The 72,089-nt window shown below is 42.4% G+C and overlaps 2 protein-coding genes and 1 pseudogene across 2 annotated transcripts; all 3 read right to left on the reverse strand.

Annotated features, from left to right (window-relative positions):
* Positions 1–8,605: 8,605 nt before the first annotated feature.
* LOC147460577 (uncharacterized) lies at positions 8,606–9,583 on the reverse strand. The gene has a single exon (XM_086498956.1). The coding sequence runs from the start codon at positions 9,513–9,515 to the stop codon at positions 9,009–9,011; it is 507 nt and encodes a 168-aa protein (XP_086355082.1). The 5' UTR covers positions 9,516–9,583; the 3' UTR covers positions 8,606–9,008.
* A 29,710-nt stretch (positions 9,584–39,293) lies between these two features.
* Positions 39,294–40,370, reverse strand: LOC147460578 (uncharacterized; annotated as a pseudogene).
* Positions 40,367–41,136, reverse strand: LOC147460579 (uncharacterized). The gene is made up of 2 exons (XM_086503416.1): positions 40,517–41,136; positions 40,367–40,373 (listed from the first exon to the last, which is right to left on the reverse strand). The coding sequence occupies exons 1-2, from the start codon at positions 41,134–41,136 to the stop codon at positions 40,367–40,369; spliced, it is 627 nt and encodes a 208-aa protein (XP_086359542.1).
* Between the last annotated feature and the right edge of the window lie 30,953 nt (positions 41,137–72,089).

Genomic DNA, 72,089 nt, shown 5'->3' on the forward strand with positions numbered 1-72,089 from the left:
TTGAGTTTAGATGTAGCAAAGACCTGCAAAGAAAGCACCATGCATCATGATCAGTAATAAGAAAGTGTAACGCATATATATGATAGAAAAGAAGAAACAAACTTTGAGTTACCTTAAAGATCGTATTCATTTTTTCAGGCTGCTACTACCAATCTTCATATTCTCTATGCTGCTTAAATCTTGTTTTCTTTTTTGACTCCCAAGCACGGTGTCTTTCATACGCAAACTTGTGATCTTCTTCTCAAGGCTTTGGATTATCTCTCTATTTGATGAAATTTTCTGAGCGCATGCTTCATTAATTTTCTTCAGCTGCATGTTCTCAATCTATAGGAGGTCTATTTTCTTTTTCACATTCAATCATTGCATTTCCAAATGTTCACTGTATCCCAATAGCCTATCCTTGCCATCGCCTGTGAAATGTAAAAGGTTAGTGATATTAGCAAAGGGAGGTGGCACATTTTTTGTAGGATGCTTTGGGTAAATATACCCATCGGTCCACAAATCCAAATGATGTTCCTTGTTTGTCTATCTAAGTTCTTTATCTCGTTGGGATAAGAAAAACTCCCTCCTACATCTCTGCAATGGTCCGTACTCTTGCAATACATCAACGTGAAGATAATGTGTGCTCTTTGTTTGGGTACGTGTTGAAGATGAAGGGATTGAGGATTGCAAGTTCAAACTAATGCTTTCATAAAAAAAAGAAGTGTTGTCCATTCCTAGAATTGATAGAGAGACAAAGAGACACTAAGACTAGCAAAATATGTTAAGTTTTGGGAGGGAAGGCTTATAAGCTCGAGTTTGAAACCATTGTAGTCCCATGTTTAAAGTTGATAGAGTTCTTGTAGCTTATGTTTTTGGAGGGAACCTTTGTAAATTGGTGTTTCAAATCATTAGTCATACGGTTATTTAGAATCATGACAAGAGAATGAAGGACAAGAAAAGAAGGTGGTGGATACCTAACAATGAATTCCATTTTGACTGTTTGTTGGTGCAAAAAAGCATCACCTAAAATTTACTATCTAACATTTTTATTTTCTCTCTCTAAGATGACGCGAAACTTCTTACAGGGCCCAAAAGTGAGTTCAAATTTCTCCTAATGATTGGCATGATGGTAAGAGCAAAGGCAGAGAATTCAAGAAGGGGGATCTAGTGTTTCTTTATCAATCCATGTTAGGCCCAAAAAAACAAAATTTAAAATTTTCTTGGGTAGGACCTTATAAAGTGGAGGCACAGTTTGGTTGGAAGACTCATCTGGTTTTCTATTGCCATGGATCTTCATTGGAGCCAACATTAAGTTGTACTATGTTAGATCAGATTGAGCTCTAGCAACACCAATTCAAGAGGCCAATTTAGAGTTGAATAGGGAACCTTTGAATCTGTCTCATTCCAAACAAGATGAGAAAGGGTTGTACAAGATTTTCAAAAACCCTTAGATTGCTTGGATATGGTCCTAATTTAGTATTAGATTCCAAAACCATCAAAAACATTGAAATCAATAATAGTGACTAGCATAACATTAATAATCAAATCATTGGTAGAATCTTGCCAAAATCATTGCAAGGATTGACGAATGCATTCACACCACATCACAAGTGGTAGTCATAAATCCAAGGTAACAAGGGAGTGGAGCATTCATAGGGCATATATGTATAACTATGCAAAGAGTGCGTAAAACATGTGATTGTGCTCTCGATGCAGTTTGCAGTGCTTTGCCATGGATTTTTGTAGTACTTGTATTTGGACTAAGAATATCTACCATTGTTTGGACTACCACTTTTACATCTACCATTTTTTATTCATGCCACACCCACACTGCTGATGAAGTCAGTACAAGTTTGAAAGAAGATGTTCAAGCTAAGAAGAAATGAAAAAACAATGGACAAGAAATCCTAGTGGCAGAACTTGAATGCAGGCCATCATACAAGTATGTTGTTGAGGCCATCAGTTTGAGGAATCACCCTACATATGTGTCTCCGAAGTTGTTTAGCATGCTTTTGGATCGAATCAAGAATCCTGAGGTTGACATTAGTCTGAGAAATTTTCTACACAATAGTATGATATAAGAGACAACCAAGGTAAAGACCCAAAACCTATTCAAAGTGTGGTATGATGGGCAATTCTTGTATTGGGCCACCTATATACCGACGCACATAAATGCTAAGTTTTTCGGAAAAAGATATTGGATGATAGAACCAAGGCTGAAGACACCAATCAAGGAGAGACTTTTTCGCTCTTTTAACCACGTGCTTTGCTTAGTAGCTAATAGTAAGTTGAAGTGTTGTGAGCGCTTCTTGAGTCATAACTTGGTTGTCTCTACTTTGATGTGATAGAAAATGTAGAGTATTGGTTTAAAACTAAATATTCATTATTGCTTCCTCACCGTATGCTAACGCAAAGGGTATGAAGTGAGTAAATACTTTGCATGAAGTGTGGTAGGACCATAGAAAGTTAAATTGCCAAAGTGTGAGACTTTGCATGAAGTGTGAGATAGGCGATATCAAAAATGATGCACGCATTACCATCGCTTGATTTTGGTAACGGAAAAAATGGTGTCAATCCCTCGCTTTTAAAAAGAATCGTAAGAAATGCTAGACTTTTGAGGTCTTCACATAAGAAAACAATCACCTTTCTCTTGACATGTATGCTAGGTTTTGTACCAAAAGTGTGCATCTCTCCTAGTAGATGGCCATATAAAACATTAAGAAATATTTGAACTTTTGAATAGCCCTTTGGTTTAAGGGGAGGTTAGAAACTTGGCAATGACAGGAGGGTGGTGATCTCACCTAGAAGCTAGAAAAATGGTTCCTTCAATATCCCTTCAATATTTCATTGTCCCTATAGAGAGAGAGAGAGAGAGAGAGAGAGAGAGAGAGAGAGGGGGGTTTGTGTATATATGTTTCTGTGTGTGTATGAGGGAGGGAGGGGGGACTACCTCGAGGGGGTCACTATATAATGATTTTACAGTCACCAGAATGCATTAGAAGGGATTATTAAATTTTCATTTTTCCTCATAGTTTCACATACAAAAGGGTACCTTTAAAGGAAAATTCCTCTCTCCTTCACACTAACCACTTAGTCTCTCTCTCTTTCTCTCTCTCTCTCCCTCTCTCTCTCTCTCTCTCTCTCTCCCCCCCCCCCCATACACACACACACACACACACACACACATATATATATATATATATACCATTTTCCCTGCACAAACCCAAGATCTCCATTGCTACTATAGAGCAAAGATGGATAGCTCCAACACTCGACCCAAATAGGAGATATAAGGGCTTCTATTTAGGAAACCAAGGACCCCAAGTGTTGTTGGGTACCAATGGATTTCAAGACGCATACTTGGGTATTTAGGTAGCCCTCTACATTAGAACCAAATCGATCGTGATGTCGAGAGCCCAAGCCTCCACTATTAGAAAACCCTCTATATCGCATGCTTTCAAGACACATTCAAATAGCGCCTCATAATATACATATTTTCATGAACTAAATGACCCCTCTTTATTTCAAACCTATAGATTCTTATTGTTGCATACATTCCTTTTAACCTCACTTGAAGAAAAACCAATTCAATCCCTCTTTGTTTCCTTCATTGCTTTGCATACCCACACTAGTGAGGTGAGTTTTACTAATGTTTTGACAAAACACCTCACTGACCGACGTATATTCTTCTAGTCCCACAACTATGTTATACCCACCAGGGTACGGGGTTGTGCTAAGCTTGAGGCCATTGTTTCTCGTACACCTCAAAGTCTCAAATGGTTGATCCCTTATGCATGATCATTGATAAACTTCAAGCAAAAGGAGGCGAATGACTTCTAGGGTTCTCTGAAGCCTATAAAATCCTTGAGGTTGTTTGGCCTAATTTAGTTCTAACATATTCATGTGTTTTTGCACGTCTTTAGTAACTTACCATTTTCTCAAAAACTTTATATGTTTTGTTGCAAAGATATGTATTACATTTGTGAAGCGCTCTCTTAGGTGACAAATGGGGGTATGTAGAAGGCTTTCATAATGGCAATCATCGCAAGTGCATTGTGTTCAATATCAATTTTACGTGTGATACATAAAAACAAGGTCCACTCTTTATGTGCAGTTTAGTTATGATAGGTGGTTACGCAAGATGGGAAATGGATTCCATTTCATATTATCAAAGTTGAAACATTTAATTTTGATCTATATATTAACTTTCCCAATGGTCAAATTGAAACTGTGCTATTAAGTAAGCATTGGACCCTTGCTAGCTTGTACAATCATTTTTTAATTGTGGGTGTTGAGGATATGCGAGGTGCAAGTTTCATCCTTAATCAACACAAGGTAAATTTGTCCCTTATGGGCGACACAAATGACAATGATCATGTTCAAGTGGTAATAGCATCCACTGATCTTTGGGCCCTCACTCAGTGCTTGAACTCTACATTGGCTCTCTAGTAGTAGGCAATGTATACATGTGAGAAAGGAGTACACAAAAAATGGGTACTTTTATATAATGGCTCACAAAGCCTTTTCAAAGTTTCTACGTTTGCCCTATATCATAAACACTACCAATATGGTTACTTTTGCAAAGAAAACGTTTTGCATATCCACCTTAGCTAGCTATGGGGTTTAGGGATAAGGTACTTGCACACATTGCAATGTACCAAGCCATAGGTAGTGAAAACCATGAGGATATGACACAAAGTGTCTTGATGGGTGAAGTTCCACAATCTTCAAGCAAAAGAAAATCATTGTAAAACGTTTGTGTGAGGGAAAAAGGTGATGTACAATTAGGTTCCTTTAAATGATTATGTGATGATTATTATTTACTCCTATGTGTGCAATTATCTCTTCAATTTCAATTTTCTTGTGAATATTTGAATTCGCCCATGAAATAAATATGCCCTAGTGTATTGATACCTTGTTGAATCAATTAAAATTTTTGCAATATTTTGTTTATCACAAGTCAAATATTTCTCCTTAGTGCAATGCAAATCTACTACTTGCATATCCACTACTAGCATGGCACATTACACCTTTGGTATGTGCAATAGACTCTTGGGTTATGAATACAATTAGGTTATAGATGTACACAACACATGGTAAAATTTCTAACCGTAAAGGTTCATACATGGCATACAATCCCAAAAAAGCTCTCAAATTCTCTCACTTAATTAGTGGATAATCCTCCATTGATTGTGCTACCACAAGCTTCTCTCATAATCTCTCTAAACTATGTATTATGCTAGCAATGGCACAATCTCTCTGTCATTGATTGTGCTAGCCCAAGCTTGTCGCTATGCCCTTGATTGTGCTAGCACAAGGTTCTCTCTATACTATGTATTATACTAGTAATGGCACAACACAATATCAAAGTCAATATTTTGTTGTATTTCTCATTTTTCTCTATCTTTCTTAAACTTTACAATTTTGTTGGCTTGGAATAATGGTCCTTTTAAAGTACACCATGTACAAAGCAAGCTAGTAGCGAATGAAAGTGCAAACAATTTACACACTGAAATTGAATGGGATTGCAACTATGTACACTTCCATTTCGGGCCAATCAAGATGCTCATGCCAAATAGGAGATTGGTGAAGGATTGAGTAGGACTGCTTCATGGCTATTGTATGAGTCTATGAATATACAATACATACATGTACTAATTATTTATTTGTTAAATGAAACTTAGACGAGGGTAGTTGATTATGCATTGTGTGTATGTGTGCATACGCACATGCGTATGTGGTCCTACCAGGTTAACTAGAGATAGGAGTGATTAGGAAAACGTTACTAGGAGCTATTGTGTGATTACGAAGTTCTACTCACACAGAGGCTCTCATACCACTTGTAAGGGTTGAGGTAGATTATTGAGAGTAGCATTCGTGTGTGTGTGTGTGTGTGTGTGTGTGTGTGTGTGTGTGTACTTTCAACTCAAACCATTCACTAGATTATGCATTAAAAAAAGGGATTGCAAAGCCATCTTTTATAGGCATAACTCACATGGTTCTTACTTCACACATGGGACTTGGTTACACACTCTTTTCACTGCCATAATCATGATCTTCAAACTAGAGTCGGCTCTAACAGCAAGGGTCACAGCACGTAGCCCATGCCTAGTAGGCAAGTGAATAGTGAACACTCATTGACAAAGAAATTGCACGAACACCATCTTCAAATTCTCATGGGATCTTAGTTTAAGATTTCCTAGAGATCCAATAACAGATTGACCTAACCAAACAACGAGAACGGATGTAGACAAGCCTCAGGTAAAGATTAAACTACCAATTTGAAGATCTTGAGAAGCAATGCTTAGTTACCCCAAGTATTGGTGTGATTCTAATAAATGGCTAGGATTTTTCATAAGCGAAATTTGCAGTAGATAGTTTAGATGGATCTATATTAACTGATGATCTCAATAAGCAAAAATTTTCATATGCTTGAGGCTTGAGCCCTTGTTCATAGATAGATCCTACTATCCTTTCATGAAAGTACAACTAAAAGTTATAGTCCTAAGAAAGAATGATGTGAACTTGCATTGTAGACATCTTTGGGCTAGCGAAAGATAGACGAGGTTTCTCCTCCTACTAAGGAAACATTCATGAGCATGCGGAAACATGATAAGGGACATGATTTTGACTCTTCAGCCATGGCATCGAAGCACATCACACACTCCCACAAACAAAACACGGATGATCTCTCTTGGCTTTGAGTGTAATCTTGGTTCACATCTTGTTGAAGTAGATCTCACACAATCAACCCATTTTCTTTGAAACTCTTGCTATGCATGCACATAGAAAAACAATGGTGAAAGAGGCCCCACATTGTTGAAACTATTGCTAATCTCAATAAGAATAAGAGGCACCATAATGGTTTGATATGTACGTAATTGCCACATCACTTCAAATAAAACACTCTAAATTACCTGCTGAGGCTCAACCTCTAGTAGTGGAATCTTCAAATTGAGCTATACACAAAATCCTCTTGCTCAAAGGATCCTTTTTCATGCGAAGTGCATTTCTTTCTATGAAATAAAGCTCCCAATGCTGATTTGTGACAAAGGTGTGCATGAAAACGGAGTTGGCTTCGAAGAATGGTTCAAGATTTGGGTTCAAGGGTTGGTCCTTTTAAAGTATGCCATGTACAAAGCAAGCTAGTCGCGAATGAAAGTGCAAACAATTTACACACTGAAATTGAATGGGTTTGCAACTATATACACTTCCATTTAGGGCCAATCAAGATGCTCATGCCAAATAGGAGATTGGTGAAGGATTGAGTAGGATTGCTTCATGGCTATTGTATGAGGCTATGATTATACAATACATACATGTACTAATTATTTATTTGTTAAATTAAACTTAGACGAGGGTAGTTAATTATGCATTGTGTATGTGTGTATACGCACACGCGTATGTGGTCCTACCAAGTTAACTAGAGATAGGAGTGATTAGGAGAAGGTGACTAGGAGCTATTGCGTGATAACGAAGTTCTACTCACCCAGAGGCTCTCATACCACTTGTAAGGGTTGAGGTAGATTATTGAGAGTAGCATTCGTGTGTGTGTGTGTGTGTGTGTGTGTGTGTGTACTTTCAACTCAAACCATTCACTAGATTATGCATTAAAAAAAGGGATTGCAAAGCCTATATGACATGGTTCTTACTTCACACATGGGACTTGATTACACACTCTTTTCACTGCCATAATCATGATCTTCAAACTAGAGTCGGCTCTAACAACAAGGGTCACAGCACGTAGCCCATGCCTAGTAGGCAGGTGAATAGTGAATACTCATTGACAAACAAATTGCACAAACACCATCTTCAAATTCTCATGGGATCTTAGTTTAAGATTTCCCAGAGATCCAATAACAGATTGACCTAACCAAACAACGGAAATGGATGTAGACAAGCCTCAAGTAAAGATTAAACTACCAATTTGAAGATCTTGAGAAGCAATGCTTAGTTACCCCAAGTATTGGTGTGATTCTAATAAATGGCTAAGATTTTTCATAAGCGAAATTTGCATTAGATAGTTTAGATGGATCTATATTAACTGATGATCTCAATAAGCAAAAATTTTCATATGCTTGAGGCTTGAGCCCCTGTTCATAGATAGAGCCTACTATCCTTTCATGAAAGTACAACTAAAAGTTATAGTCCTAAGAAAGAATGATGTGAACTTGCATTGTAGACATCTTTGGGCTAGCGAAAGGTAGACGAGGTTTCTCCTCCTACTAAGGAAACATTCATGAGCATGCGGAAACATGATAAGGGACATGATTTTGACTCTTCAGCCATTGCATCGAAGCACATCACACACTCCCACAAACAAAAACACGGATGATCTCTCTTGGCTTTGAGTGTAATCTTGGTTCACATCTTGTTGAAGTAGATCTCACACAATCAACCCATTTTCTTTGAAACTCTTGCTATGCATGCACATAGAAAAACAATGGTGAAAGAGGCCCCACATTGTTGAAACTACTGCAAATCTCAATAAGAATAAGAGGCACCATAATGGTTTGATATGTACGTAATTGCCACATCACTTCAAATAAAACACTCTAAATTACCTGCTGAGGCTCAACCTCTAGTAGTGGACTCTTCAAATTGAGCTATACACAAAATCCTCTTGCTCAAAGGATCCTTTTTCATGCGCAGTGCATTTCTTTCTATGAAATAAAGCTCCCAATGCTGATTTGTGACAAAGGTGTGCATGAAAGGGAGAAAAAAAACCTTGCTTTCTTCAATGGAAGAAAAGTTCGGCATTGTGGCCATTGAGCAAGACAACTCGTGAACACGAAAAGATGCACTAGAACTTGTTATGGAGAACTTGTTGCAGTAAGTGTTCATCGCAATATGCTACAAAAACTACTCACACATTCATGACTTGTCACCATCATGCTGAGACACATGCAACTCTACTGCCACAGAGCCTAAAATCATCAAAGCTTCCAACCAATTTTGCAAGTGAGCTCGCAGGAAGACACCCGTCCTGCCGCCTAAAGAAAAGAGAAGTACCATGAATGTTCTACTTACATCTTTACTTGTTCCAAGAGCACCATCTCTGTCTCTGCATTTGCCCTAGCAAAATTCCTGTGCTTGTCTTTCTTTTCCAATTGCTTCCCGCCAAACTCCCAGGACTGTTGCAACATCAGCATCATCATCTCAAACTTTTTCAGATTGAAGCATGAAAAGAGGGCTTTGGCCATCTCCTCTTCTAACTGTGACGGAATCAAGCTCATCACTGCCATAGCTAGGTCAGATGGCAGGGCTGGTAACGCTAACAAAGGGGAGGAGAAAGGCCTTGCGAGATCGAAAACTACGGTCATGTCAGAGCAAAGATCTGTCAGAGATTCTTGTGGACTTGATCTCGCGTGCTCAAGTTCTTCCATTGTCACCATCTCCATCAGCTTGCCCTCTGCGTAAGTCATTCCACAGAAGAGAGCTACTTTCCAGAGTCCGTACTCATTCGCATGTCTGCATCTGCTGCCATTCTCCATTCTCTCAGTCGCATCGCCATCGCACCACTTTCTTCCCATTACGGTGACACTACCACACAACTACAGGGAATCAATCAAATGCTTAGAAATGCGATATGCACGCTCGATAACGAACGGTGAAGTGGCCAATTTGAAGTGGGTAGGTCCTGCCAATTTTGGGAAGGAGGTGAATTAAGGAGAATCTCAAAAGATGCTCGCAAAGCTTCAAAAGGAAAACGAGAGGAGCTGGCACGTGGTTGCACAGTTTCTTTCTAAGGAATCTGCAATGATGCTCAATTTGGTTTGAAACAAAAAAAGGTGCCAGCGAGACGTGGAGGAGGGAGAGAGAGATATATATTTCCCAAGGGTGGGCATGGTAAAAGATAACAAGGTGTGGCTCGGTAGTGTGCGAACAAGGGAGGAGGACGAGCAATATACGCAACCAGGACAGGGGAGGCCAGTAGTGTGCAGGTAGGGCAAGGGGGCGAGCAGACTCTCTCTCTCTCTCTCTCTCTCTCTCTCTCTCTCTCTCTCTCTCTCTCTCTCTCTCTCTCTCAGGCGTGCGCTACTAGAGATCTGCAGCATGGATAGGAAAGAGGCTCTCACTGCTGCATGTGCGCAAGTGGATCTCTCTCTCTCTCTCTCTCTCTCTCTCTCTCTCTCTCTCTCAGCTAGGGTGTACATTCTTTGTGTCTATTTCATAATCCAAGGCAGGCACAACAATGAAAGCCAAGTTGTGCGACGACAGGATGTACATCATATGGTGGAGCCGAGATGGATCCCTCTCTGTGCGTTCGTGCATGCATTTTAGGGAAAAGGTTAGCAGCTCCCACATGGAGCAGAGTGAGATATGAAGAGACATATATTTTTTCTCTCTGTTGTACAATCTAGGAGGCGAAGGTCGAGTGAGATTGACATTGTGACAGAGTGTGAAGAAGAGCATCGTGAGGAAGGGCACGGACGGATATCATGCTAGTTGCATGGTTGTGGACCAAAGAAGGTACACAATGTCTGAGAGCGAGCGCGCACACACACACACAAAGAGAGAGAGAGAGAGAGAGAGAGAGAGAGAGAGAGAGAGAGAGAGAGAGAGAGAGAGAGAGAGAGCAATGCCTTTGTTTATTCTGTGAGATGCATCCTGAGGCTAGAGCTGTTGTGTGTGCCTCAGTTTGGCTTGGCTCGGCTTGTCTCCACTGATTGTCGAGAAGGTGAAGTTTGAATGCGATACAGGATGGGGTGGTAGATTTGATATGCGATATGTGAGGGCAAATATGGAGAGAGGCAGATATGTCATGCGGAGAGAGAGAGAGAGAGAGAGAGAGAGAGAGAGAGAGAGAGAGAGAGAGAGAGAGAAACTGGCAGTCATGATGGCAAGGGAACGGTGGGGTCATTGCGTGCAAGAGGGGGATATTTATAGGCGAGGAATTTTTGGTGAGCTCTTTTCAAGAATCAGGCGAGCAGATTCCTAAAAAAAATCTCTCTTCCTCCTTCTCTATCTCTCTTGCGCAATTTTGCTAGTCTCCACTCCTTTTTCTTCTCTCTCTCTCTCTCTCTCAGACTGAGAGAGAGAGAGAGAGACAGAGAGAGAGAGAGAGAGAGAGAGAGAGAGAGAGAGAGAGAGAGAGAGAGAGAGAGAGAGAGAGAGAGAGAGGTAGAGATAGGCAATGAGGTAATAGGGAGGTTGAGACATAGACAAAGATATGCCACCTTTTAATTTGTCTCAAAAACAACAAAGACAAGGGTACTTGAAAGAAGAACATCCATTAATTAATCATAAAAAGGTTACATTTTATTGCACTTGCATTACATAGGCAAGAAGCGTTTATCTTCTGGAAGGCCCGGGAGTCACAGTAGTGCTGCCCTCAAGTGGAAAAAGAAGATTCACGTTGCCTAGCTACTGCGTCATTTGCTCCTTATCCTCCTCTGTGATGAGCCCAATCTTCTTCCAACAAGAGAAAGCGAATTGTCCCTTCTCGTTCAAGCTGAGCAAGGACCGCATATTGAGGTCTGTGCGGCAATGATAGAGGCAATACACATTGATTGTTGACTTCAGAGCCTCCTTAAACCATTCGGCTCCATACAATGCCTCTCCATTGGGAATGGATTCCATGGCATCGCACACAGACTTGATTCTATTCTCAAGATCGTCGATCATCGTGAAAACAAAGAGAAGTGCACCACGGTAGCTAGTGATGAACGGTTTCACAAAAATAATACAAGCAATACCAATTTATAGCAATTGTGGGAATATTAAATTATTGCTTTATTCACAATGTGACATATAAATAACCACCTTCCAAATTTGAAAATTGTTTGAAAAAAATTTCAACACAATGCACCGATATGTGGCCATCATAAGATAAAATTAGCACCTGATAGTATTGTCCATTTTGTGAACTGACATACAAAAAATTGGAAATGCCAAATGCTATGCATCCATACCTTGATAGGTCCTACCTCAGCTCAGTGCCCTGAATATATGAGCAACTGCCAAAATTGGTTGATGGATAAACATGTTCTCATTTTGGCTTAACCCTAGCACACGCAAATAAATAAAATACAAATGTTTACATGCAAGATATGGTTTTTGCTTTGTCATCCGTTCCATGAAGTCTCGACATGTGCAAGATGGTTGGTTGAAAATACAAACATTATACAACCTGACATGACTATCTTCACCTTTGGTCTCTACTTTGAAGACCTCATGAACACCTTCTTCCGCAGATATCTCTTCTATGACCTTAGCTCTCAGCACTAGCGCTAGACTGATCCTGCGAGCAACGTTCACGGAAAAGGGAGTCCGCTACCATACATGCACACCATCTCGCACTGTGGCTCATGCACTGCCTTGAGGAGTGGATGTATCTTTTGACTTGAAAGGGGAATTGGTTGTATTTTGTGTAGAAACAACCGGAATCAAAGTAGAGATTCCTTCTTTCCGGAACTCCACTTGATACCCCCCTTCATGAAATATTTGCAGCTCATCCTCAGATAGGTTGGTGCCCACTTGCACGAGCCAAATGTGTGGTGGATGATGAGGCTGGGGCTCAATGTTCTGGTCTACTATGTGGCAATGCAAGACATGATCCAGAAAAAACCAAAATCACTGGCACACCACACCATTCGGATGCTTTCGATCTCCTTGAAAAGATGGGGCCGGTATACCAAGGCTTGAACCTGCAATACTGCTTCCACACCTTCGTCCTCCTCTTGGATTTCCCCTACATGTGACTCTACTACCTTGTGGAGTTCGTCGTATGGCCTACATTGCCTCATTGACCTTGTGTTCCACTACATATTGCCCACCTGAACCTATACTTTGTTTTGGGGTTTGCGATATCCTTTCTTGTGCAAAGTTGATTTTACGATGTCTTCCACACTTCTTGAGATCTTTGGTGACCGAGTTGTACTCAGGCCTATGCGATGCATCATCTTCCACATTGATAACTTCATTTGTCTTGTGTTTTTGCCTTGATGTCTCCTTATCTCTTATCAATGGAGGCGGTTGTTTATACATTGGAGTACCCTCGGTAGCCTCGTTCACTGCTCTTATTACTTGACTGGGACGTTTTTCATGGCGTTCTGCAAGCTTCTGTATCGATAGACCCTTCCCAATGTGTTTTCCATGGCTGTATGAAATGGCCTTTGTGCTCTGTGAGATGGAATTTGCTAGGTCAATTGTACATGCATCATATAATGAAATGCGTTTACGAAAACCCTCCCCTGCTAGCCAGCTGCCATGCTTGCTCTTGGCAACGTTTGTGCGTGGAGTGTTTTGTCCATCAGAGCTTCTTTCTATGCATGTAACATTAATGGCCTAGTAACTTATGTGTAGCGGAAAATAGCATGAACATAGTGAGCATCTCATTAGAATAATTCCTAATGAGCATAGCAAGAGTGCTTGGCTGGAGAGAGCAACAAAAAGCATAACACCTAGTTATATAAGCATGAACAATACTTCAAAAGAGAGATAAATTAATCTATTGAAAACAGTTAAGGACTAGATTTTCATGGAGCCGGTCCCCCCTCCAAAAGCTTTGTATTATAGGTTTCCCCCATCAAGGGAGACATTTTACAATACAATTCTTTTTGTTCCTTCAATAACTAGCTATTGCAATGAAGATGGAAGCTTCAAGCACTAGACAAAACACTTATAAAACACAACATCAATTCCCTCACGGTCTCAGACCCAAGACCTCACACACCTTCGAAGATGGTGAAAGTTAGCGGGGTATGAGAGTAGATTGAGAGGAAGAAGGAGTAGTCTTATGAGAAAGATGTACATCTCTTCACATAATCACTTATATTAGCATAGCATATCTTATTAATTAGCATGTTAGAGGAGATGAGCATGCATTGAAGCTTGGCTCTTGGTTGGATTTGCATCACAACGCCAAGAGTTGTTGATGTAGGCCTCCCTTCTCACAATCTTGGAGTAGGTGATAAGCTTTCCATTAAAGCTTGAGAAGGAGAGAGAGAGAGAGTCTTCTTGCTTCACACATGAGCTAGTGTGAGTGTGTGTGAAATATTGCCTTTGAAAAATCAGCCCCCTCTCTCTCTCTCTCTCAGTCAACCCCTCTTGCTAAATCCTCTTGTTGGCACCTCATTGGACCTCTCCAAGCTTAGCCAATAGGATTTAAGAAGCATAAGTGATAGCCTTCTGACATTTGTCCCAGGCTTTCCCCTTTTGTGAGAGACTTAGGTGATTAATTAATGCAACTAAACTCTCATTGGACCCCTTTGTCTCCTAGCCAATAGGAATCAGGCAAGCCATTGGGCTGTTGAATGCTCATTGGACCCCTTGGGAGACTGTCCAATAGTCTTCTAGAGAGCTTAATTCTTATTCATTCTTTTATTAAGTGTTTTTAAATGAATCAAACTAGATTTACTCTAGCCTAATTCTCATTGGTCCACCTCCATGTCCATCCAATAGGATTTGAGTGCACCTTGTGGGCAATTCGCCTAGGGAGCTAACATGTGTCCCTCATTCCCTTTGTGTAAAGGGAGCCTGTGAGTGTGTGTGTGTGTGTGTGTGTGTGTGTGTGTGTGTGTTTCTCTATCATCCCCTACTTATAGGTCTCGCCCCCTCCTGTGTAGGAGCCTTGAAGACTTTTTTGGCACACTCACCAAGCATCCAAATTTACTAAGCTTGACCATTGGACACAACCTTTGAATTTTGGAACCTTAGCATTTTGGAAGTCTAAATGAGCTGAACCTTAGGGTCTTTAAAGCCCATTGTTGCACATTGTTCTTTTGCAGATGCCTGCCCCTTTGGATCCCTATTTTCCCTCCTTTGGATCCCTACTATGGCTGGTCTGCCAGCTTAACCAATATTCTAGCTTTTTCTCCCCTGGCACTTCCCCATATTAAATGATTAGTTTAACATGAGAAAATCATTTAGGAGAATTAGTATTAGTTATTATGACATTACCTCTCTCTTGAAATCATAGTCATCCTCGACTATGGGGTAGAGAAGATAAAGCCTATTCATTAGTCCTTTTTCTAGCGTGTAGAGGATCCCTATGTTACCCTACGACATCGTTCCAGAATGGATAACTAATCCATTTGGCGCTTGAGAGCCTAAGGCTGCCGCAACCATGTCTTCACATTAGTCCTATCAATCTTCCATAGCAGAGTGCTAGCTCTACTTGGTGTTTGGGAGACGTCGTCTTCGCAAACTTGATTCTAAGCATGCATACTACTTACTGTGCATAACAAAGAAAAAGAGAGTCTTATAAAAAAAAAACTTTGTTCATTTTAAACATTTGTACATTTGCTTACTCTAGGGAAGCATTGTAAGCATTGACAAGGTTTAGCTTATCCTTTAATTGTATGCCTTGTATCCATCTGGCATCTTCAAAAGGATAATTTTTTAACTTAATAAGATATCATCGGATAGTCTTATCGCCTCTTAATACCTTGTCTTCATGTCGGAGAATGGACCCAGGTTGGCACATCTCTTCTTGGTCCTCGATCTCCGGTGGGTCTTCAATAGTTGGTGCTTGAGGTGGCTCTCCTTTGTAAGGATGTAGTAGGCTCACATGAAACGCATTGTCTATGAGCCAATGGCTGGGCAACTTGAGTTGATAGTCCATCTCATTGATTGGCCTAACAATCTGGAAGGGACCATTGTACCTTCTTGCTAACTTAGCATAGTACTTTTGATGTCCTCGAGCCTTGGGAAATTTAAGTAAGACCCAATCATTTTCCTTAAAGGCTTGGCCTCTTATGTGCTTATCAGCAACAGCCTTTTGCCTTTGCTGTGAGATAGAGATAGCATCCTTAATCTTTTGGAAAGATTCTTGTATGTATCGGCTATACTCATCTGCAACAAAGATCTTCCCGTGTACTTTAAGTAGCAGGGGACGTTTGGACCTTCTCTCAGTTACCTCGAAAGGTGCTTTTCCGGTGGAAGTATGTACAGTGTTATTCTAGGCATACTCCACTAAGGGTAAGTACTTCTCCCATTGGGACCTTTAATCTACTTCTGTTACATAGGCTTTTAGTAGGTCAAGAATTTTTAGGTTTGCTATTTCACTTTGGCCATCCATTTGCGGGTGATAGGCCAAAGAGAAATTTAGCCTTGTCTCTAAATTCTCAACAAGACCCTGCCAGATACTCGTCATTCTAGGATCACTATCGGACACTATGGACATTAGCAAGCCATGGTACTTGAAGATTTGTGAAATGAAGAGGGTTGCCATTTGATGAGCTTTGATAGTCTTTTTGACAGGTATAATTAATGAGCTTGTTTACTGAACTTGTCTACTATCATCCATATTCATGTATTCCCATGGATAGACTTAGGCAATCCAAAGATAAAATGCATGGATATGCTCTCCCATGGTGAATTAGGGATTGGCAAAGGTTGAAGCAAACCAGGTTGCTTCCCTCTATCAAACTTCGTCTTTTGGCATACCACACATTTAGAAACATACTCTTGTATGTTTGCCTTTATGGTAGGCCAATAGAAATATGTTTCAATCCCTTTTAGAGTAGACTGAATCCCTCTATGCCCCGCATAAGGAGGAGCATGAGATTCATACATTACTTTCTCATGTAGTGAATTAGTAACGCATAGTCTATTTCCATAGAGAAGATAACGATCTTGTAAAGTAAATGGTTCCTCTTTCTTCCCTAGTGCAAGGGCTGAAATCACATCTTTAAGATCGGGATCAATAGCATACATGACCTATCATAGAAGATAGATCATTGTGAGTTGCTATGGAAACCGCATTCACTCTCGACTGTCTTGAGAGTGCATCGGCTACTTGATTATGCTTGCCAGCATAATCAAGTAATGTGAGAAATATGAAAATGAAATTGCAAAAGAAAATTTTCCCACCTCATTTGTTTGTCGGAGATCTTGGTCTGCGTCATGAAGTACTTAAGGCTTTGGTGATCCATTCTCGTAGAATGAAAGGAGTCCCCAATAAGTAGTGCTTCCATGAGTCTAAGGCATGTATAACTGCGAGGAGTTCCTCCTTTTCATATATGCCTAAAGCTTGCTCAATAGGGTCGAGCCTTTGACTTTCATAGTCTATGGCGTGCCCTTCTTGAAGCAAAACAGCTCCAAGGCAATCACCACAAGCGTCACATTGGACCTCAAATGGATTTGAGAGATCCGATAGTGTAAGAGAAGTTGAGAGATAAGCTTTACTTTAAGCTTTTTGAAAGCATTGTTCTCCTTGGTAGACCATGTATACTTAACAATTTTCTTTATTAGGTCATGTAATGGTCCTGCTATTAGTGAGAACTTTTCTATGAAGCATCTATAGTATGCCCACATACCCATAAAGCTTCTTAGTTCATGAAGATTTCTTGGATTAGGCCATCCTTTTATTACCTCCAGCTTTGATCCATTTGGATGCCATCTTGAGAGATAATGTGACCTAAATATTGAATCTCTTGTAAGAAAAACTCACTTTTATTTTGATTAATATAAAGTTTATTCTCTAGTAGAACTTGAAATATTACCTAGAGGTGCTATATTTCCTAGAGGGGTGCTGCCTATGTTCGTCTAGTGAATTAGAGTAGATGATAATATCATCAAAGAACACTCTAGTAAAGGTTTGATGAGGCTTGATAGCTTCTCCATCAAGTGGTTCAATGTGGCTGGTGCATTGGTCAAGCCAAAAGGCATGACTATATATTTGTAAAGACCAAACATAATGCGAAATGCGGTCTATGCGTTCTATGCAGTTTGAGAAGTCTACGGCTTGGCAGGCAGAGTCCGGTGTCAGTTGCGAGCACTACTGAGCTGGATAATTTTGGCATCATCTGAGAAGCTGATACAAGAAATAAATAACCGAGTGCAAAGGAAATGTCTTTTACCAGATGCAATCACTTATACTTCCATCTTGGGGGCATGTGGCACTATTCAGGACCTTGTTACGGGCAAGTAAATTCACGATGATATTGTTAGCTGAGATCTGTTGAGAGTAAACGTCGTGCTTAGCGGCACTGAGTTGGTCGAAACGTATACCATATGTTGTGCTTGGCATTGCCATGACCGGGGCTCAAGGCTGTGGCCGGGGCTCAAAAGGTAAATCAAGTGTAGTGCCCAAGGACCATAATCTAAAGGCTGCCCACATGAATTAAATGGCCGCCCAAAGGTGTTTTAGTAAGGGCTTTTGTGTGTGAAAGAAGAAAAATCATGACGGGCAAGCAGTGAACAGCGAGGGGCGGCTCAGGCAGCGAGAGACGAGCTCGTACAGGGCTGAGAAGGGGTCGGCTGAGGACGGCCAAGAGATGGGAACCGCCTAGCAAGATAGGGCGCTTCGTTCGAGGCTGCTCCTGACAAAAACCGTGCAGGTCCGAAATCCATCACTGCCACATCATAGAGGCAGTTTTTATGCTTCCCTTGCAACGACGACGCCGTCGTTGCTAAGGGAGGAAAGGGCTTAAAATAGGGGAGATTTTTTGAATGCGAGCAAGGGGATTTTGGAGAAGAACGTGAGAAGACAGGAGATTCAAGCTTTGAGAAGGTGCTCACTCTCTGTATCCCGAGCTTGGACAAGGAGCTCTCTCACTCTCGTTCTCGGCAAGCGAAGCTCAAAGAAGTAGAAGTTGAGAATAAGGGAAAGAGAAGCAAAGGCAAGGACGGTTCAAAGGAGGAAATCTCGGAGGCTCTCGCTTTCTCTCTCTCATCCATGGTAAGGAAGCGCGACTAACAAAAGGGAACGACGAGGAAGAGCTAGGGCATGAAGCAAGGGAAACAAAGACAAATCTCTCTCTCTTTCTCGCTCTTGTCCTTCGCTAGCAAAGGCTTGATTGTCCCTCTCGTGTTGGACAAGCAAAGAAGAATTCTCTTCATCTCTCTTTGTCGGTGCATGAGGTGAAGCGAGGAAGGAGAAGAAGAAGGTAATGGAGCCCGGCAAGATAAGGTACTCAAGAAAAAGAGAGTCAGAGCTCGGCAAGAGTTGGAGCGTGGCTTGCCAAAGGAGGATAAGGCAGTGAAAAAAACACAAAGCAGGAAGTTACAGGATAATTGGTAGTAACTGAATCTTGATAATTGAAGCAGTGAGCAGAATCAAAGCTTGCAGAATCCATGAGGTATTTGAAGCAGTTAAAGCGGCAGAGAAAAATTTCCATCACCGTCATCATTTTGAAGATTTATTGAATAGCTTATTAAGCCCCGGTGTCATTAACGGCCCGGTTAATCGTGTAAAGTGGGAGCTTAAACTCCTAGTTAGAAGATGATCCAAGTGCCCGTGCTGTTAACAGTCCGCCTTGGCTAAGGATTAAGTTGTACTCAACGCATTAATCAATTAATTGATGATTGTTGTGATTGCCAGAGTCAGTTGCATCTGTTGTTCTTGTTCTCTCTCTTTCACACCTCTCACAACCAGAGGCTCGGCGCCTGCCCGGATCACGTAGCGAACACATATCCCCCGACATCTTTGGTGAACCCGACGCGAAACAAACCGGGGTGGGAGGTAAAGATGGAGATGCCAGAATAGTTAAACCAGTTTATTGAAGATTTCAGTGCCAATGGATTTGATAAAAATCTGGCAGTTACAGATTTGCCAAAAATGATGGAATTGGTTCAGGGGTATGTACAAGAAGCAAAAAGCCATGCATATAAAAAAGCAGATTGAAGATGATGTAGAGCTAGCACTTTATGCTGTTCGGGAGCAGTATTATATTTTTTAGGGATATGATCCATAAGATTTTATTGCATGTTACAAAGCTGAGATGAAGAGCCAAAATGTTCCAAAAGATCGGATGATTGCAGCTTTTGAGGAGGTTGTAAACTCGGATTTTAAAAAGCAGATTCAAGAACTGGCAGAAGAATATCCCACACGGTGGGAGTATTTTGCAGAGGAATTTATTTACGAAAGCTCAAGGATTCTAGATTGGGAAATAAAGGAGATTATTGAACAAAATAAGGTTGTCTTCAGTAAAGGTGAAGGGGATCAGATGTAGATCCTCAACTATGATGAATTCTGGGAGCATATTTCTGCAAGAAGTAAAGCCAAAGAGAAATGCTAAGCTGGAAGTAGTAGATTCAGTTTCAAAGGAGCTTAATTTGAGCAATGAAGAAAAGGTAAACAATGAATTTAATGCTGGAACAGATTTATATGATTTTTTTTCAAAGATTGCTTGCATGGACACTACCTCTAATAATGGTTCCAGTGAAGACATAGACTGTACAGCAAGTGGTTCGCAAGTTGTTGACCTTGACATGGGTTATTCTGAAAGAGTTCATCAAGCAGATGAGCTTCTACAGGATATTACTGAAACTATTTGCACTATAGCCGAGCAGGAAAACATGTTTGTTGCAGATGAGTGCATAAACAAAGCTATTATATACACAGTAGCTGATGAAGTGACCAAGATTGTGGACCCAGCACAAGATGAGCCTAAGGATGTCAATGAACCTATGATTGCTACTAACAATATGCTTGCAGATGTTGCTGTCATAGAAGAGGATGCTATAATCGGTGAATTTTTGTCTAGATTTGAAGGAGATGTTTATGGCAGTATAGAAGAGCTTTCTGATGCGCATACCTCTTCAGAGGGGGTGCCAGATGAGCCTTTACAGTTCTATAATGTATTGCTAAGTGCAGATGAGGAAGCAGAGGATGATATGGATGAGTATGAAGATTTCTCAGAACATGTTGATTGTGAACAGATTATAAACTGGGATTTTGCATCTATGCTTGTACATGGGTTGCATGAGGAGATAACTCCTACAGTTTTGATTAATGTTGAGACTTCCAAGGGTGATTTTCTCGAGAATATTATGGATGAAGATCTACAGGATGAAGCTTTTTTTCATGATCAAGTTGAAATCCTAACAGGTGAAAATTCGTCTGATGATACAGGTCGAGAGACTCCCAAGGTTTTTCGTGATGGCTATGAAGCTAGAGGGGGTGATGATGCTAAATCATCCTTGGTACTGCAAAAGGTGCACAGGGTTTTTCATTTCCTTGGGAAATGTGCCAAATGTAGCTGGATTTGGATGTTATTCCTATTGATGCTTATGTCAGTGATGTCTTGGCTGCCAGTAAAAGGGAGTCAAGTTTCTTTAATGCTTTCTGGTAACGAGCTTAAGTTGCCAACAGTTTACAGTCTATGGGTGCTACACTATGCTTCAGGTGAAGCTCTAGTATATTGCGGAGCCCATCAATGCTATGTGATCTCGATGGTGTTTGATCCAGGAGATTCTAAGGATATTCATAAGCAGATTCAATATGGATGGATACTGATCAGTATGCATAGTAATTGTGTGCTATTTGAACCAGGGGTAGCTTATCTGCACCAGAAATTCTTGATGTTGATTGATACAGGAAATGTATGCTCATGTAGATGTTATGTTGCTCCAGTATTTGGGCAATTTCTTATTATCCCATTTGATATTGGGGGTTACTAAAGTGCAAGTTGCAGATGCAGAGGATACCAGATGCCTGATGTAGCAGACTGCATGGTACAAGGTTTTGTTTTCTAGATTATGTTAAGTCAGAAGAGTGTTTGGTTATGCGTTCAATAAGATTACATGGTTGGCTTCCAGTTGATTTCTTTGAATAATTGATAAAGTATCTTCACATATTTTGAGTTGGTTCTGCTACCAAAACTTGAGGTAAAGGACTTGACAGCCATTCCATGTGGAGATAGAGTAAGGCATACTTGAGCTTGATAGGGTTCCTTGAAGAGAGCTTAACGATCAGGCCGTGTGTATCATTAACTGGAGCACTTGAGTCTAGCGGGGTTCACTAAACAAGTTATCCATGATTGAATGCTTTGAAGATACGACAGATACAGTTCAAAGATTTTTTATGGACAACTACCTAATGATTAAGCTAGAACATTGATGATAGGGTATAAGCCTTATTCCATTTTTCATATATTTACCAGTTATGTGAGTCTGATGATGGGAAGAGCTTAAGGTACTTGTAGCAGATGCAGATTGAAGTGCTATTGGCACAGACCGGAGGCTGTGCAGGTTTAGAGGGGGTCGATATCATGCAGCTCCACTCCCATGCTAAGAAATATGCCAAGAATATGCAGATCGAGCTTATTGAAAGCCTACTTGATTAATGGTCAGTGATGAGGGCTTGTTAACAGGCCAAGTTTAATGATTAATGTATGCTAGAAACGGCTTAAAAGCGCCAACATATGCATTAATGATGCCAAAAATGATTAGGCTTGAGGTGAGAACAGATGGGAGTTTATGATCTAGAACTGTAGTGCTTGAAGTGCTCTACCAGCCTGTCTTTACGGCTTGTCGATTGAAGCTACGGTGAAGAAATTATGGCATATTGAAGTTTGAGTCGATTGCAAATCTGTACCGGATTGGGCAACTGTAGCTGAGGGGATAGAAATGAAGTGAATGCACGGGTCTGAAGTGCTTACTTTGTGGAGTGCGTCGGTCTTTTCATATCAGCGATCGGAGCTCCGGTTGCCAAGTTATTGGCCGTTAAAGATCCACCGGGGGCCGGATCCGCAGAAGTCCGGTCGGCTCGGTCGGGGTGCCATCTAGGAATTTTGGCCTCCTCAGCACGGTTTGTATGTGTTCTATGCAGTTTGAGAAGTCTACGGCTTGGCAGGCAGAGTCCGGTGTCAGTTACGAGCACTACTGAGCCGGATAATTTTGGCATTATCTGAGAAGCTGATATAAGTAATAAATAATCGAGTGAAAAGGAAATGTCTTTTACCAGATGCAATCACTTATACTTCCATCTTGGGGGCCTGTGGCACTATTCGAGACCTTGTTACGGACAAGTAAATTCACGATGATATTGTTAGCTGAGAGCTATTGAGAGTAAACGTCGTGCTTAGCGGCACTAAGTTGGTCGAAACGTATACCATATGTTGTGCTTGGCATTGCCATGACTGGGGCTCGAGGCCGTGGCCGGCTCGAAAGGTAAATCAAGTGTAGTGCCCAAGGGCCATAATCTAAAGGCCGCCCACATGAATTAAATGGCTGCCTAAAGGTGTTTTAATAAGGGCTTTTGTGTGTGAAAGAAGAAAACTCATGGCAAGCAATTAGCAGTGAACAGCAAGCGGCGGCTTAGGCAGCGAGAGACGAGCTCCTAAAGGGCTGGGAAGGGGTCGGCTGAGGATGGCCAAGAGACGGGAACCGCTTAGCAAGCCAGGGCGCTCCGTTTGAGGCTGCTTCTGATGAAAACCGTGCAGGTCCGAAATCCATCACTGCCACGTCATAGAGGTAGTTTTTATGCTTCCCTCGCAACTACGGCGCCGTCGTTGCTAAGGGAGGAAAGGGCTTAAAATAGGGGAGATTTTTTGAATACGAGCAAGGGGATTTTGGAGAAGAATGTGAGAAGACAGGAGCTTCAAGCTTTGAGAAGGTGCTCACTCTCTGTATCCCGAGCTTGGACAAGGAGCTCTCTCGCTCTCATTCTCGGCAAGAGAAGCCCAAAGAAGTAGATGTCGAGAATAAGGGAAAGAGAAGCAAAGGCAAGGAGGGTTCGAAGGAGGAAATCTCGGAGGCTCTCGCTTTCTCCCTCTCATCCACAGTAAGGAAGCGCGGCTAACAAAAGGGAACGAGGAGGAAGAGCTAGGGCATGAAGCAAGGGAAACAAAGACAAATCACTCTCTCTTTCTCGCTCTTGTCCTTCACTAGCAAAGGCTCGACTTTCCTTCTCGTGTTGGACAAGTAAAGAAGATTTCTCTTCCTCTCTCTTTGTCGGCGCATGAGGTGAAGCGAGGAAGGAGAAGAAGAAGGTAACGGAGCCAGGCAAGATAAGGTACTCAAGAGAAAGAGAGTCAGAGCTCGGCAAGAGTTGGAGCGCGGCTTGAAAAAGGCAGATAAGGCAGTGCAAAAAACACAAAGCAGGAAGTTAGAGGATAATTGGTAGTAACTGAGTCTTGATAATTGAAGCAGTGAGCAAAATCGAAGCTTGCATAATCCATGAGGTATTTGAAGCAGTTAAGCGGTGATAGCCGAGTTTCGAAAATCAAAGAAAAAAAGCTCATTTTCCCCCCCCACTCTCAGTACCCCCCCGGAGCTTATTCCCCCCCCCCCCCCCCCCCTCCCGCCCGATGGGCATTGGATAAATAACACCCTCTCTCTCTCTCTCTCTCTCCTCTCTCTCTCTCTCTCTCTCTCTCTCTCTCTCTCTCTCTCTCTCTCTCTCTCTCTCTCTCTCTCTCTCTCTCATTCTCCCTACATACCCCCCCCTCCTAATATCCTCTCTTCCAATTTACCCCCAGTCTCATTACCCCCCCCCCCCCCGGGCCAGGCGGAAGATTTGAAGAAAAAACCCCCCGACCCCTCTCTCGTGCTCCCTCGGTGTGAGCCGCATGGGAACCCCCCCCCCCCCCCCCCCCCCCCCTCTCCACTCTCCGTATTCCTACACTCACCCTTTACATTCCCCCCCCCCCCCCCCCCCCCACTCTCATTACCCCCCCTTGGCCCGCTAATATTCCCATCCCCGACCCCTCCTCCCTCCTCCCTCTTCCCCACCCGCTCGCCTCACCCTCCCCTCGGCCTCATTCCGCCCCCTCTTGGCCCGTTGATATATTCCCTCCATCCCACCAATTGACTTGTTTCCCTCCCCTCGTCCTCAAGCTCCCATGCAAGACAATAGAACCCCTCCTCTCTCTCTCATCCACGCATCTCCCCTACCCCCCCCCCCCCCCCCCCCCTCCCTCCTTCACTTCCTTGTCCGGCGGCCCACAAGGCACGGCCCTCCTCCCTCTATTCCCTCACTCTCTCTCTCTCTCTCTCTCTCTCTCTCTCTCTCTCTCTTATCCACACACCTCACCCCTCTCTCTCCCTCACAATCTCTCTCTCTCAGCCCAGCGCGGACAACACCCTCTCCCTCCTACTCGAGCGCTCAGACCACGCACACAGAAATCCTCTCTCTCTCTCCATTTCTCACGGACAACGGCAATACGACCACCCTCTCTCTCTCTCTCTCTCTGACCATACACACACAATCACCCCCCCTCTCCCCTTCGGTGCTGTGCGCTCAGTCCGCAGGACCACCCTCACGCACCGCAGCAGTACCATCAATACACACACACACACACACACACACACACACATACACACACACACCATACGCACACACACACACACACACCGCACACACACTCACACTCTCTCTCTACCCCCACCCTCATTCCCCCCCGCATCCGCCTTGCGCAGTAAAAAGCAGCAGCCGGCCGTCCGCCTTCAACGAAAAAAAACACAAAAAAAACAATATATATATATATATATTATATATAAAGCCCCTTCCCACGCACATTTTTCGTGCACACACATACATATACATACACACACACCCGCCCTCATGCACGAATACATACACACGCACACATATACGCACCGCACCACAAATACAAAGGAGAAAAAACGACTACAACATCGACGAATAAAGAAGAAGGATCCAAAGCACGCGCCGCCAGCAACAAAAAGAGAAAATGCGCCGAAGGCATGCCCCGACCGACTCCGAAAAGAAGTACGCTCGACACCGACCACCGGCAGCACACCATTCGTCGGCAACACGCAACCACGATGCCATCCCAGTAATTTATAGGTTATTTTCATCATTATCTTCAGTTTTTACCCAAGCCATTGTAAATTTCCATTTTTGTAAATATCCTCTCTCTAGGTGATGGTCACAAAGGCCCACCTAGAGATTCCCATCTTTTAATAACCTCCCAAAAACAAAGCAAGGGTCAACCACACCGGGCCCACCACTTGCTTTGTCTCCCCGATTAAGCTTACCCTAACCACACTGGGATTACCATAATCCAAGCAACCAACACCTATAAATTGGCACTGAGAGGTCACTATTGGGGGGGGGGGGGGGGGGGGCATTCATAAGGAGCCAAGCATTTGGTAGAGTGTAGTGGGAAGGATTGACACTATCATCATCACGGGGAGGGGGATTGTGTGTTGGGTTTGCCTTGGGAATTGCACCATGCGAAGGGAACCACATCCATCTCTCGACTCCAATGGTTGATGCACACACACACATGCATGCTCTTGGTAGTAAGTATTCACAATCGTTGAGTCGTCTTAGAGAACGCACCAAGTAGGTTGCACCACTTCCTCTCCCTACCTCTCTACCACAACGGCATGCCACTTTGTAAATATTTCAGAAATAATTCACCCTCACACCCCCGAATATCTCTCTCTCTCTCTCTCTCTCTCTCTCTCTCTCTCTCTCTCTCTCTCTCTCTCTCTCTCTCTCTCTCTCTTCCTTCGGTGTGTAAGTTTGTGGTGTTCATATCATCATGGTTTTGTGTCCTAGCCACTCAAAGCTAGGTGGTGCCCCTTGTTCACTTTACCGTGGCAGGGTCGAGGCGCGCCATTCGGCCCCCGGCGTTTTAGAAGCCGTCGGGGTTCGGGGTCCGCTTTGCGTCCGTCATTTGGTGCCCCCACGGAGGAAGGCTTTTCTAAGACCCTTTAGTTTACAATGCTGAAAGTGACGCCCACTATCAATCATGGACGAGTGGCTGAAGGAATTTTCTAACTAGAGGACGGAAGAAGAGGAGACAAAGGAGGCCCTAGCCGCCTTCATTGATGTGCTACTGCTAGGCTGTAGTGTCATCAACATTCAAGAGGTAAATTCTCCATCTCGTGTTGCTTGTTCTAACTATAAATCGAAAGCATCAGGTGGGAGATTGGTGAAGTGCCATCACTGTTGTCAACCAAGGCACACTGTCAACGAGTGCTAGCAACAAAGGCAGCGAAGGGGCTGAAGTCATCTACATCGACATTCATCGCGAGAAATCATTCACGTCAAGGAAGGAAAGCAAACGGTGAGACCTCTTTTCCCTAAAGAAACTGCAGTCAAGGATATAACTCCAAAGTGGCCTAAAAGGGCTGCTTGAGCCAAAGGCAAGGAGAAGATAGGCTAGTCTGGAAACACATGACCCCGAAGGGAGAAGCATCTGGCCAAGCAAGTGCTTCAAGCTCAGAAAGCCGGGTTGTATCCACTTTGTCAAGGAAGAAGTCATCCGAAGCTAAGTGGCGGAAGGTCGCCTACCGATTTGCTCAACGCATGCGAGTGCTACCAATCCACTTCGACAATCCAGAAGAAGAAGTGGTAAGAAGATTCCCATGTCCTAGAGAAGAGTGGTTCGGCTACTGCTCTCACTGTTTTGGGAAGTGAGTGGAGGACCTTCCTCCTCTCCCTGTACAACTTATTCTGAAGAAGCTCTCTACCATGGGAGAAACCCAGTGGGCTGGAGATGAGCTGCAACTGAATGGAGTAGAATTCATGCAACATGCCGATTACGGAAATTACTTGCAATTGCTGTTAGCCAAAAGGCTCGGAGTGGTCAGATGCGTCGCCATCACCCTGTACGTGCTGAGCAACGAAGGAAAGGTAGAGCCCATGAAAGGCGACACCTCTTGTGGATGTGTCGACTCATCAACACTGGCACGGTAAGAGTATAAGTAAGTATTCCACCCTCTGTGCATGATGAAAAATGGGCCGACGACATTCCCATTTAGATTCTTGCAGCATATGCATGTAAATATCTATGTAGATAGAAAAGTCTTCTACCAAGAGAAGATCGTATACCTATTTGGTGCGGTGGTACTAGGAGAAATCCTCAATTCCCCGAACCCTATCATTCTCCCCATATTAGATTACCATCATTCCTTTAATGTCTCTATTTTTATCCTGTTTTAACCTATCCATCCACCCCTGTAAAAAGCCGCTATGAGCCGCTACTGTTGATGTAAAAGAAAAGAAAAAAGAAAAAAAAGGTTTGTAATTTCCTGAGTCACCACCATGGCAAGTGTTTCTTTCCCCATGTTCAGTGGAAAGAAGGGAGAGGATCTCACCATCGACTTTTTGGATGATTTCAACATTGCTTGTGTCGTCTCCAACAAAGATGATGACGTTTCACGACTTAGAATTTTTCCTCTACTGATGAAAGTAGAGGAAAAGTCTTGGTATAATTCATTGCCCCAGGCTACCAACAATGCATGGGATGTGTTAAGGGCTGCTTTTGTAAAGAGGTTTGGTGGAGGCACAACCTCAGAGAAGCTATGGCAGCTACTGATAGAATTAAATCAAGGAGGCTCGCTGGAGTATGCCACCTACGAGTAAAAGTTTCTGGACTTATGGGAGAGATGGGTTGCCACACTGGAGGAAGGCAAAGGAGCGCCTAATTTCCTAAAGAAGGACCGTTTCATTGTTGGTCTATGGTCGCCGCTTAGAGAGAAGGTGAAGGGAAGGTTTCCTGCAACATATGAGTTGGCAGTGGAAGTAGCCCGCCTTAAAGACAAGAAGCTGCGCATACAAGCAAGAGTGAACGAGTCAGAGGAAGCGAGCTTGGCCCGACCAACCGCTGCAACAGCCAATCATAGAGTCCAACCACAAAAGGCATCAGAAGAACAGCAAGACCTGCTGAGTCGCATCACCACCCAACTAGAGAGTTTATCTGTGCATCTAGTGCAGCAAGGGCATGCAATTGGCAGAAACCCAGAACAAGGAAGGGGACAATGAAGGCAGAACCCATAGTACCACAATTACAACTGCGAGGAAGATGGCCATAGAATGTACTATTGCCCACACCCGAGGAGGCAGAATTTCAATAGAGGGGTGAGACAGAGTCAGATCTCTCCGCCAAGAGCAAGACCACCACCACCTAGGCAGCCAGGACCAATCCCACTGGTCCAAATCCTTCGACCACCTGTACAACAGCAACCACCACCCCAACCTCTCATTCCGCCACTACCCCCACCACGTGCTATGAACCAAGCGGTGAGTGTTATTAGCTTGGAGGCTAAAGGGAAGGCGAAGGTAGAAGAATCAGCTCGAGAGAAGCACAAAGGAAAGGCAAAGGTAGAAGAAGTGGATGCTATGGGAGTGAAGCGTGCGAGGCATGAGGAGGCATCTCAAAGAGAAGAGAAGATGAAAGGGAAGGCCGAGTCTAGCAAGCAAGCAGCTAAACCACGGCGGAAGATAGACATCGTGGACTTCTCACTAGGTGAGTATGAAAAACCCTATGACTTAGTTTAGGATGTGTTAATGCAGGGCCCGAAGATAACTTGGCCCCAATTACTCCACCTTGCACCCAGAATGAGGAGGAAATGGACGAAAATGGTAAGTACCAGGAATCAAGACCCAGGATAGCTGGGGCTATCTCTGGGAGGGATCTCGACGACATCCTGCCAACCATGGACGCTCACAGCAAGGGGCAATGGATTTCAAATGTCTACATAGATGGTGGCGCGCAAATATGCGTCATGAGTGAAAAGATGATGCACCATCTAGGTCTAGAGGTAAGTAGGCCGGCACCTTGCTGAGCCAAGATGGCAAACAGTGTAAGAGTGAAATGCGTAGTCATTGTAAATGCGGTCAAAGTAAAAGCATTCAATACAGAAGTGGAGGTAGACATCTTCGTCATGCCACACAAAGGGGAGAGCTACCCCATCATTCTTGGAAGGCCTTGGCTTATGGCTATGGAAGCTAAACAAGACTGGAGCACCGGGATGATCCAGATGAAGGATGCTAAAGGGAAGTCCATATTCTACGACATGAGGACTTGAAAACAACGCAACATGATCTTGGAGGCTTCAGAAGACAAGTCCACCAGCGAGTACTCGTCTACCTCAGGAGAAGAGACGACCACCACCGACGGAAGTGACAGGAGCATCGAAGTAATGGGAGTCATTCTTAAAGACCCAAATAGATTAACAAAATCTGAAGCAACCTTGGCAAACCAAGAGGGATCATCAGGTATGCAGTCCTTGGAGGATGCAGGTAAGCTACAAAAAATGCTCTCAAATGAGTTAACCAATGAAGAAAGGAAGGAGTACGTATCCATGTTAGGTAACTTCACTATTTTGTTCATTGATGGCTATGATAAGATCACACGAATTACAGTAGTACAACACCACATAAAGCTCAAGGAAGGCAGTAAATCCGTAGTACAAAAGCTCAGAAGACTTGGAGTAATCCAACAAGAAAGAGGCATTGCTTAAAGAAGTGAGAAGTTTGCTACAAGCAGGTTTCATCTATCCTGTCGAAGACTTAGAATGGGTCTCCCCAGTAGTAGTCACACAAAAAAAAATGGTAAGTGGAGAGGCTGTGTGGGTTATAAACCTCTCAATGCAGCCACGAAGAGGGACCACTTTCCCCTCCCATTCCAGGATGAAATACTCAATGAAGTGGCAGGTCACGAATGCTACACAGTATGCGATGGCTACTTAGCATTGCGGAGGAGGATCAGAAGAAGACAACCTTCATCACATCTTCGGGATGTTTTGCCTACAGAGTGATGCCGTTTGGCCTCACTAACGCCCCGGCCACGTTTCAACGCTATGTGACTTTTGTTTTCCAACCCTACTTTGGAACATCAATACGGGTTTTCATAGATGATTTTTGCATTTATAGCTCACAAGCCCTTCATTTAAGAAAATTCTATGATGGCTTAACCAGGCTGCAAACCTTGGGTGGCCAACTCAACGTGGAAAAGTGTCACATTGGTGAGAGCAAAGTCACTCTCCTTGGTCATGTAATTTCAGCAAAAGAAATAGAGGCTGACCTGAGCAAGATTCAGGCTCTAGTATCTTTATCATCACCCACCACTGCCAAGCAGCTGGTTTCTTTCCTTCAGAAGGTAAGATACTTAAGCAGGTTCATTCACCTGCTATCTCAAGTGGTCCTTCCCCTACAACAACTCACCCAGAGGGATGTCTTCTCATGGAGTGAAGAGAACGACTGAGCAGCAGTTTACTGAGGTGAAGCAAATCCTAGCTAAGCTTCCCACTATTTCACCTCCTAAGTGGGACGAGCCATTTTATGTGAACCCTAGTGTGGGAAATGATACACTAGGAGCAGTACTAATGCAAAGGGACCCCAAAACTTCTTTCATACGCCCTATTTACTTCTCTAGTTGGGTCATGACCCCATCAGAAAAAGGATTTACCAAACTAGAACACATGGTTCTGGCACTAATGTTTGCAACCACAAAGTTCCGATCCTATCTCTTGCCTAGACCCTTTGTAATCCTGCCAATGGAGGAGGTTTTCCCATATGTAATGCGACAAATGGATGTCTCATCTAGGATCTCAAAGTGGTTAATTAGACTACAAGAGTTTGACTACACCATGAAAGTAGAAAACTCCACCAGGGCTAGTTTAGCGGGAATTCTCACTCATCGCCATTATGAGAATAAGCTGAAGGTCAACACGGAAGCAAAGGAAGGAACACCAACGATAGAGAGTCCTAAGCTAGAGAGAGCTCACTCTCTTTTCTTTGACGGAGCATACAAGAGAACAATGGATCAGTCTGCAGCAGGCATGGTCATTTTCAATGAACAGCAAGAAAGAGTATTCTCCATGGGGCATATTACACTCCCACTCCAACAATGAAGCAGAATATGCATCCCTAATCCTTGGGTTGGAACAATGTATTTCACAAAGAATTCAGCGCCTAAATGTGTTCGGCGACGCTTTGCTTTTGATAAGGCAGATAAATGGCACCTGGGAGTGCAAAAATCAGGTTTTACTTGGTCAACTTCTCCAAGTTAAGGACCTTCTAAAGAAGTTTGAAGCAGTGAAACTCTTCCATGTGCCCAGAGAAAAAAATCAAGAGGCAGATGCACTAGCTAAAGAAAGAATACAAGACATTCCCGTAGGAGCAATCAAATTAAAACTACCCCTCTTCCAAGGTAGTGATGCTATGCCTGATATCATCAGTTTTCTAGATACAGGAGAATGTCCAGTAGGACACACCAAAGGCCAAAACCAATGGCTGGTAAGGAAGGCTACTAGGTACCGCCTTATAGACGACCACTTGTATTGTAAGGGCAAAGATCAAATTCTCAGGCGGGTGCCAAGATCTAGTGAAATCACAGAGGTAATTTCAAGTTTCCATGACGGCATCTGCGGCGGTCGTTTTGCTCTAGATATCACCAGTAGGAAGATTCTACAGGCAGGATACTTTTGGCCTAGTTTGAACAGGGATGTACACCATTGGTGTAAAACATGTAAGGCTTGTCAAGTGGGGAATAGATGCAATCGGTCCTTTACCAAGGGACCAATCAGGTAAACTGTACATCATAGTGGGTGTAGACTACATGACTCGATGGGCAAAGGCAAAGGCCACCACCCGCATTACAGCCCAAGAGGTGGCAAAGTTCATTTTTGAGCATATCATTTGCCGTTTTGGCACTCCTCTTGAAATAATATTAGATAGAGGACCAGGATTCAGAGGTGATTTGGTGGGAGAACTGATGAAGAAGTTAGGCATCACACATCGGCATTCCACACCATACTACCCACAATGCAATGGTCTGCTAGAGAAGGTAAATGGAATGATTTGCAAAATCATCACAAAACAGGTGAACAACCACACAGGGGACTGGGATAAACATCTCATGGCAGCTCTTTGGGCCTACAGAACAACGTTCCGAACATCACTAGGTTTCACTCCTTTCCATCTAGTTTATGGGAAGGAGGCAATTCTACCCATTGAGGTACAAATATCCAGCTTACGAGTTTTGGCTAGCCAGACACATCGTCCAATTGTAAACCTCTGAAACCACATCTTGGATTTGGAGAGACTCCAACTGGATAGGGAAGAAGCAATCAATCACTATGCGACACAGGTAGAACGACGTCGGCTCACTTTCAATCAAGGGCTTAAAGAAAAAGGACTGGAAAAAGGCATGCTATAAGTACTGCGATACGACAACATATTTGACACTAGGAAGGATAAGAAATTTCAACCCAGATGGGAAGGGCCATTCATCATCAAGAAACGCTATGACTGTTGAGATGTAGAGAGAAAGAGAGAGAGACGAGACAAGAGACACACCATATACGCTCCCAAAGACTGATTCATATTGAGGACAAGATACAAATATATAGGTGAGACCAAGTTGAGTAGAGTGAGCCATATATAGCTCCAACACCCCCACTCAAACAAAGGTCTCTAGCTTTGGATGAAAAAACCCTTGGGGAGTTCAAGGGAAAAACCCAAGCCCCTATACAATGTGAAAATATGAACCAGCGATGATGATGTGAAAGTGAATTGTGCATCTATGTACAAATATTCAAGTGACTTAGAGATCACAATGTGCAAATGTGGAGTGCGCATAGTGCATGGTACCTAAAAGATTACAATGTCATATGTACAAAGCTATTACAATAGTAAAGAAGCTAATCTAGAAAGAGTGAGGTCGAAGCAACTCCAAGCTCCGAGCGCAAGAGGATGAAACGTGACTCGTTGAGGCCTTTGGTCAAAATGTCTGCAATCATCTGGTCACTTGGACAGTGTTCAACCATAATGGTTCCTTTGCGTACTTCATACCTGACATAATGATAATGGACAGCAATGTGCTTTGACTTATTATGTTGAACATAGTCTTTTGCAAGACTAATAGCACTTTGGTTGTCACACCGCAAGGGTGTGCTAGAAAGAGGAGAGTGACCAATATCAACCAGCATTTGTCGTAGCCAAATCAACTCACGAGCTGCAAGTGATGCCGCAACATATTTTGACTCAGTCGTAGAAACTACAACACAACGTTGTTTCTTGCTAGTCCAAGAAACAAGACAACCATTTAAAAAGAAGCAATTTCCACTAGTAGATCGCATAGATAAATGTGAGCTTGCCCAGTCTGCATCTGTGTAACCCAAAAGAGAAAGAGATTGCATAGAATCCGATGTGAGTTGTCGTTGATAGACTAAACCAAAATTTGTAGTGCCTTTCAAGTATTTCAACACACGCTTTGCAGCAGACCAATGCTTAAGAGAAGGACATGCAAGATGTTGTCCAAGATAATTAGCAGCAAACAGAATATCAGGACGAGTGTTCATGCCAACAAACTGAAGACATCCAATCAAGTTAGCATAAGGTTGATTTGTGACAAGTTGACCGCCATTGTCAGAAGTGTTCTTCGTAGAGCTTGCAAGACAAGGTGTGTTGGCTGAATGTGCAGATTCCATACCAAATTTTTGAATAGTATCTGCAATAAACTTTGACTGTCGAAGGAATAAAATACCTTTTTTACGGTTCCGTTGGATTTGAATGCCAAGACACGAGTGAATCTCTCCAAGATCCACCATATCAAATGCAGAAGACAATAAACTTTTCACTTGCTGAAGAAATCCCAAATCATTGGAAACAAGGATGGTATCATCCACATAAAGAGCAAGAATCACAAAACTGCTACCTTGGAGTTTTATGTATAAGTTGGGGTCTGACGAGCAAGAGATGAATCCTTTAGAGGTGAGAAAAAGATCAAATTTTGTATACCAGGCTCGCGAAGCTTGTTTGAGACCATATAATGCCTTATGGAGTTGAGCAACAAGGTCTTCTTTACCTGGAATAACAAACCCTTCTGGTTGTTCCATATAAATTTCCTCTTCCAAGTCACCATTAAGAAAAGCAGTTCGCACATCCATTTGATGAGCTTCTAAATCAAATTGAACAGCAAATGCCAATAAAACTCAAACACTTGTAATGCAAACAACTAGTGAAAAAGTCTCTTGATAATCAACACCAGCTACTTGGGAATAACCTTTTGCAACTAAACGTGCCTTGAACTTGTCAAAAGATCCATCTGCTTTTACTTTTGTCTTATACACCCACTTACATTTAATAGCTGTACGACCAGGAGGTAATTCAGTTAGTATCCATGTACCTTTAGAGATAAGAGAATCGTACTCTGCTTCCATAGCCTCTTGCCATTGATCCTTTTGTGGTGAAGAGATAGCTTCATCATAAGTAATGGGATCTTCAGAAGTAGAAAAGGCATTATCAGCAATATCGTCATCATAAACATGACATGAGCCATGTTCAAAATCAATAGGCAGATCAACAAAAATATCAATATCATCATTGGCGACATTCGGAATGGATGGTTGTGAAGAGGAAAGTTGCTCTATAGGAAGAGTTTCATCTTCTGAAAGAAATGGAAAAGCTTGAAGCAATGATTTAGTATCATCAGAATCATCCATGGACCATGAGCCTCCCATAAGCTGTTCGTTAAAAGTAGCATCACGATTCACAATTACTTTCTTGGAGGAAGGGTCATAGAATTTGTAGCCTTTGGAAGTGTCAGAATATCCAATAAAAATAACTTTAAGACCAGGAGCATCAAGCTTTGTTCATGTTTCTTTGGGAACATGAATATAAGCAATACATCCAAAGGTTCGAAAATGAGATACAGAAGGAATGTCACCTGTCCATGCTGTGATGGGTATCTTACCAGAGGGTGCAGTAGTAGGAAGATGATTCTGAATAAATGTTGCTGTCAAAGTAGCTTCAGCCCAGAAAACACGAGATAAGCCAGAATGAATCAGCATACATCTTACAGCATTGAGAATAGTGCGATTCTTTCGTTCAGCAACACCGTTCTGTTGAGGCGAATATGGAATAGTGTGTTCATGATGAATTCCACTGTCAGCACAGTAACTCACAAACTCTCGAGAAACATATTCGCCTCCATTGTCACTACGAAGCTTCTTAAGGCGACGACCAGTTTGAAGTTCCGCAGCCTTGTGAAATTGTTTGAAAACAGATAAGGCTTCAGATTTTTGTCTAAGTAGAAATACAGTCGTATACCTTGAGAAATCATCAATGAAAGTAATGAAGTAGCGATATTGTGATCTCGAAGACGGTAGAGGTCCACATATATCAGTATGAACAAGATCCAATATGTCATGAGAATGAGTTGTATTTGAAAGAGGAAAGGGTTTGCGATTGTGTTTCCCAAGAGCACAAAATTCACAAATTCCCATATGAGGATGGGCTTTAAGATCCATGCCATGAACAAGATCACGACGTTGAAGATCAAGGAGTTTTGAGAAATCAGCATGAACAAAACGGTGATGCCATACTTTGCAATCATGATCACCTGGAGCAGTGACAACATTTGCTACAGCATCGTTGAGAGAGAGTTCAAACAAATTACCATTTCGAGGAGCAGTGGCTATAGTCTGTCCATCTTTCTCAATTCGGCATTTGGTATGATCAAATCCAACAAACAGACCAAGATCAACAAGTCTAGCAACTGAAAGAAGATTACGTTGAAGATCTGGTATATGTAATACTCCTCGCAAAATTCGAGTGGAAGAAGATAAGGTACCAAGATATAAGTCTCCAATACCCTTTACTTGACAAGTAGTATCATCAGCAAGATAAACAACACGTTGAACTGGCAGTGGATATGTCATATTTCCTGTAGCACCAGAATCGACAATAAAAAGTGATCCATCGCGTACATGAAGTATTCTGTCTGGAGCAACTGAACATAGAACGCAGCTTGTTTCTGGTACAATGTTGTTTCGATGTTCAGTAGCATATGCTCTATTCCGATCTGTGTCGAATCGACGCTTATAGCACATATGAGTGGGATGATCAGATCGTCCACAATATTCACAAGAAGAAGAAGAAGAGTCTCTAGATAAACGTGGTTGTTTTGTGGTAATATTGCGTTCTTCATTATATTGACGTGCCCAACAATCATCTTCAGTATGGCCATTTCTGTTGCAGTAAGAACATTGCTTATTAGGAAATTTGAGACGAGAGAAAATATTACCGCGACGGCCACCTCTGCGGTTTCCTCGTTGAAAAGGACGCCTTCGAGCATAAAAAGCCCGTTCCATCTGTTGTGACTCAGTCTCCTCGTGTGAAATCATAGCTGTATCATGACTAGAATTACGACGTTCTTGACGTTGACAGTATTCAATTAAAGACATGCAGGCTTGGTCGAAATCAAGACCATCTTTATTAGAGAGAATAGTAACAATGTTATCATAAGAAGAGTCCTTCACCGTATCAAGGAGAAGTGTAATCAGTTGCTTTTGTGGAACAGGATCACCGGCAGCAGCAAGTTGATTAATAATAGATTTGAAAGATTCAATATGTCCCGTCATGGCAGTACCAACTTCATATTGTAACTTGTTAAGCAACCCTCTCAAATAAAGTATTTCTGTGACAGATTTCTTCTGAAAGTTTGCAATAAGGTACTTCCATACGTCGTGGGAAGTAGGCAGTTCGTACATATCAAGCAAAAGGGAATCAGTAAGAGCAGAAAGAATATACCGACGAGCTGCTTTATCACATCGTTGCCAATCCGTATAGGCAACATTCCAATCTTCAAATATAGGTCCTTCAGTGATAAGCACGTTATCATTATCCGTATCAACAGGCTGAGGCGGACAAACACGATTTCCAAGAACAACATCGGAGAGTTCATCGCCTTCAAGAATTAACAACATCTTTGCTTTCCAGCCTGGAAAGCATTGACCTTGGAAAGGAGGAACAGAACGCTGGCCAGAAGGAAAGCCGTTGACGAGAATATTCATAGCCATATCTTGTTGCGAGAAGACGTATAAGATAAGATCGCAGAATTTGCACACCATATATGGTGAAGGCCGCAATTGAGAATGAGAGAGATATGAGGACTGCGTTCTGTCAACGATAAACGTAAGAAGGAAGAGACGTCACCCAAAAAGGGCAAGGTAAAGGAGACGTTAATAATAAAAGAGTCCTCAAAATAGAGTGGCGTGAGACGCAAGATTGACGGCCACAATTTGAATAGCAAAAAGCTAAATCTTCTCAAAAAAGCTAACGCCAAAATAAGAAAAACGATCACGGACGCTTCACGAAGAAGTAGGACGAAGAAAGCTGCGTCAAGCTCAATTGCAGTAAAAACAGCATAACTTTCTGCTGCGAACTCCGATTGACGCAAACCTAGAACTCAAATCGAAGAGCTCGAGGAGACGAACAAGTTCTCTCTCTCTCTCTCTCTCTCTCTCTCTCTCTCTCTCTCTCTCTCTCTCTCTCTCGCGCGGTTTGTAAGTTTGCGGTGTTCATATCATCGTGGTTGTGTCCTAGCCACTCAAAGCTAGGTGGTGCCCCCTATTTACTTTACCGTGGCAGGCTCGAGGCGCGCCATTCGGCCCCCGGCGTTTTAGAGGCCGTCGGGGTTCGGGGTCCGCTTTGCGTCAGTCAGCGGCAGAGAAAATCACCGTCATCATTCCGAAGATTGATTCAATAGCTTATTAAGCCCTGGTGTCGTTAACGGCCTGGTTAATCGTGTAAAGTGGGAGCTTAAACTCGTAGTTAGAAGATGATCCAAGTGCCGGTGCTGTTAACAGCCCGCCTTGGCTAAGGATCAAGTTGTACTCAACGCATTAATCAGTTAATTGATGATTGTTGCGATTGCCAGAGTCAGCTGCATCTGTTGTTCTTGTTCTCTCTCTTTCACACCTCTCACAGCCAGATGCGCGGCTCACTAGCGAACACATATATATCCCCCGACAGCGGGAGTGAAAATTTTCTACTAATACATCTATTAGACTAGATTTCCCTAGGTTAACCCCAATTTGGTTGTGACCTTAACCACAAAATCCCAAATAATTGAGTCAAAAGCTTTAGCAAAATCTAGTTGCACTAACACTACTTTTTGATTTGTTTTCCTGCTTGCTTCAATTCCCAACATGACAGTCAAAATGTTGTCTAATCCCCAATAAAGCTAGCCTCGGCCTCATGCACATGTTTCCTGAAGAAGAGTGAAATTATAATTGCAATTTCTTTAGCCAGCCGTTTGTACACAATGCCCATCATAGTTATAGGTCTCCATTCTAATAAAAGCGCAAGAAATGTCTTCTTAGGTTAAAACTTGATGAGTCCATGTTTCAGTACAAGATCCATACATTGGGATTGCAATATTTGATTGATTGCTGATACTATCAGAGACTTCAGGTCATTCCAGAACACCATCACAAATTCCTTTGTTAATCCACATGCCCCTAGGGTCTTGTCATTCCCCAACTTTTTGAGGGCCCAAAGCAATTCTTTTTAATCAGATGGAACTTTCATTATTTAAGCATTATGCTCCTCTATTCATGAATCCACAATTAAAAGCATTAACTCAATAGATTCTTGCCTCTCAAAAGACATATCCACCTATTTATTCAGAATGTTTTCAAAGTGTTCTTTGCATTCTTGCATGACTGCCTGAGGGTCAGAGATGGTGTGGCAATCCTCTTTAACAATCTTGTGTATGCATTCCCTAGTATGCTTAGATCGTCTGCAACTTTTTGAAAAATAGTTTGGAGGAGCACTGCACATATCTAAGCTCTTGTTGTCTACATAGGAATCGTGCTTTGCTAGCCACCTCTGATTCATATTTCTTAAGCACTTGTCTCGCTGATTTAAGGCCCTCAATATCTTGTCCCTCATCTGAGATACATCCTTTCCTGTAGTTATCTCTCTCTCTCTCTCTCTCTCTCTCTCTCTCTCTCTCTCTCTCTCTCTCTCTCTCTCTCTCTCTCTCTCTCTCTCTCTCTCTCTCAGATTTCCCCTATAGGCAGACCCTGTGATCACTCTCAGTCACAAAAAAACTTTGTGGCTCATTGGATACTTGTTCATCCAGACATCAATAAGTCTTGTCAGCCACCAGTCTTGATTCTGGGTAATCTTCCACATCCTGTTGCATTTTATCTGAATTTGAGAATCTGGTATCAACATTTCATCAAATGTTTTGGTATTAGCAGTCCACCAGTTAAGAGCATCCTGATTACATGGCATTAAAAGAGTGCCCATTTCCGATGTCATCTGCTCCCGGGGTATCTTGAGTCCATTTCCTAACCCTCTCTCTCTCTCTCTGTCTCTCTCTCTGTCTGTCTGTGTGTGTGTGTGTTGGTCTACTGCCCACGTGGACTGAATCTCTTTGCAGTAGGTGGGTAGATGCTTGCTGAAATAGGGCAGCAGGGTGACCATGGCACCTGTAGGCTCACGTGAGCAAGAAAGGTGGATGTGGTTTGAGGCGAGGTGGAAAAGCCTAGTTTGAGGCGAGGACGTTTCAGTTACTGCATCTCTGTGGTGTGCTCGCAAGGGAAGAGGAAAAGGGCAGATGCAGGTGGGGATGAAGGTGTGCACGTAGCGCAAGAAAAAAAGAAGCGGGTGTGTGTGTGTGTGTGTGTGTGTGTGTGTGGGGGGGGGGGGGGGGGGGGGGGGGGGGTGGGGGTGTTTGTTTAAAGTAGACCATAGGAGGTGTACAAGTAGACATTGAATAGAGCCGTTATCAAAAACCTTGAAGCAAATCTGAATTAAAATAAACCTCAAAAATCTCGGGAGAAAATGGGCAAGTATCCAACCTTGAAACTTGAAGGGACACGGGAAGCTTGAACTAACTAGAGGGGGAAGCTTGGGGTCCGGAAGAAGGGACCGCAGGTCAAGGCCAGCCTGCAGGACACATGCAGGTAGCATCTTACCAAGCTCTGGAAACAGCTCTTTGTAGGCTTTCCACATTACAGACTGGGTCACACTGCAGGCACCGAAGATGCGCTCCAGCAGCGTCCCGCTGACAGGTTCGTAAAGGCGTGCCATCACATTCATGTTCGCCGCCTGCAGGGCCTTGGGGATGCGGCGCAACGCCAGCCTCATCTCGATTGCGCTGGCTATCTCCAGCGTAGCCTGCGTTCCCTTGAAGCTCATCCCCGCCCTTTTTCATGCGCTACACAGCCAAGTAGTAGATCATTATAGATTGGCAGAATCGGCATATAAGAGCACAGCTGTACATGATTGACAAGTGATCTCTCTCTCTCTCTCTCTCTCTCTCTCTCTCACACACACACACACACACACACAAACACAGACCCACGCAGGTTATTCTCGGTTTCAGGACGGCATGCGGCTGCATTGATAGTAGTAATGTTGTGCTCCGGAGCATTTCGAACTGCACCGCCCCCGACGTCTGCTTGCATTGCAGCTTGCACTTTCTGCTGCAGTTTTATTCTATAGTGCAGAATTGTACTCCAGAGGCCCTCCCCGTGCTCACTTACCGATGCAACCTTGCGTTGGTTGACGCCGGGAAGGTCGTTGGCAGCTTGGACAATGCAGGCGCCAGCGAAAGCCTCGCGCTGCCTTTGATCACGCCAACGAATTGACAACGCCTTCTCGTGGTCGAGGAAAAGCTGCGTGGCCAGCTGCACCAAGACGGTCGACGTGGGCAGATCGACGAGGCGTTCCGTGAGGGCAGTTATGGCGGTCATGGCGTGTCGCCGGGCGCGGGACTCCTTCACGTCGACCGCCCTCCTTGTAAGCTGCTGGGTACGATGCAGGGAGGCGGCGCCCCTAGTGCCGTCTTGCTGTATGTGGGTTTCTAATAGACGCGAGGGGGCCAGAGGGTCCTGATCGTCCCCGCCCACGCGCACCCGGTCGTTGTTTCGCGGGTCTTCGCCCTCGAAGTTACGCCACTCTGGCCGCTCATCCACCATGTGCGACTCCAGGACGAGCGCACACGCCTTGCAGATCCTGTCCCCTGATGTCCAGTCCTCATGAATTAGCGTTTCCACCCTGCTCTCACGACACCAATCGGCGGCCATTTTGGTGAACAAGTACGCAGAAGGGGGGCTGTTGTCTATATTATGAGAACCACACATGGCCACCCGACGCTCGACAACATAATTTAAGGACACACTTGAGTGAGGAGGAGGACCTCTGACTAACTGACTAATTGATCGGCCCCTTGGAGGCGCGCTAAACCCTAACAATGCAAAAATTGCCACATATTTCTCAATGTTATCTAAATTTACTATGTAATGCGTGTAATCCACTTAGAATCTGTCATGGTTGGGAACTTGCATTTATTGTAGCCACAATATTCTCCTTTGGTATCAATCCCAAGGCTAGCTCTAAATATCAACATACCAACTCTCCATTTTATCAAAAGCAGTAACTACTGTCGTCTTCACCTGAAGCATGACACTACGGTCACAGTTATACCCTTTCTACTCAAGGGAATAACCAATAAGAACACATTTTTGAACAGTCTTGATCCAACTTAGTTTATATATAGTTCACCAAGCACGTGCACAATCGTCCACTTAGCATATCATTTTGTTGTGGGGTATATCTACACATTATGAGAATTTGATAACATTTACCGTGGTCGTTTACCACGATTTGTAAAGAAAGAGTCCACAATGTGCTGGCCAAATAAGAGAGAGGGGGACGAGAGGACTTTTCTTCAGCTTCAAACATTACCGCGGACATTACGCATATATTACCACAGTTATTCTCGTAAGTATTATCGTTGTTATTACCAATACTACCTTGAGTGCTGAATCATTCAAGTTTGGGTATTTTTCTTTGTTTTGCTTGTGTTTTTTAAAAAATATGATAACAAATTTGAAACAATTGGTAAAATGATATTAAAACATGAAATGATGGCCATTTGAATAGATTAGGTTGCGCAAGGCATGTGAACCCTCTGTCACAAATGTTGGGCCGCAAGAAAAACACGAATCGGGTATGAAGTAGAAGAGGCTCGCACTCTTCCCCGAGTAGCGTGCATGCATTTCACTAAGTGACTACATCGATGTATTTGTTGCATATTCTAAAAGGCTTTACATAGTCGTAGTGACGAGCGCTATTGATATGAAGAGATGCTGAGGAAGGAGCACAATAAAGGAGCACTTCTTCAAAGCAGTTTTCAATAGTAGAAGCACTCTCACACTGCGTACATCACAAAACGCTACTTGTACCCATAAATGCTTAGAACAACAACATAAGAAAATGTGTGAAGGTGGATGTTAGAAAGGGAGAGAGGTTATAACCGCCATTATTGCCTATCATTATCGTACAATGATTTAGAGCCAAAATATGCAGACCTCAGTACTTCGACCTATTGTTTCTAAAAACTAATTCCAAAGAATCCATTGTTATTTTTTCATGAAAAATTGTATCAAAAAGATTGATTGATATTTTATCATTAAATTAATCACACCGACTTAATTAACATAGACTATCATGCTTGATAGAATTAGCGACTGGGAGAGGGAGAGAGAGTGAGAGAAAGTGATGAATGGGTGACACAACAATTTTCTTTGTAGAATAAACTACATAAAATTCTTATAAATCACCTTCCAAAGATCTCTACAAGTAGCTTGATCTAAATCTAAACCCATGGCTCCTAAATCAATAAAGAAAAAAATTGAATTCTCAATTGTGGATGTGCAGGCTTCATCATTTTCAAACTTGTCATCTTCCATTGTCATCATGGCAATCATCCTTGGCAGCGCTAGACTTGAATCATCATTTTCAAACTGGTCATCTTCCATTCTCAAAGGGGGGAGGGATTGGCCCCTAATTAGAGGCACGCTAAACTAGAGCAATTCAAAAATTGATGCAAAAAGAAATTAGAATAAAGCATAAATTTGGCCCCCCATCGATTTGTTTTGTGTTAGACAAGGGGAACTAGAACATAGGAGTCCACCACCCAACCACCCACTATATAGCATAGCCCCTGGCCCTTTGCCCTAGTTGGACTCCCTTTCGACACTGCCTAGCTAATCCCTGCCCTTGTCCAGCCGGCCTTGCCGGTGTCCTGACATTACTCCCCCCTTAAGAAGAGTTTTCTTCCTCGAAAACAAAAGTCGGGAACTTCTTCTTAAGAACACTAATGTTTTCCCAAGTGGCACCTTCCTCCGGTCGGTCTTTCCACTTAATTAAGGCTTGTTGACGCACATGATGACGTGTACGCAACTCATGATAAGCGAGAACACGTTCAGGTTCATGCGGTAAGGTAGGAGGTTCAATGAAATCTACAAAAATATGTTGGTCAATGACATTGTCGTCCCCATGTAACCGCTTACGTAAACGGCTTGCATGAAACACCGGATGAATACGAGAATGTGAAGGTAGTAATAATTTGTAGGAATGATCACCTACTCGCTTGAGTATTTTGAAAGACCCACAATATCGAGGAGATAATTTAGGTGTTGGCCCAGTTTCAGACTTTCTAAATGTTCTGGCATACGTAAAAATACTTCCTCCTCTTCTTCGAAGGTAACTTGCCGACGTTTCTCATAAGCGTACTTCTTATACCAATCTTGCGCTTGTCGGACATTCTGACAAGAAAGTTTCAACATATCCATGTAGTCTTGGAGAAAATCCTTAACCTGTTGGAGTTTTTCGGTTGCCAACCCCACCGTAACTGATGACCTAGGTTGAAACCCATACATGAGCATGAAAGGACTAAAGCCTGTTGTAACATGCTTATCACTGTTATAGGCAAACTTGAGAATAGGTAAGTATTCTTCCGAGTCTGACTGTTTTTTGTTGACATACACTCTTAGCATATCCTCTAGCACCTGGATAACTCGTTCAGTCTGACCATTTGTTTCTGGATGATCATCTGTAGTGAGGTTCAGTTGTGTACCCAATCGTTTAAACATGGCTCTTCAAAAGTGACTGTTAAACTTGGGATCACAGTCACTGACAATGTTACTTGGCAAACCATACAATTTATATAGATTATCCACAAATAACTTGGCTAGTTCTGGTGTCTTAACCGTTGATTTGGTTGGAATAAACTTACATAGTTTAGGCAACCAGTCTATGATCACCCATACCGAGTCATGACCTCGTACAGCGGTTAGTAAATCCACAATAAAGTCCATAGAGATGCTTTCGTATTTTCCATTGTAGATCTCCAAAAGATGTAAGAGTCCTCCTGCTTTTAGGCACTCCGCTTTGTTAACTTGACATTTCTAGCAATGCAAAATATAAGCTTGAACAAAGCCATGTATACATGGCCAGTAAAACTGTCATCGTACGAGAGCATAAGTTTTTCTAATCCCCAAGTGCCCTGCTCTTGGATTATCATGACATTCATAAAGAATTTCGCACCGAACGTCTGTGTCCGTCGGTACACAAACTCTCTCATTATGGAGTAGGTATCCATCGTCGATGGTGAAATGCTTCCATCGTTATAGTTCATCACTCGATAAAGGAGAACTAGGTGTGGAGGTTAACTGCACACTACCGTCATTGGAGTGAGAAGGATCCCTTTTTTGAACATGGCTCCACACTTTGGAATATGCTTCATCATGGTCATAATTGATCTCTGGCATTCGACTTAGGGCGTCCGCCACTACTTTGTACCGGCCTTTGCGATACCTTAGCTTGGCGTCATATTCTTGAAGAATCTCGGCCCACCTGGCTTTTCGACCCTTCAAATCCGTTTGTTGTGTAAACCATTTGATGCTTTCATGGTCAAACACAATCTCAAACTGAGCACCATACAGATAATGCTGCCATGTTTTTAAGGCAGACACTATTGCATAGAGTTTGTGTTCGTAAGCAGAGTAGTTCTGTTGAGTTGCATCAAGCTGCTTGCTTTCAAATGCAATCGGTCGTCCGTCTTGTAACAGGACTACTCCAATAGCACGATCTGTTAAGTATGGAGCCTGATTTACCCTTGTAATTTTTTGTGGTAAAAGTGCACATTTGTAAGGCCCCCATTATGAGGAGAAGCCATCGTGCGTGAAGGAAAATCACTCACTGGAAACAAAAAATTTTCACGGACAAGAATCAGGGGCAACTTTAAAGGCCTCGGAATATTCTTTTTCGCCGGAATATTATGGCCGGACGGCGGCCGGAAAGTGGTCGGAAAACAACCGGTCGGTTGGCCGATGGCCGGTAGTCAATGGCCGATGGCCGGTGGTCGGAAGCCAATGGCCGGTGGCCGGTGGTCAGAAGTCAATGGCCGGTGGCCGGTGGCCGAAGTCAATGGCTAGTGGCCGAATTCAAAAGCGGACTTGTCTTCTCAAGGGCGGCCACACATGGGCGGATTGGAGGGTCCGATTTGGACTTATTCGCACAAGGGCGGCTACACATGGCTGTCTCTCATAAGAGAGGGCAGCCCTTTTGGCCTATAAAAGGAGGCCATTTCTACACACATTTCATAGTGTGAAGTTGATGCAACCAGGTGAGTGTGAGGTGGTGAGAGTGAAGCAAGGCGGGAGCTCCATTAAGGGTATAATCCCTTTGTAAACTACTTCTTGTTTTGAAGTACTAAAACCATTGAGTGGCTGCTTTCCCGTGGACGTAGCCCACATTGGGTGAACCACGTATATCGTGTGTACTCTCTCTCTCTCTCTCTCTCTCTTTACTCTATAATCTTGTGTATATAAATCTGTCTCTCTCCATTAAGTAATCTACTAAATTATCTATTTAGCTACGTCTTATTTCCTAGCACGATCATTGGCATCCGTTTCCAAAACGAATGGTTTCAAAGGATCTACAATAGTTAGTATAGGAGCTGTAGCTAATGCATCCTTGAGCGTATCGAAACTCTGTTGTTGAGCGGATCCCCACTGAAAAGCTTTTCCTTTGCCCTTTAGTTGATCTATCATGGGAACATCAATATTAGCATAGTTTTTAACGAGCCTTCGGTAAAAACCTGCAAATTCCAAAAAAATCTGTAATTCTTTCAGATTTTTAGGAGAAGGCCATTTCCGAATAGTATCCACTTTGGATTGATCCATATATAGCCCATTAGCTGAAATAACATGCCCTAAATAGTGAACTTCATCTTTTAGAAAATCACATTTAGATTCCTTGGCATATAATTTGTTTGTGCATAACAACTCAAACACCTGCCTGAGATGTTGTAAGTGTTCTTCTTCAGAAGCACTATAGACTAGGATGTCATCAAGGAAAACAATGACAAAATTGTCAAAATATGGCTTCAAGACACTATCCATAAGTGTCATGAATGTTGCGGGCGCATTGGTTAACCCAAAGGGCATCACCAAGATCTCGTAGTGTCCAAACCGTGTTCGGAATGAAGTTTTGGGTTTATCGGCAAGTCGAATACGGACTTGGTGATATCCTGACCGCAAGTCTATTTTCGTAAAAATGCGAGCATGAGTGAGTTTGTCAAACAGCTTGTCTACTCTGGGCAATGGGTATTTGTTCTTAAGCGTAACCGCATTTAAGCCATGGTAGTCTACGCACATGCGCATACTGTCGTCTTTTTTCTTCACTTGTAGAATAGGCAAAGCCCATGGTGAAGAACTGGGTTGTATAAACCCTCTGCTAAGGTAGTCAGCAAGCTGACGTTCCACCTCAGCAACTTTCAAATAACTCATACGGTAGGGTGGTTTACTAACAGGTTTATAGCCTGCACCCATGTCAATGCTATGTTGCACTAATCGTGTCGGTGGTAATCTTGATGGCAAATCATTAGGAAATACATCTTGAAATTTCTTTAATAATTTTTGTAATTGACTAGCAACGTTTGCTTCACTACAAGAGGTTGTGTGCTCTTGTGACGCTGTTAGTGACGAAAATACACTAGGTTTTTATAACCCCTGGCGTCGCTAAAACCCTCGCTACGAGCGTCGCTATGAGCGTCGCTTTAAGCGTCTCTATGAGCGTCTCTATATAGAGACGCTCATAGCGACGGTTATAGCGACGTTTACACTGAAGACTATAGCGACGCTCATAGCGACGCTACAAAGCCATAAATAGCAACGCTTATAGCGACGCCCGAGAGAATTTTTTTTTGGTGGCAGGGCATTGAATGCCCTGCCACCCATCAACCATATTGTACTTGATTCACTTTTTAAAAAAAGTGCAAGGGTAGATAATAGACCCAAAATAGTCACCCACAAGACGCATTGTTTGCAAAATTGACAATTGTACACATCATAGGCAAAATGAATTGATTGGCAAATGTAATAATGACAATTGTACAACATCATAGGCATAAAGAATTGATTGGCAAAAGGAACTGCGGTGACAAATGTAATAATATACATGGTTCAAAAAGACGTATAAAATCCGTCTCATGATACATAAGCTATGAGAAACCCTAAACTAATGCTATCTAGCTACGGCTAAACTGACGTCGTCTCTTCAGACGTCTCATCGCGTCCAAGCGGTGTATCTGTCGGATTCTGCAAAAAAAGACAATAAGACAGCTTTCAGTAAGTATAAACATATAACGACATTTATAAAACAATACAAAAAATAGAAAAGAGTAAACCCTAATACTAACCATGCCGCCCCGAGAACTGAGAATGTCCATCAGAGCATTTAAGCCCTTCCTACCTGCGTACTCGCGCTCGTACGGTGTGGGATCACGTCCTGTCATCGACCACTGTCAAAACATACAAAGATTTCATTATGTTAGAATTAAAAAACTCATAAACCCTAAACTATCGAACATAAAGAGCAATGCGAAAACACTTACAAAATCGGCCTCAAATGATGCCCATCCACCGCTCCCCAAGTGGTGCGAGCTCCCTGCCTCTACTCGCGCTCTGGCTGCATCCTTTTGTTGCTTCCACTTGTCGGGATTCTCGCGCGCTGCTTTCTTCGCATTCTTCCAATCTTCTTTGGCCAGCCAATCTGGCCTGTTCCACCCATTCTTGATTGCTTTTTGCACTTCGGAACGCTTGTGTTTGCAGTATTCGCGCATTCGAATCTTCATCAGGTCTTCATTGAAGCGCTGATCCCGTGTTGGAACGGGAAACTCATCATGAAGTATGCTGATGACTCTGTTTTTTAAATCACTTGGTACTTCACTCCATTTGTTTAGTATGTAGTGTCTAAACAACTGAGAGCAAAGACCACGCATGCGCGAGATCACCTTCTTGCCGTCATCATCCATGATGATGCCGCCGCTGAAGTCGATGGAGTAAGACAAGCCCTCTGGCCGGTGACACGTGAACCTGGGTGTCCCGGCAGGGGTCTCTAGCGGCGTGTCGATGGGAGTCCGGACGTCAGGTGTCTCCACCGGCGTCTGGGCCCCGAAGCGAGGAGTGTCGAGTGGGGTGGCTCCTGGCGGAGTAGGTAGAGGTGTGTAGCTTCTAGGAACAGTCAGCCGTGCAAAACCTGTCGTAGATGGCGATGCTGTGGCTGGTGTGGGGGCGGGCAAAGAAGGGGAGGGTAAAGAGCCTCGTCGAACACGAGGCGGTGTGGAGGCATCGGTGGCGGAATCCCCACAACAACCGCCACCGCCACCACTAGAGCGCCGGTGTCTAGACAAGTGTGAAGCTCGTCTCGTTGAAACCGAAGCTTCGAAGCGCGCCGAATGCTCCGAAAGAGAGGGAGATGAGGATGGAGTAGGAATGCGTGATGATGCGCCAGAGCGATGACGCTCCACGTACCATTGTCTCTGGTGCGGTGACAAAGAAGAAAGAAACTCCTCATCATCCATACCTGCATTAAACACACGAATATTTAAACTTAATATTGAATGAATAGAGTAGACAATGACGCAAAGACCATTAAATACAATGACGTAATGACGCATATAAATACAATGACGCAATGAATTGAGTGATAGAAGAGGCAAGTCGAAAACTCAGAATTTTCAATCAAAAGATGTGAGCACGAGTAGAAAAGAGCGTTATACACCATGGAAGGTACTTACAGAGCCAAAGCTTTTACAACACGGAGCAAAATTGTTCAAATACAATATTTGTGGCTTTAAGAGATCTCTCTCTCATCCTCGCATAACTCAGCATAACTTCCTATATCTATATAGAGCTCTCCGTTTAAACAAATATCCTCTGTTTCATTTTGTAGCTCCTCTGCATGCACCCCATATAGAGTAGTAGCATCTTGATGCTCGTCTGGCACCACCGCAGCGGCTTTTGATTGAGCATCTTCTCTGATCTCCTCCATTGATGCCGTTGTGATTGGCACATGGTAGCCTTCATACGTCCTTGCACTACGAGGGGCTATCTCTATGACGTACCACCAGTTTGATGTAGACTTTGTAGGATGAAATATTACCTGCCAGAGCCACATAACTTACATGAGAGCTTTCAAGCACATAACTTGTAAAAGGGGGATGTTAACTATTTACATACTTACTTTTTCACAATGCTCGGATAGTACGAAAGTGTCTCTTAGGCCAGTCCATTTTTTAGTAGAATCCACCTCAAGAAAACCAGACTCTCCTCTACGCACAGTAGCGTTGCGACCCTCCATGATTATCTTGAACCATTGCACGTCGAACAAGTCGACAAAAAATCCTCTGTAATCGATCCTCAAAATCTCTTGCAGCGTGCCGAAGTAAGTGAGTTCCGCCACCACAGGATCTGCATCAGAGGAACGTCGTCGACTAGACTGTTCAAATTTTTCCATGATTCCACAATCTTGAGTAAAACGCTTTTTGTCGATTCGTTCCACCCTAAAATGTCGACCTTTACACCATGCTGCTGTGTATGACTTATACTACAACGAGCAAAGATTATGAGTGGCCGTTCAAACGTTTATAAATAAAATCACTTGCTAGTCGTACATTGCAAACTTACCTTGGTCGCGCAACCCCGAGAGTACTCCCACTCTTCCTCAGTCACTTCGTCACCGCATTGTTGTGCGCTTTTCAATTGGTTGTGCAACCATCTTAAGCTCATGAAGGTTGGTAGGCTCTCCAGAACTGCTGGATAGTGCATCGGTGGTCGTCTTCCCCGTCTCCACTCGATTCGTTAAGTTAAATTAGATTAGATTTAGGTTTATTTTTAGTTAGATTTACGTTTATTTACGCTAGATTTAGATTTACGTTATATTAGATTAGATTTAGGTCTCCATAGACTGCGATGGCTGCATGAAGCGGGTGAAGAAAGCCCTCAATGGAATATAGGGTATTGCTGCCTTCACTCATGGTGGGCTCCATCGATCCAAAAGTACTGGTGAAATGTCTTCAGAAGATAGGGGAGAAGGTGGATCTTCAGGGCGGCAAGAGTCACTACATCCCCGACAATGACCATCTAGACAACCTCTAGTCATTCAACAGCAACTTCAAAGTTAGTAACAAGAGCAAGAACGGTCCAAAGGGCCAATTGCTGTCATCAGATGTGGATGGAGATGAGGCAGCGTCACCGCCGGAAGTTAACTCTCACATCTTTAGTGATGAGAATGCCAACTCTTGCCGAGTTATATGAAAAATTATGTGTTAAATCAGTTTTAAGGTTCTTATAATCCCTGTTAGTTTAGTTCTTTGTTTTTAATATAACATAATTTACGTTAGATTTAGATTTATGTTATATTAGATTAGACTTAGGTTTATTTAGGTTTACACACACACACACACACACACACACACACACACACACACACACACACACACACACACACACACACACACACACACACACACACACACACACACACACACACACACAAGAAGAAGAAAGTTTTAACGTCGTAGGAAACTATCCCAAAAGACGTTAAAGATTAGGTTAGATGTAGACTTACGTTAAATTAGATTTAGATTAATTTTTAGTTAGATTTACGTTTATTTAGATTTACGCTTATTTACGTTAGATCGAGTCCACGCAAGAATTACTTACGGTTTAGGGTTTAGAGTTAGACGAACAGTGAAAAGATCTACTGTGAAAAGATATTAAGATGCTATGAAGTGCTACAGCTAGAGAAGAGGCAAAGGGGTTTTGTTCACTACATGCAGTATCATGTAGACGTGGGTCTGTAGATTTCTTGTACCCACAAATATAGGTATTGACCAATAAAGACGAGATTATAACCCGGTGGTTCTGATCTGCGTGCACCTCTAGACCAAGGTGTGCGGGGATTGGACATGACTAGAGAATGTGAGGTAGAGAGAGAGAGAGAGAAAGAGAGAGAGAGAGAGAGAGAGAGAGAGAGAGAGAGAGAGAGAGAGAGAGAGAGAGAGAGAGAGAGAGAGAAGACGAAGAATGCCAATAGAATATTAAATTTGTTGTCCAAGTTATAAGATTTTTATCCTCATTATGAGTAGTGACGAGGATGTGGGACCGTCCAACCGAAACACCTATCTCTCAACGAGGGTCTTATGTCCTTGTAATCAATGCAAGCATGCTGTGCGACGGACAAGACGTGTTTCTTTGCAGCACGTTCACGAATTTGGTGAGTTCGATCCATTTATGATAGATCGAGTTGTTGCCAGTTATAACTCGTCGGACTCTGACGCTGGCCAACAAGCAGCAATCTTGCAACCCAATAGACATGTTCGCAGGCGCTTTGGTCAAGCAGCATATGTGAGGCCACAAGATGTAGCCTATGACAGCTCGGGGGATGATCATGCAGAGCACATTCCCAACGAGGCAATGTTTGAGCCCGAGATTGATGAAATGATCGAGACGATCATGGATTCAGAAAGGCTTATCTATGATGATATGAAAAGTGAAGCTGATACGCCATTGTATAATGGAGCACATATGTCTAGATTGAAATCACTCCTCGTTCTTCTCAACATGCAGGCAAAGTTTGGATGGAGTGACACTAGCGTCACAGCGCTTTTCAGGTGATCTATTACAATTAGTTTACTTTAATAAAACTCTAAATGTATAATGATCTGATAGATTTTTACACGACTGTATCGTATTTTTATGTTGTGTAGATTGCTTAAAGAGCACATACTACCAGCTGACAATGTGATGCCAGATTCCCGAGATGAAGCAAGAAAGATTTTGCGAAACTTGGGGATGGATTACAATTCTATCCACGCTTGTCCTAATGACTGCATTCTTTTCAGAGGGGAATACATAGACATGGAGAAGTGTCCAAAATGTGATTCCAAAAGATATCGAGTAGATCTCCACGGGACAAAAATTCCACAAAAGGTTTTGCGACATTTTCCTCTGCTTCCTCGCATCAAGCATTTCTTCGAATGTAAGTCCATGGCTGCCCTAGCATCATGGCATGAGGAGAATAAATCTTCGGATGGTGTGCTACGAATTCTTGCAGATTGCGCAGCCTGGAAACATATAGATGGAACATGGTCGGATTTTTCCAGGGAAGCTCAAAATTTGTGCTTAGGCCTGGCTATGGATGGCGTAAATCCATTTGGTCAAAGATCAACACCTTACAGTGTATGGCCCGTTATCATCGTCAACTACAACATTCCCCTGTGGTTGACTACGAAGAAGGGGCACCTATGGCTAAGCTTGATTGTGCCAGGGCGATATAAAGTGGAGAATATGGATGTGTATCTTCGTCCACTATTGGAAGAGCTACAACAAATGTGGATTGGCATAGAGGTGGTGGATATGAGCCGACACACAGGACGACGGAATGCTTTGATCAGAGGCATTCTAATGTGGACCATGCATGACTATCCCGGGTTAACAGAATGCTCAGGTGATCTATTTCACTCCTCACTCAGACACTGTAAATCTTGTTTTTTCCCATAGTTGATCTATTATCATGTGTATACATGCAGGGCTTCAAACAAGCGGATACAGAGCATGTGTCACATGTGGACCTAGACTGAATGCACGTAGGGCGCCCTCACTGAAGAAGCAAATCTACGAAGGTCATCAAGCGTATCTTCCAGAGAATCATGTGTTACGCGACGGATTTTTGGGAAGAGAGACACCAAGGATGTATGCACAAGCATGGTTAGAGCAGAAGGAGATGTGTGATGACGGATTGCCTCCAGGGATGAAGAGACTATCTCTATGGTACGAGTTACCATACTGGCCCCGACTCATGATCAATCACTTGCTCGATCCAATGCACATATTCAAGAATGTGGGTAATCTACTATGGGACCATCTGACCGGCAAGAAAGATACTTTGGGAGCCAGAGTTGACCTTAGAAATGTGGATCGTATGGAGCAATATTGGCCACAAACAGCGTCTGATGGATCGATAAAACTCCCTAAGGCACCATGGATTTTCACAGGAGCCCAAGAACGCAAAGTAAAAGAGACCATTCGATCTTTGCGGACCCCCACTGGTGTAATGCACTCGCTCCGAACGTGTTTTACTAAAGAAGGAAAGCTTACCGGTTTGAAGTCACACGATTGGCATAAAATGTGTCAGGTACGTTCATAGTGGACTTTAATATCATTGCATAAAATGTGGACTTTAATATCATTGCTGCACATACTTTACAGTTTATTTTATCGGTTGCCATTGAGGGATGTTTGTCTCTCGACATCCGTAACACAATCTACAAACTTGCAAAGTTGGTGCAATGGATCTCACAAAAGGAGATCAACGTAGTCTCCATACCATTCGCCAAACTAAATGCTACGGAGCTTGTGTGCATGTTTGAGAAACATTTTCCTACTACCATGCTAACCATTCAAGTGCATCTTCTTGTTCACATAGTTGATGAGGTGGAAATAGCTGGCACAGCTCATTCCAGATGGATGTTCTTCTTAGAACGTTTCATGAAAACGCTTAAGGGATATGTGCATCAAAAGGCACGTCCGGAGGGTAGCATGGCAGAAGGTTGGTTGGTATCAGAGTCCCTAGTGTACATTGGAGAGTGGCTAGACGGATTTGATAAAGCCCGGGACACGCTATGGAGAACCATAGATGATGAGCGCATATCTGGGATTCTCATGTGCAATCTCGGTGTTGAGAAGAAGATGAGGGAAGATCTAGAGGCTAAAATCAACCGATTTTGCATGCTTCACAATCCTGTGATACAAAAGTGGATTTCACAATATGAGGATGCAAAGCAAGAGCGACAAAGGGCACGAATCGAGTGGAGACGGGGAAGATGACCACCGATGCACTATCCGACGGGTCTGGAGAGGCTACCAACATTCATGAGCTTAAGATGGTTGCACAACCAATTGAAAATTCTATCCCCCTTTTACAAGTTATGTGCTTGAAAGCTCTCATGTAAGTTATGTGGCTCTGGCAGGATATATTTCATCCTACAAAGTCTACATCAAACTGGTGGTACATCATAGAGATAGCCCCTCATAGTGCAAGGACTTATGAAGGCTACCATGTGCCAATCACAACGGCATCAATGGAGGAGATGAGAGAAGATGCTCAATCAAAAGCCGCTGCGGTGGTGCCAGACGAGCATCAAGATGCTACTACTCTATATGGGGTGCATGCAGAGGAGCTACAAAATGAAACAGAGGATATGTGTTTAAACGGAGAGCTCTATATAGATATAGGAAGTTATGCTGAGTTATGCAAGGATGAGAGAGAGATCTCTTAAAGCCACAAATATTGTATTTGAACAATTTTTCTCCGTGTTGTAAAAGCTCTGGCTCTCTAAGTACCTTCCATGGTGTATAACGCTCTTTTCTACTCGCGCTCACATCTTTTGATTGAAAATTCTGAGTTTTTGACTTGCCTCTTCTATCATTCAATTCATTGCGTCATTGTATTTATATGCGTCATTACGTCATTGTATTTAATGGTCTTTGCGTCATTGTCTACTCTATTCATTCAATATTCATTGTATTTATATGCGTCATTACGTCATTGTATTTAATGGTCTTTGCGTCATTGTCTACTCTATTCATTCAATATTAAGTTTAAATATTCGTGTGTTTAATGCAGGTATGGATGATGAGGAGTTTCTTTCTTCTTTGTCACCACATCAGAGAAAGTGGTACGTGGAGCGTCATCGCTCTGGCGCATCATTGCGCGTTCCTACTCCATCCTCATCTCCCTCTCTTTCGGAGCATTCGGCGCGCTCCGAAGCTTCGGTGTCGACGAGACGATCTTCACACTCGTCTAGACACTGGCGCTCTAGTGGTGGCGGTGGCGGTTGTTGTGGGGATTCCGCCGCCGATGCCTCCACACCGCCTCGTGTTCGACGAGGCTCTTTACCCTCCCCTTCTTTGCCCACCCCCACACCAGCCACAGCATCGCCATCTACGCCAGGTTTTGCGCGGCTGACTGTTCCTAGCAGCTACACATCTCTACCTACTCCGCCAGGAGCCACCCCACTCGACACTCCTCGCTTCGGGCCCAGACGCCGGTGGAGACACCTGACGTCCGTACCCCCATCGACACGCCGCTAGAGACCCCTGCCGGGCACCCAGGTTCACGCGTCACCGGCCAGAGGGCTTGTCTTACTCTGTCGACTTCAGCGGCGGCATCATCATGGATGATGACGGCAAGAAGGTGATCTCGCGCATGCCTGGTCTTTGCTCTCAGCTGTTTAGAAACTACATACTAAACAAATGGAGTGAAGTACCAAGTGATTTAAAAGCCAGAGTCATCAGCATACTTCATGATGAGTTTCCCGTTCCAACACGGGATCAACGCTTCAATGAAGACCTGATGAAGATTCGAATGCGCGAATACTGCAAACACAAGCGTTCCGAAGTGCAAAAAGCAATCAATCATGGGTGGAACAGGCCAGATTAGGTGGCCAAAGAAGATTGGAAGAATGCGAAGAAAGCAGCGCGCGAGAATCCCGACAAGTGGAAGCAACAAAAGGATGCAGCCAGAGCGCGAGTAGAGGCAAGGAGCTCGCACCACTTGGGGAGCGGTGGATGGGCATCATTTGAGGCTGATTTTGTAAGTGTTTTTGCATTGCTCTTTATGTTCGATAGTTTAGGGTTTATGAGTTTTTTAATTCTAACATAATGAAATCTTTGTATGTTTTGATAGTGGTCGATGACAGGACGTGATCCCACACTGTACGAGCGCGAGTACGCAGGTAGGAAGGGCTTAAACGCCCTGATGGACATTCTCAGTTCTCGCGGCGGCATGGTTAGTATTAGGGTTTACACTTTTCTATTTTTTGTATTGTTTTATAAATGTCGTTATATGTTTATACTTACTGAAAGCTGTCTTATTGTCTTTTTTTGCAGAATCCGACAGATACGCCGCTTGGACGCGATGAGACGTCTGACTAGAGGACGTTAGTTTAGCCGTAGCTAGATAGCATTAGTTTAGGGTTTCTCATAGCTTATGTATCATGAGACGGATTTTATACGTCTTTTTGAACCATGTATATTATTACATTTGTCACCGCAGTTCATTTTGCCAATCAATTCTGTATGCCTATGATGTTGTAGAATTGTCATTATTACATTTGCCAATCAATTCATTTTGCCTATGATGTGTACAATTGTCAATTTTACGCTTGTCAATTTTGCAAACAATGCGTCTTGTGGGTGACTATTTTGGGTCTATTATCTACCCTTGCAATTTTATTAAAAAGTGAATCAAGTACAATATGGTTGATGGGTGGCAGGGCATTCAATGCCCTGTCACCAAAAAACATTTTTCTCGGGCGTCGCTATAACCCTCGCTATTTATGGCTCTGGAGCATCGCTATAAGCGTCGCTATAGACTTCTGTGTAAACGTCGCTATAACCGTCGCTATGACCGTCGCTATGAGCGTCTCTATATAGCGACGCTTATAGCGACGCCTATAGCGTCGCATATAGCGACGCTCTCATAGCGACGCTATTATAGACGGTTTTAGCGACGTCGGGGGTTATAAAAACCCAGTGTATTTTCGTCGCTCACAACGTCACAAGAGCACACAACCTCTTGTAGTGTACTAGGAGGGAATCAAATCCTAGTGGGACACTAGGTGGCATCATTTCAAAGATACACTTATTTTAATGCATTTTTGCAAGCATGATTACAAACTTTGTCAAGGAGCAATGTCATGCTTTCATACGGACTGAGGTGTCCTTTGGATTTAAATGAAAGTCTAGGCTAAGGGGACCACGGGATGACTTTTACTGCCAGAAATGGACCCTATTTTGATGAATTTTTTACACAAGGTTCCAATCCGAATTGGAAAATGATTTTAAAATGAAAATCGTAGCTAATGAGCTGAAGTTTCTGGCCATATTTTTACTTTTTTATTTGGAGCCGCGGTTGAGGGGATATGATCAAAATACTGGACCCCAGTCTGCCCACATCATGCAGGGACAGCTCATTTCCAACTTTTCCAATTCCTATTCACACTGGCTCCTCTCTTCTTGTGTAAACCCTTGGGGGTTCCCTTCACCTATAAAAGGGGACCTCTTCTTTCTTGAAAAGGAACTCAAGCATTCAAGTAATTGATGAGAGGAATTCTTGAGGGAGTGAGTAGTAATGCCTAATTGTACTTAGCCATTAACATAAGCCTAAGCCTACACTTTCTCCTAGAGGAAGACTAGCCATCCTTGCATGCTATCCTTGGAAGATCAACTCTAATCAAAGAAGGGCGTGGACTTGGCATATCAATCAAAGTTGAATTCTCCCCTCTTCTTCTCTCTCCATCAATAATGGTGCCGAAGGGTTTGTCAAGTAAGATGTGTTCTACATTGATGTTTTCTTGATTTCTTGTTGTTTGCATTTTCATCTCTAATCCAAAATATATATATATATATATGTATCTAATCTCATCTCCTTAACCAAACCTATCTCTCTCACTCTTAGTAATTCATCCTCTCTACAAATTTTAGGTTCTCCTTGCTACAGGTACATCTCTCCCCGCAGTATCGTTATGGCCTACGGGCAAGAATAGGGCTTGGGAGGGAAACTTCTCATCTCTTCACTTCTCTCATATCTACATTTTTCTCATATCTACATTTCTCACATATTATCTAGATGAATAACCCATATGATGATCATTTCTATCTCTTTCACTCTGTACGATCTATTAGAATTAACGTATGGATTAGCCGTAAAATACACTTTCAACAACGTATAGTGTTTCTCTTCGGCCCTGAAAGGCTCAATGAAATACTTCTATCACCGGATCCCATCATACTACCTCTCATAGACTATAATTTTTCTTTTGATGTAAGCGTAGTTATCTTGCTATGAACTAAGAGGATTTGTACACACAATTAATCCCAATCAGTAGACAAAATATATATATTATGGTAAGCACAAAACTACAATTCCAAAGAACAATTCGTAGCCTATTTGGTCAGCCAAGATTGAATGCCATTAACTCATCTATTAACCCTTTTATATTACCCATGATACGATATGACCATAGCCTTGATGTTTTCATCTTCGTATTGTTTTGACATTTTCTTTTGTGTTCTTTCTTTGTGTGTGTGAGTGCAAGAGAGAAAGAGTGAGTCTTCTTTGATTGCACTTCTTTCCAAACCCTAGTCTTCATGGCATCTATGGTTTAACTCCTTCATATAGTTTTTGTTGAGTTCTCTCAGAAACTCTCACAGCCATAAGCCCGGTGCTTTCCTGGCAAGACCGCAAATTTCTCGACATATTTTTGGTGAACCTGACGCGAATCTGCTAGGGTGAGAGTTTGTGGGTAACCATGGGTGATCATGTTGAGCAACAGGGTATGTATTTTGACCCAGCAACAATGCAAATGTTTCAAGCATTTGCAATGTTCAAGCAACAACAACATGCTACTGAAAGAAGGGATATTTGAGCAACGAAGGCCATACAAGCGGTCGTCAACAGAATGGATCAGTTCAATGGCAAAGATGTAACCAAGTACTTATGCGAGTATGTGAAGGAGATGGAGCTGGATCGCGTGTCAGAAGGTCAGATGATTCAAAGCTTTGAGCTAGTTGTTGGTCCAGAAATTAGGGAGCATGTTAGGGCAATTAAAGATGGGCATGGGAGAAACTGGGAAGAACTCAAAGTAGCTTTAAAGGAGGAATATTTCATGGAGGACTCGAAGAGAGTGACCAAAAGGACATTCTTAGAATGGGTAGTTTAGCCAAAGCAAGGACTATCAATAACAGAGCTACTTAGGGAATTTGAGCGGCGCTATGCACAACTCACTAGGACAAAAAGGGCCACACTAGATGCAGAGAAGACAGATATTTTCTTACTAGCTGCAGGTAAAGAGTTTCAAGAAAATTTGGAGCTTCTTCTTGAAGATAAAGATGCTGAGCAAGGACTAAAGACCGACTGGAATGAGGTTGAAGGTGCTGTCTCACTGCTTGCCAAACGACAAAGAAGAAGGGACAAGATGGTAGTAAACACTACAAGTCCTTCCACCTCAACTTCTGACAAAATGGTAAAGCCTACTTTTATCGCTCCTAAGTTTGATGAGTCAATGCTAGATGAGCTTGTGAAGGGAATGCGTGACTTGAAGGTGAAGTTTGCAAAGCTTGAAGAAAAAGGCCAACCATCAGGGCCACTTCCTAGGCAAAGACAACAGCCCAAAGAAGGGTTTGTTAATAGATGTATTTGGTGTGATAGTACAGACCATGTAAGAAGGGATTGTGATGATTTTAGTGATGCTTTGTCAAAAGATGTTGTCTTTTTTAAGGATGGTAAAATCCACTTAAGAGAGACAGATCTACCCTTGAGAACTAACTTTGGGAAGGGGGGAATGCAAACCTTAGTTGAAGATATGGCAACCAAGCATGCCACCTCTTCAGTTGAGGCAGCTACTTATGGAGTAAAAATTGAACATTTTTGTGATGAAGAGGTGAGTGACCATCATGGTCAAATTTGGCCAAATGTCATGCAATTAGCTAAAAAGAGAAAGCTTACAAAAGAGATTCTACATGAAGCAGGTGACTGCATACGTCTAGAAACAGGCTGGAATGATCCAGTGGACTCATTGTCAGTGCATGCCTACATTACAAAATGCCAACAAAATGAGGCGATTGTAGAAGAGAAGCGCAGACGTGAGAATGCTGATGAAGGACCATCAAAAAGAGCTTCTAGAGGTGGGGCAAGAAGCGACTCAATGCCTTCTCAAACACCCTCAACACAAGGAGCATCTCCACCTGAAGTACTCATGGAGGAGTCTACAACAGAAAAGAAGAAAGAGCCAACAAAAGGTAAGACAAAAGGCCCAACTTATAAAGTACAATCTGATATTGAGGTTGCTACAGATTTAAAGAAAGTCTTGGAGGAAAGGATCTTGAATATCAAGATTGAGTTTACTTTGGGAGAAGTTCTTGGCATTGCAAAGCGTGAATTCCATGAGGAGATCATTGACATCATCAAGAGGAAGAGGCAAACCCTTGCTGAAGTTTCTCGTCCACAGGTTGAAGGGGAAATCTCAAAGACACAAGGGATGCAACTGAAAAATAAGGAGAATGATGGAGCTGTGGTAGGATGCTACCAATATAGTGGGAGAGTGAAGCAAGTGCATTTCTCAAATGATGATGAAGAAGTTGAAGATATTCCTAGGAGTTACTATTCACGAAGTCATTGGGCAAGGGCTACTACAGAAACTTTGGTCAAGGTAGGTGATCTTGAAGAGCCATTTGTTGCCTTGATTGACCATGGTTCAGAAATAAACATAATGTCAAAGAGTCTCTACAACAAGTGCAAATGGCCTATGGACACATATCATGGCTGGATGGTAAAAGTGGTAAACAATTCATCCGGTGAATTGTATGCAGCATGTCCAGGTGTGAAGGTAACAATAGGTGATGTAAAGATTGACCAAAACTTCTTTGTACAGGATACATCTTCATATCATCTCATCCTTGAACAACCCTACATTCTGGGAGTTCGAATGGAAACAAAGGTAATGGATGATGGTTCAGCATATGCTAGGATACCTAGCAAAGATGGTAAACGAGCTGTCCAATTTCTCATAGTTTGTGTGAACCATGAAAGAAATCGTGACAACCTCAGAGAACATCCTCTACCAAAGGTGAGCAAAGAGTTTCATGATCATAGAGAAATGATGGGTTTTGGCCAAATACCATTGTAAAGCGGGATTTCAGTGGTACAGAAAGAAAAAGGGTCTCACCTGATCCAAAAATAGGTGAAGCGTTTTCAACGAGCTCCTTGGTAACAAAGAATGGATCAGTATGTTTTACAAAACTTGAAGATTTGAAGAGATGTGAGAGGCAATATGTGCATAATGTACAAATAGGCATGAAAAAGGGTGGGTTGCTAGAGCCTACTGAAAATGTTTTGGGTTTGTGTGAACAAGTTTCTTTTGTAGATACTATGGGTGAGCTTGATGCTATAATGGGGTCTAATTTGCATCTTGAAAATGAAGTTGTGGAAGTTTTCTCTATGGAAATGTATCAAGTAATAGAAGCCTTTAAAGAAAGCCAAACAGTTGGCCCAGAAGTCCATGTTGAAACTAAATACAAGAGTGTAGCAAAGAAGGTGAAACCAGTAGCTTCACCCTTACCACCCAACAACAGGGAAAAGATTGAGCAGGCTTCTTTACAACCAAGTTTGAGGAATCCTAAAAAGACTGGGCATACCTTCACAAAGGAGTCTTTCCAAGACTTGCAGATTGGTCGCAAGGAGTTTCTAACACAGGAGGAGACAAAGTGCTTCAAAGAAATTCTTTCAAAGCATGGTAAGGCTTTTGCATTTGAGCCACATGAGATAGGATGTGTTGATCCTTCTATTCTAGCTCCTATGGTAATTTTCACAATACCTCATGTGCCTTGGAATCTGCGGCCTATTCCGGTTCCAAAGGCTCATTTGCCAAAGTTAGTAGAGCTATTGAATGAGAAAATCAAAATGGGAGTCTTGGAGCCTTCTTGTGCTCCATACTCAAACAGGTGGTTCACAGTTCCGAAGAAGAATGGCTCTCTACGCTTCATCCAAGATATGCAACCAGTGAACAAGGTGACAATTAGAAATGTAGGTAGAGGTCCAATTGTGGATGAGTTTGTAGAGGCATTTGCAGGGAGGGCAATCTACTCAATGGTGGATCTCTACTCAGGGTATGATCAATTTGAGCTTGCAATCGAAAGCAGAGACTTGACAACCATGAGGACACCTTTGGGTTTGGTAAGGATGTGTACCTTGCCATAGGGAGCAACCAACTCAGTTGCACATATGATGAATGGGATGAATAAGGTCTTACGTGACTTTATTCCTCAAATCACAATGCCTTTCATTGATGATTTGCCTATCAAAGGATGTGAAGAAAGTGACAAAGATGAAGCTTTGGATCTCAAGGGATGTCGCAGGTTTGTGGTAAATCACATAAATGATTGTGATAAAATTTTGTCTAGGTTGGAAGAAGTGAATCTTACATTCTCAGGGAAAAAGTCTATGTTTGGTGTTAATGAAGTGCTTATTGTGGGACACATGTACGGGCCATATGGTAGGAAACCTTGTCCAACAAAGGTAGATGCCATCCAAAGAATGAAAGAAACGTGGACTAGCATCACTGAGTTTAGAAGGTTTCTGGGAGCATGTGTCTTCTATGTTATTTGGATTCCACATTATGCACATGTAGCTGATCCTCTTTATCAACTGCTTAGAAAGAATCAGAAGTTTAAATAGACAGAAGCACATGTAAAATCCATGAAAAAGCTAAAGGAGTTGCTCCTGTCAGCAACATTTGAGAAAGGTAGACTATGAGTGTCAAAGGCCAGTAATTGTGACAGTAGACACCAGTCCTACAGGGATTGGATGGGAAATTGGGCAAGATGACAAAGAAGGACACAGGTATGTGGTAAGATTTGGAGCAAAGGTGCTAAGTGCTCACCAAAGAAACTATCCACAGGTGTGAAGGTAACAATAGGTGATGTAAAGATTGACCAAAACTTCTTTGTACAGGATACATCTTCATATCATCTCATCCTTGAACAACCCTACATTCTGGGAGTTCGAATGGAAACAAAGGTAATGGATGATGGTTCAGCATATGCTAGGATACCTAGCAAAGATGGTAAACGAGCTGTCCAATTTCTCATAGTTTGTGTGAACCATGAAAGAAATCGTGACAACCTCAGAGAACATCCTCTACCAAAGGTGAGCAAAGAGTTTCATGATCATAGAGAAATGATGGGTTTTGGCCAAATACCATTGTAAAGCGGGATTTCAGTGGTATAGAAAGAAAAAGGGTCTCGCCTGATCCAAAAATAGGTGAAGCGTTTTCAACGAGCTCCTTGGTAACAAAGAATGGATCAGTATGTTTTACAAAACTTGAAGATTTGAAGAGATGTGAGAGGCAATATGTGCATAATGTACAAATAGGCATGAAAAAGGGTGGGTTGCTAGAGCCTACTGAAAATGTTTTGGGTTTGTGTGAACAAGTTTCTTTTGTAGATACTATGGGTGAGCTTGATGCTATAATGGGGTCTAATTTGCATCTTGAAAATGAAGTTGTGGAAGTTTTCTCTATGGAAATGTATCAAGTAATAGAAGCCTTTAAAGAAAGCCAAACAGTTGGCCCAGAAGTCCATGTTGAAACTAAATACAAGAGTGTAGCAAAGAAGGTGAAACCAGTAGCTTCACCCTTACCACCCAACAACAGGGAAAAGATTGAGCAGGCTTCTTTACAACCAAGTTTGAGGAATCCTAAAAAGACTGGGCATACCTTCACAAAGGAGTCTTTCCAAGACTTGCAGATTGGTCGCAAGGAGTTTCTAACACAGGAGGAGACAAAGTGCTTCAAAGAAATTCTTTCAAAGCATGGTAAGGCTTTTGCATTTGAGCCACATGAGATAGGATGTGTTGATCCTTCTATTCTAGCTCCTATGGTAATTTTCACAATACCTCATGTGCCTTGGAATCTGCGGCCTATTCCGGTTCCAAAGGCTCATTTGCCAAAGTTAGTAGAGCTATTGAATGAGAAAATCAAAATGGGAGTCTTGGAGCCTTCTTGTGCTCCATACTCAAACAGGTGGTTCACAGTTCCGAAGAAGAATGGCTCTCTACGCTTCATCCAAGATATGCAACCAGTGAACAAGGTGACAATTAGAAATGTAGGTAGAGGTCCAATTGTGGATGAGTTTGTAGAGGCATTTGCAGGGAGGGCAATCTACTCAATGGTGGATCTCTACTCAGGGTATGATCAATTTGAGCTTGCAATCGAAAGCAGAGACTTGACAACCATGAGGACACCTTTGGGTTTGGTAAGGATGTGTACCTTGCCATAGGGAGCAACCAACTCAGTTGCACATATGATGAATGGGATGAATAAGGTCTTACGTGACTTTATTCCTCAAATCACAATGCCTTTCATTGATGATTTGCCTATCAAAGGATGTGAAGAAAGTGACAAAGATGAAGCTTTGGATCTCAAGGGATGTCGCAGGTTTGTGGTAAATCACATAAATGATTGTGATAAAATTTTTTCTAGGTTGGAAGAAGTGAATCTTACATTCTCAGGGAAAAAGTCTATGTTTGGTGTTAATGAAGTGCTTATTGTGGGGCACATGTACGGGCCATATGGTAGGAAACCTTGTCCAACAAAGGTAGATGCCATCCAAAGAATGAAAGAAACGTGGACTAGCATCACTGAGTTTAGAAGGTTTCTGGGAGCATGTGTCTTCTATGTTATTTGGATTCCACATTATGCACATGTAGCTGATCCTCTTTATCAACTGCTTAGAAAGAATCAGAAGTTTAAATAGACAGAAGCACATGTAAATCCATGAAAAAGCTAAAGGAGTTGCTCCTGTCAGCAACATTTGAGAAAGGTAGACTATGAGTGTCAAAGGCCAGTAATTGTGACAGTAGACACCAGTCCTACAGGGATTGGATGGGAAATTGGGCAAGATGACAAAGAAGGACACAGGTATGTGGTAAGATTTGGAGCAAAGGTGCTAAGTGCTCACCAAAGAAACTATCCACAGATAAAGAGAGAGTTATGGGGTATGGTTACAGCCTTGAAAAGTGGGAAAGAGTACCTAATTGGTGCATGTGTGGTTGTAGAAACAGATTGTCTACCACTTCTTGGGATGATTACAAGCTGCTCAACTCCAGACATTGCTATGTTACGGTGGATTGCCTACATTAAGTCCTTAATATAAATCTTGAGTTTAAGCACATTGTAGGTAAAGACAATACAGTGGCAGATATGCTATCAAGGGCAAGGTATGAAGATGAGTCACAAATGATTGATGAGGGAGATAATGTAGGTACAAAGTTCTATTCTATCTCTCATGTCAAAGGTAACAATGTCTGCATGAATAATACACTTGAATTGTTCTTGAAAGATCTTTATGAAGGTGATTGGCTTTCTATTGGAAGCTACTTGAGTACTCTAACAAAACAGGATGATTGGTCTGAACAAGAATTCAAGAGGATACGCAGGAAAGCATATGGATACTTTTTGAGGGATGGTTACTTGTGGAAGCATCATAAACAAAAGGGTGCTACACCACAACGGGTTATATGTAAAAAAGAGACTCAAGTAAAGCTCATGCAAGAGTTTCATGAGAGTCTATGGGCTGGATACAGGGGTGTGTGGGCAACCTTCTCCAAGTTGAAAGAAAAATACTGGTGGAAGGGTATGTATAAAGATGTATCTCAATTTGTAGAGTCATGTGTAACTTGTCAAATGTATTCAAATGTCCGACATTGTGATGGATTGCACCCTACATATCCACTAGCCATGCACTATAAATGGGTTGTGGATCTAGTCACAATGCCTCTAGGACTCTGACAGATGAGATACTTGGTTCTTGCACGAGAGGACCTAACTAACCAGGTTGAAGGAAGAGCATTAAGAGCTAAAACCACAGAAGCTGTGTGCAAATTCCTTCTTGATGAGTTGATTTGCCGTTATGGTTTTGTGGGAAAAATCACTGCAGATAGAGGTGAACTGGATGCCGAAGAAGCAAGGGAGTTCTTTTCTAGATTAGGAATCAAGCTTTCTCTTACTACAGCTTACAACCCTGAAGGCAATGGAAAGAGTGAAAGAGGGCATCCTCCTATCATCAAAGCTTTGGCCAAGGCTTGCGAAGGAAGAGTTGGTGAGTGGCAAAAATTGTTACCATATGCTTTATGGGCTGATCGTACAACACATAGCTCAGTAACTGGCTACATGCCTGCGGAGCTAATGTATGGTCAAAAGCCAGTGATGCCAATTGAAGATACAATTCCCACATGGAATGTACTACCTTGGCAAGAGGGACTTAGCAGGGAAGATCTCCTTGCACTGCGTATAAGGAAGCTAGAGAGAAGACCTAGAGACATTGAAGCTGCAAAAGAACGACTCAAAAATGCAAGGTTGAAAAACAAGGACTACTTTGATAAGCGACATCGACTCAGGAGCAAAGCAATTGACAAAGGTGACTAGGTTTTGGTGTATGATAGTAGCCTTGATAACCAGCACACAGTCATGCATAAGTTTTCAAAAAGATGGTTTGGACCGTACGTTGTAATGCATGTGTATGAAAATGCTACTTACAGCTTGTCTGAACTAGATGGTACAGAAGTAAAGATTCCCATTGCAGGAAAAAGGATCAAAATGTTTAAGAGAAGAGGAGACAATGATCCAGAAGATGTTGATGAGGAAGAAGAGCAAACCATAGGTAAAGATCAAAGTGAAGATGAAGCTTTGGAATCATCCAGTGAAGAAGAAAGCAAGGAAGATGTACAAGAGGACTGATCTTACAAAGAAATAATGTGGCACATACCGGAGGATATACAGGTTTAGAGGGGGTGGATGTCGTGCTGTGACACGTACATAGTGGGAACGCATGCTACAAGATCTATCTTGTAACTTTTTAGATACATAATTATCTTTCCTATAATGTACATATGCATATTTAAGTATAATAATAAACCTTCTATCTCATCCTATTATTTTTCTCAAGGGTAACCTATCCTTACTTTACCATCAGAAAATACTATGGGAAAAGCATCAATAGCTCCGCCTCTTTAACTTGGGGCAAAAAGCATTGATTCTTTATTTCTACTATTTCATTATCATCGCACACCCTAGCTAGATCCTATATCTAGGGTAAACTCCAATATATATATATTCTATGTATTTTTTATACTTTTCTTATATTTCTTTTTAAATAGCTACTAGGAGGGAATCAAATCCTACTAGGACACTAGGTGGAATGATTTCAAAGATACACTTATTTTAATGCATTATTGCAAGCATGATTACAAAACTTTGTCAAGGAGCAATGTCATGCTTTCATATGGCATGAGGTGTCCTTTGGATTTAAATGAAAGTCTAGGCTAAGGGGACCACGGGAAGACTTTTGCTGCCAGAAATGGACCCTATTTTGATGAATTTTCTACACAAGGTTCCAATCCGAATTGGAAAATGATTTTAAAATGAAAATTGTAGCTAATGAGCTGAAGTTTCTGTCCATATTTTTACTTTTTTATTTGGAGCAACGGTTGAGGGGATATGATCAAAATCTTGGACCCTAGTTTGCCCACATCATGCAGGGACAGCTCATTTCCAACTTTTCCAATTCCTATTCACACTGGCTCCTCTCTTCTTGTGTAAACCCTTGGGGGTTCCCTTCACCTATAAAAAGGGACCTCTTCTTTCTTGAAAAGGAACTCAAGCATTCAAGCAATTGATGAGAGGAATTCTTGAGGGAGTGAGTAGTAATGCCTAATTGTACTTAGCCATTAACATAAGCCTAAGCGTACACTTTCTCCTAGAGGAAGACTAGCCATCCTTGCATGCTATCCTTGGAAGATCAACTCTACTCAAAGAAGAGCGTGGACTTGGCATATCAATCAAAGTTGAATTCTCCCCTCTTCTTCTCTCTCCATCAATAATGGTGCCGAAGAGTTTGTCAAGTAAGATGTGTTCTACATTGATGTTTTCTTGATTTCTTGTTGTTTTCATTTTCATATCTAATCCAATATATATATATATATATATATATATATATATATATATATATATATATATATATATATATATATATATATATATATATATATATATATATATATATATATATATATATATATGTATCTAATCTCATCTCCTTAACCAAACCTATCTCTCTCACTCTTAGTAATTCATCCTCTCTACAAATTTTAGGTTCTCCTTGCTACAGGTACATCTCTCCCGGCAGTATCGTTATGGCCTACGGGCAAGAATAGGGCTTGGGAGGGAAACTTCTCATCTCTTCACTTCTCTCATATCTACATTTCTCACATATCATCTAGATGAATAACCCATATGATGATCATTTCTATCTCTTTCACTCTGTACGATCTATTAGAATTAACGTATGGATTAGCCGTAAAATACACTTTCAACAACGTATAGTGTTTCTCTTCAGCCCTCAAAGGCTCAATGAAATACTTCTATCACCGGATCCCATCATACTACCTCTCATAGACTATAATTTTTCTTTTGATGTAAGCGTAGTTATCTTGCTATGAACCAAGAGGATTTGTACACACAATTAATCCCAATCAGTAGACAATATATATATATATTATGGTAAGCACAAAACTACAATTCCAAAGAACAATTCGTAGCCTATTTGGTCAGCCAAGATTGAATGCCATTAACTCATCTATTAACCCTTTTATATTACCCATGATACGATATGACCATAGCCTTGATGTTTTCATCTTCGTATTGTTTTGACATTCTCTTTTGTGTTCTTTCTTTGTGTGTGTGAGTGCAAGAGAGAAAGAGCGAGTCTTCTTTGATTGCACTTCTTTCCAAACCCTAGTCTTCATGGCATCTATGGTTTAACTCCTTCATATAGTTTTTGTTGAGTTCTCTCACAAACTCTCACAGCCATAAGCCCGGTGCTTTCCTCGCAAGACCGCAAATTTCTTGACAACGGGAAAAGTGCAATGGAGCATAGTGCAATGGTACTTTTCATCCAAAACTTGTTCGTCTCCTCGAGCTCTTCGATTTGAGTTCTAGGTTTGCGTCAATCGAAGTTCGCAGTAGAAAGTTATGCTGTTTTTACTGCAATTGAGCTTGACGCAGCTTTCTTCGTCCTACTTCTTCGTGAAGCGCCCGCGATCGTTTTTCTTATTTTGGCGTTAAATTTTTCGAGAAGATTTAACTTTTTTCTATTCGTATTGTGGCCGTCAATCTTGCGTCTCACGCCACTCTATTTTGAGGCCTCCTTTATTATTAACGTCTCCTTTACCCTGCCTTTTTTGGGTGACGTCTCTCACATCTTTGGACGTTCCTTGAGCATCCTTCTTACGTTTATCATTGACAGAACGCAGTACTCATATCTCTCTCATTCTCAATTGCGGCCTTCACCATATATGGTGTGCAGATTCTGCGATCTTATCTTATACGTCTTCTCGCAACAAGATATGGCTATGAATATTCTCGTCAATGGCTTTTCTTCTGGCCAGGGTTCTGTTCCTCCTTTCCAAGGTCAAGGATTTCCAAGCTAGAAAGAAAACATTTTGTTAATTGTTGAAGGAGATGAACTCTCTGATGTTGTTCTTGGAAATCGTGTTTATCCGTCTCAGCCTGTTGATACGGATAACAATAACGTGCTTATCACTGAAGGACCTATATTTGAAGATTGGAATGTTACCTATACGGATTGGCAACGACGTGATAAAGCAGCTCGTCGGTATATTCTTTCTGCTCTTACTGATTCCCTTTTGCTTGATATGTATGAACTACCTACTTCCCACGACGTATGGAAGTACCTTATTGCAAACTTTCAGAAGAAATCTGTTACAGAAATACTTTATTTGAGAGGGTTTCTTAACAAGTTACAATATGAAGTTGGTACTGTCATGACGGGACATATTGAATCTTTCAAATCTATTATTAATCAACTTGCTGCTGCCGGTGATCCTGTTCAACAAAAGCAACTGATTACACTTCTCCTTGATATGCTGAAGGACTCTTCTTATGATAACATTGTTACTATTCTCTATAATAACGATGGTCTTGATTTCGACCAAGCTTGCACGTCTTTAATTGAATACTCTCAACGTCAAGAACGTCGGAATGCTGGTCACGATCCAGCTATGATTTCACAAGAGGAGACTGAGTCACAACACATGGAACATGCTTTTTATGCTCGAAGGCATCCATTTCAACGAGGAAACCACAGAGGTGGCCGTCGAGGTACTATTTTCTCTCCACTACAAGAGGCTATTCATATTAGCGACGCTCACACAGCGACGCTAAAAAAAAAAAATTCTCGGCGTCGCTATGAGTGTCGCAAATTTACAAGTAAATTTGCGACACTCATAGCGACGCCGGCTGGGCTAAAAAAAATAACAGAGAGCGCCCAAAAACTCAGATCTCAGATCTGAGTTTTTCGGCGCCCTCAAGCAAGGAGTAGGTAACGCTCTCCCTCCCTCTCTCTCTCTCTCTCTCTCTCTCTCTCTCTCTCTTTCTTCTCCACACACACACACACACACACACACACACACACGAGGAGAGGAAGGAGAGCCAGGTATGCTCCTTCCCTCTCCTCACTCTCATGTTCCCTTCCCCTCTTTCTCTCTCCCTCTCTCTCTCTCTCTCTCTCTCACACACACACACACATAGTGTTTTTGAGAGAGAGAGAGAGAGAGAGAGAGAGAGAGAGAGAGAGAGAGAGAGAGAGAGAAAGAGTACAAACATAAACAAAAACGCACACACACATACATAAACAAAGAATGCACACACACATTGAGAGAGGAAAAGAGAGAGAGAGCATGCATAAACAAAAAACGCACACATTGAGAGAGGAAAAGAGAGAGAGGACATGCATAAACAAAAAACGCACACATTGAGAGAGGAAAAGAGAGAGAAAACATGCATAAACAAAAAAACGCACACACATTGAGAGAGAAAGAGAGAGAAACTAATTTAACGTCGTAGGAAACTAATTAAAATTAAAAGACCTAAAGATCTAGCCGACGAGGAGTTGAACTCAAGACCTATTATTCAAGAGGGAAATGGCATAACCAATCTATCATACTTGGCATGGGTGATAGAAAGGTTATACCATTTATCTCTTTTTATTGGCACACACATCCACACACGCGCACACACACAAGAAGAAGAGAGTTATAGCGTCGTAGGAAACTATCCTAAAAGACGTTAAAGATTAGGTTAGATGTAGACTTACGTTAAATTAGATTTAGGTTTATTTAAGTTAAATTATATTAGATTTAGGTTTATTTTTAATTAGATTTACGTTTATTTACACTAGATTTAGATCTACGTTATATTAGATTAGATTTAGGTCTCCATAGACTGCGATGCCTGCATGAAGCGGGTGAAGAAAGCCCTCAATGGAATATAGGGTATTGCTGCCTTCACTCATGGTGGGCTCCGTTGATCCAAAAGTACTGGTGAAATGTCTTCAGAAGATAGGGAAGAAGGTGGACCTTCAGGGCGGCAAGAGTCACTACATCCCCGACAATGACCATCTAGTCATTCAACAACAACTTCAAAGTTAGTAACAAGAGAAAGAACGGTCCAAAGGGCCAATTGCTGTCGTCAGATGTGGATGGAGATGAGGCAGCGTCACCACCGGAAGTTAACTCTCACATCTTTAGTGATGAGAATGCCAACTCTTGCCGAGTTATGTGAAAAATTATGTGTTAAATCAGTTTTAAGGTTCTTATAATCCCTGTTAGTTTAGTTCTTTGTTTTTAATATTACATAATTTACGTTAGATTCAGATTTATGTTATATTAGACTAGACTTAGGTTTATTTAGGTTTACCCACACACACACACACACACACAAGAAGAAGAGAGTTTTAACGTCGTAGGAAACTATCCCAAAAGACGTTAAAGATTAGGTTAGGTGTAGACTTACGTTAAATTAGATTTAGGTTTATTTTTAGTTAGATTTGTGTTTATTTAGATTTACGCTTATTTACGTTAGATCGAGTCCACGCAAGAATTACTTACGGTTTAGGGTTTAGAGTTAGACGAACAGTGAAAAGATCTACTGTGAAAAGATGTTAAGATGCTGTGAAGTGCTACAGCTAGAGAAGAGGCAAAGGGGTTTTGTCCACTACATGCAGTATCATGTAGACGTGGGTCTGTAGATTTCTTGTACCCACAAATATAGGTATTGACCAATAAAGACGAGATTATAACCCGGTGGTTCTGATCTCCG

The sequence above is a fragment of the Adiantum capillus-veneris genome, chromosome 3 (assembly GCF_014529385.1).
Source record: "Adiantum capillus-veneris isolate H3 chromosome 3, ASM1452938v2, whole genome shotgun sequence".
NCBI classification, from domain to species: Eukaryota; Viridiplantae; Streptophyta; class Polypodiopsida; order Polypodiales; family Pteridaceae; genus Adiantum; species Adiantum capillus-veneris.

Excerpts from the sequence above, each read along its gene's own strand:
- LOC147460577 (XM_086498956.1), bottom strand. The coding sequence starts at position 9,515 with ATGGGAAGAAAGTGGTGCGATGGCGATGCGACTGAGAGAATGGAGAAT.
- LOC147460579 (XM_086503416.1), bottom strand. The coding sequence starts at position 41,136 with ATGGTGGATGAGCGGCCAGAGTGGCGTAACTTCGAGGGCGAAGACCCG.